Here is a 72,089-nt window from a genome sequence, read left to right on the forward strand (position 1 = left end):
CCCCGCGAGGGGACGCGTATACCTGTGAAGTTATGCGCGTCCGCTCGCCACGCTTCGGGCTCGGTGGCTCGCTGCGCTCGCCACACTTTAGAAAATCAACTCCACACCGACGTGGATAGTGGGGGTATGAAAAGGTTGTGGGATGCGTACCGCCGCCCCTCGCGGACTCGCTGTGCTCGCCACGCTTCGGGTTCACGTTTATAGTGGGGGGTGGCGTGGGGGTGCATTTAACATTGTAAGCACCCATTAGGGTGCATTTAACATTGTAAGCACCCATTAGGGTGCTTATACAATTTTTAATCACATCCCATCGCATTGTATGGCATTGTATGCCATATACAATGTCATACAATTTTAAAATTGTATGACATTGTACAACATCGCGCGATATCGCATCGCATACCATCGTATGCCTTATGGTATGCGATGTGATGGGCGCCGTGATAATACACAAGTACCGAATAATTAATTAATTGTCTTAATTATAGTTGAAAGGCAAGATTTGCAGTGCCATATATGTGAAGGGTATGCCACCGTGCACGGACGTACGCTCACTCTCACGATCGGTGACACACGCTGAGTTTTCCATTGAAAAAAGGCGAGACCCGTCCGTGCACTGTGGCGTACGCTCAGATATACGCAAGATGTCGGTGGGAAAACGGACGAGACCTGTCCGTATACGGTGGCGTACGCTCTGTTGTACGCCAGTTATCGGTGGCTAAGAGGAGAGCCGTCCGTGCACGGTGGCGTACGCTGAAGTGTACGCCACTCCCCATTGTCGGTGTTTGTGACCGTCCGTGTGTGGCTGTTCTGTGGGCGGACTTACGCTCACCGGGAAACGTACGGTGAAATGGACCGTACGTACGTTTCACCGACCTAACCAGAATAAGGCCCTGAATCCTTATGATAGGGTCTCAACATCAAAGGACAAAACTGCGGCATAGCCACTCAACGAGACTGCCACTTTTGGGTACAGAATGACAAAACTCTGATCCTGTGCAGAATCTTGTTGTGGTGCTGGACGGAGGCTTGACACTTAAATTTTAGATATCAGCCACAATCAAATCCTCATTCTTTCATCTGAGGAACATAAACAGAATCAAACACTTAATTCCCTCTGAAGATCTGCCAAAAGTCATACATGCATTTGTATCATCTTCATTAGATTACTGCAATGCCCTCTACCTTAGTTTACCAGCAAAAGAACTGCACCGATTACAGATGGTACAATACAAAGCTGCCAGGCTGTTACCCAACCAGCCCTGTTCTAGCCACATAACTCCATAACGTTTCAAAGCCCTACATGACAAAGGCCCAAGGCACCTGAAGCAGCTTCTGATTCCATACTGTCCCACCCGATTACTGTGATCTGTAGATAAAGGACCTAGAATCTTCTGTAATTCATCTGATGGTCGAGCTTTTAGCCATGAATCTCCGACTCTATGGAACTCACTTCCCTACACAGTTCGAGATGCCCCCACTCTAGAATGCTTCAAACACAGACTCAAGACTTTCCTGTTTACTCAAGCATTTCCATAATTCCTTTAAGTATCGTTTTATAAAAAGCTTTTCTGTACTTCATTGCTCCTGTACTGTATTACATTCATTCTGTCTGTTAAGCGCCTTGAGTCCTATTGGAGAAAGGGTGCTATATAAATAAAATTATTATTATTATTATTATGCACCCTGGGAGCTTTATGAGAGGAGGAGGCCCAAATGCAACCTCCTCCACCTGGGCACTTTCCTCTCTGCATGGAGTAGAATACATGAGTAGGGTACAGATCTCCAATAAAATGGCACGGCGACCATTTTTCCATCAATTTTCGCACAAGCAGCATTGTGAAGTCTGAGTACTAGAGCGCTCAGACTGCACTGCACAGCAGAAATTTTGCCTGCCACTACTGCCACTACTGCGGATGGTAAATAGTAGAAATGACGAGGAAAGTAGCGTGGCAGACATTTTCGCAGAGTTTTGTGCATGTACAGTAGAGAAATCATCAGGAAAATGGCCACTCTTCTATTTTCCCAGAGATCTGAGCAAGGGCGTAACTACCATAGGTGCAAGGGGTGCAGCTGTTATGGGGCCCAGAGCTGAAGGGGGCCCATCTTTGCTGTCTAATATGTTTTACATACATTTATCACCATCAGTGGCTAAATAGGGGGCCCTTACAAACTTTTGCTATGGGGCCTACAAATATCTAGGCACGCCTCTGATCTGAGCATACACTTTAGAGTCTGTGCACTCTGGAGCTCAGACTCCACAGCCCTGTCCACAGAGAGGAGGGGGCACGGATGGCGGAGACTATACAGCACTCAGCTTAAGTATCTGTTTCAATAAACATCAAATTCAATGAAATAAATAGTTAATTAGATGGTGGTTTAAAGTGTATTAAAATACTTTGTTCTGATTGCATCTCTTAATTGTCCTATAAATGCGTTTTGTTATTTTCATTTACATTTTTATTGCAGTCGCTGAGGTTCAGTTGTTTTTATTATACCTTCATCTAATTTCACCAGAACACTGACTGTCTGATTAAATCTTTCTTGCCGGCCAGTCTTGGTCAATAATTTCCTAATTTATAATGCAGAGTAAAAAAATTTAATTATACTTTGAATCTTTTGATATTTAATACATTTCTTTTAAAAAAAATCTTCTTTCTAGATTGTGCGTGTGCTGAGCGGGGGAGAGAAGCTGTGCTGCTGCGGCAGCCTCTGCTCTCTACTTCCACTGCCCGGTCTATGTAGGGGAGGGGGGAGCGGGACCTGGGTAAAAACTACCTCTCCCCTCTTGAAGCCACTGAATACAACACAATAAACAGATTCCCTTAAGTGGACCATTAACCCCTTGACTGGTGGGTTTGTCTGGGGCAGGACAAACCTACCAGGGCAGGGCTGTCCTACCTCAGAAATACTCACCACATAAGGGGCAGCCGCTGCCTTCTGCAGCAGCCCCTGCTCCCCTGAGGCTACTGCTGCTGGCTTTGTCTGTTTGCAGCTGCTTGGAGGAGTTCCAGGCCAGTGGTTCACTATTGGCACCACTGGCGCACCCTAACCTTTACATTGGCATGCCCAGAAATTTCTCTGGAGAGCCCGCTCCTGCAGAGAAGCTCACCCCGAGAAATTTCCGGCCATACCAAGCAAATGGGTTAAAGGCCTATAAGGGTCCATTAAATGAAAAACATTTCCACTTTACAAAACTTTTGAGAATTGCATAAGCATAAACTTTCCCCCACTTCCATGAAAGTCCTGGGGTCTGACCGAGATATGTAACACAGTTCCAAACCTGGCATTGACCGGGATTGACCTTTTCCACAGCGACGAGGTCGCTGTTTATACTGCACACAAGTGCAGCAGCAGCTGTAGTCTCTCAGCAGCAGTGGGAACTCCAGCTCCACCCCAAACATGACTGGCCCCAACACTGCCTGCCAGCATGCTGATTGGTGAATGGCTGGAGCTTCCCACCAATCAGAGTGCTGATATCCATTTACTGTATGGAAGCATGTAGAGTTAATGTGGAGGATCACAGGAGGTTCTTCATATTATAATTTTTTCATTGGTCCCCATGTAAGGGCCCTAGTGAATTTCTTTGTGGGGTCTATAATGTTATTAAGACCCCATGACTGTGACTATTTAATATCTGATTCAAGTATGAAATTAAGTAATAATTTGTGGTTACATGAAAATAACTGAGATACTAATTAAACCACCTGTATTCAAGTATGGCTAACTTTAAAACCTAGAATGTTGGTGTGTGCCTTGAGGTTGGGAACCTCTATACTAGTGGATATAAAAGTTTTGGGCTATAAATAACTAGAGATGAGCGGGTCCAGATCCCCGAGATCCGAAAAATCCGAATATCGGGGATCCGGGTCAGATCCGATTTGGCTCGGGAGTTCCCGCCTGAATTCCGGACCAATAACGAGGCCGAACGTCATCATCGCGCTGTCGGATTCTCGCGGGAGCGGGATCTTATAAAAGATGCACACGCACCCCGCCATCTTTACTCCAATCTTGGAGAGGGAAGAGGGTGGTTGGAAAGCTACGTGTGCCCTGTGCTGTGCTCTGTGCCATGTGCTCCGTGCTGTGCTCCGTGACCTGCCCTGTGCCCTCACTGCCCTGTGCTGTGCTCCGTGCCATGTGCTCCGTGCTGTGCTGTGCTCCGTGACCTGCCCTGTGCCCTCACTGCCCTGTGCTGTGCTCCGTGACCTGCCCTGTGCCCTCACTGCCCTGTGTTGTAGGCTTGTATTGAGAGTCAGTGACTGTTTATAGGCCTGAGCCCTGTAGTGTGATTTAACTAACTAGGTGCTGCAGTGCTCACACGCAGGGGCTGCAGTGTCCACTGTCCAGGGGCTGTCCTGTGGCCCGTGCCCTGTTGTGATTTATTTAGCCCTAAGCCCTGTGTTGTGATTTATTTAGCCCTGAACCCTGTGTTTTTTGTGATTTAACTAACTAACTCAGTGCTGCAGTGCTCACACGCAGGGGCTGCAGTGCTGCTGAGTAGTACACTGTGTACAGGGGCTGCAGTAATACAAGGGGCTGTGTCCAGTGTGACGGCCTATATCTTATCCATTGTCCAGTGTCACGAGTCACTCACGACATATATCCTGTGTCCTGTCCTGTATGACGACATATCCTGTGTCCAGTGTGACGACATCTATCCAGTGTCCAGTGTGACGACAATATATCCTGTGTCCAGTGTCACAAGTCACAACATATATCCTGTGTCCAGTGTGACATGTAATGTGTGCCGGCATATATCCTGTGTCCAGCGTGACATATATCCATTGTCCAGTGTGACGACATATATCCAGTGTCCAGTGTGGCGACATATATCCAGTGTCCAGTGTGAAGACATATATCCAGTGTCCAGTGTGACGACATATATCCAGTGTCCAGTGTGACAACATATATCCAGTGTGACAACATATATCCAGTGTCCAGTGTGACGACATATATCCAGTGTCCAGTGTGACGACATATATCCAGTGTCCAGTGTGACGACATATATCCAGTGTCCAATGTGACGACATATATCCTGTGTCCACTGTGACGACATATATCCAGTGTCCAGTGTGACGACAATATATCCTGTGTCCAGTGTGACGACATATATCCTGTGTCCAGTATGACTACATATATCCTGTGTCCAGTGTGACGACATATATCCTGTGTCCAGTATGACTACATATATCCAGTGGCCAGTGTGACATCTAACCATTGTGTGACGGCATATATCCAGTGTCCAGCGTGACATATATCCATTGTCCAGTGTACAGGAGCGGTGTCCAGAGGCTGTGTCCAGTGTGACGGCTGTGTCCATTGTCCAGGGGCTGTGTCCAGTGTGACGGCTGTGTCCAGTGTACAGGAGCTGTGTCCAGGGGCTGTGTCCAGGGGCAGTGTCCAGTGTCCAAGGGGCTGTGTCCAGTATGACAGGCTGTGTCCAGTGTAAAGTAAGAAAAAGAAATAAAAGTAATAAATAAAATAAAAACACATTTTTGGAGGAGGAAATAGTGGGAGTGCTGAAGCTGCTACCACCAGTCATGACAAGGCCGATACCTCTTTGTATTTTCTGCTCTTTGGAGCATTTCTCTTTTTTTGGGATAGTTTATTAAACTGCCACCCTGTCTGCCCCTGCAGTGCCACTCTGCCAGGTTGGAAGTGTAAGGTCCACATGTATGTGATGCCGACAGCTGTCGCTTAGCTTAGTCATCCAGCTACCTCGGTATACCCTTTTGGCCCAACTACAGTAAATGAAAACAATTTTGTAAGCTGTGAAGTGATCAAAATTGACTAGAAATGAGTGGAAACTAATGTTATTGAGGTTAATAATACTTTAGGGGCAAAAACAGGCCCAAATTCTGTTATTTTAGCCATTTTTAGCATTTTTTCATAAAAATCCAGATCCAAAACCAAAACCCACAAGGGTGGTTTTGCCAAAACCAATCCAGATCCAAAACACGAAGGGAGATCCAGATCCAAAACCAAAACCCGAAAAAGTGGCCGCCGCACATCTCTATAAATAACGTTTCCCTTTGTATCTGGGGAGTCTGGGTGGCAGGATTCCTGTCACATGTTTATTTCCTGTGTTTTTTTAATTTTTATTTCTGTGACAGGAAAACGGGAGAAGCTTCCTACTCAGCATGCACAGGAACCTTACACAATGACATTACACAACTACTACACTTATATCATAGTTACTTTACTTTACAACAGTATATACTGTGTAGGGTATATTTCTATGCCTGTCAGATGTTTTAAAAAAATCTCAGCCTATGGGTGGGATGCACTAAGGTGAAAATGCGGTAAAACCCCTGTTATCTCTCCGCAGCTTCATGGGTTCCTCCCAGCATGCCCTGCGGCCGGCGCCGTCACTCTGCACTATGCCAGAGGGTCTCCAGGATCTTAGACCTGGAAGATCAGGGACTGCGCCGCTTCAGAAAGGACAGCTCTTATCGCAAGAGCTGTCCATTACATTACTAATCGCATATGTTAGTGCATAACTGCATATGAGATTAGTATAAATGTGGAAGCCGGTGTAGTGGTGCAGAGAGGGTCGGTGGATGTTAGACAATCCCACCCTATGGCAGTTATTACATTTTAAACTGTATTATGTTCATAATGGAATGTTAGCTAGGGGATCCGCAGTGTCATTTACAAAATGTGAGGAACGTCTGTATGCAGCACAGGTACCATTTTCCTCCCTCATGACATCACTGGAGCTCACCTAGGCTGCCCAGCCTTTCTGCTGCCTGAGGTGAACTGAAAAGGATGCAGTCATATGGTCGACAGTAAAAAGGTTGACTATTGGTTGATAGGCTAAAGGTCGACACACTCAAAAAGGCCCACGTGCAAACGCTGGGCGTTCCCATGGTAGTCGGCCTGTGAGATGGGTGCCGGGGCGGGCAGCTGACATCAACGGTTGTCAGCTGCCTGCCCAGATCCTGGCGGGTGTGCACGCAAATCTAAGTGACCTGAGAGTCACTTTAGATATGTGTGCACTCACCACATCATTCGATGGTCGGCGACTATTGAATGATGTGGGTATTACCACATAGCCTGTGAATGGATGTTAATGTTAAACATCCATTTGCAGCCCGTGCGTATGAACCCGGCGTGCGAGGAGGGGGCGGGCGTACCGGCATTCGGCGGGCGGCATCTGGGGGCTGAGAATTTGCAGCCTTGCGAGTCAACCAGAATAAGGGCCTTTTCCACACCTTCCTTTTCTAAGCTCAGTAAAATCACTCTCCACTCTGTACTATGACCAGCAAACCTACTGACCATAGAGACTGATGTGGCATCTTTTTACAAAGAATAAATTGAATCACTGGACTCCTCCATGAATCAAAAATAAAGCAGGATTTTGAAACCACCTCGTGGTTCCTACTTCGGAATTTGTCATGATCTCTATGACATCGCAACCATGCCTTATAAAATACAAAGCTACATATGTATTTATAGTGTTGAGCAGAGGATGATTTTTCACAAGGCAACCAAGGACCCTGCCTACGGCCCAGCATGTCACAAAGGGCCCCATAAAGATTTCCTGGCTGTCCAAAATATTCCCAGAGGAGCAATGGATGACTAACGCATGACATGGTGACATCACACGGACCTGTCCAAACTCCCATACAGTCCCTTTGATGTTCTCTGATAGGATGAAACATGTTTGGACACAGGAAATGGTTTCATCCACTGTATGTGGGCAATCAGTTTCCTTTTATTGTGACCCATATTTATCCTACTTCCAAAAGACCTAGAGCCTGATTCAGATTTGTACGCAACGCCGATGGTCAAGCAGCTGAGCATGTATCGGTAGACTGTGCACACGACAAGGTACTTTATCGATGCTGGCTGCACGTTCCATAGGAGTGGCCGCGCTGAGCGCTGGCTCCTAAGGGCGGCCATAATCAAGGTTGGCCCGTCCCTTTATGCATAGTAACAGCTGAGTAAGGCACAAGACTACTATAGCGCCTCACCCAGCTGCCGCCCACTGTAATCGAGACAGCCGCCAGCAGCACACAATTTAAAGGTATGACAGCTGGGCAGAGAGCTGTGCGCTGCCCAGCTGTATATCAGATCAGGACCGTGGCTATTTAGAACTCTTCCACTGGACAACGAGCCAATTGGAGCTCGCAGTCTGGCAGCCAATCAGGAGCGGTGGTGGGGGTTGCGCATAGCTCTCTGCCCGGCTATCACGGCTTTAAATTGTGTGCGGCTGGCAGCTGTCTTTCTTACAGTGAGAGGCAGCATTTCACTCTCCCTTGGCAACGAGCAATTCACTCCCCCTTGGCAATGAGCATTTAACCCCCCTTGACAATGAGCATGTATTCCCACTAGCAATGAGCATGAAACCCATTGGCATCGAGCATGAATCCCCTGGCATTAAGCACATAACCCCTAGAATTGAGCATGTAACCCCTGGCATTGAGAAAAAAAAACCCTAGCAATGAGTCATGTAGGTAAGCAGTACTTATATGGCATAATATGTAATGGGCATCATGGTGTGTGGCATAATATGTCATGGGCATCATAGTGTGTGGCATAATGTGTAATGGGCATCACAGTGTGTGGCATATGTATAATGTACATCACAGTGTGTGGTATATGTGTAATGGACATCACAGTGTGTGGCATATGTATAATGGGCATCACGGTGTGTCGCATATGTATAATGGGCATCATGGTGTGTGGCATATGTGTAATGGGCATCACAGTGTGTTGCAGAATGTATGATGGGTATAACAGTGTGTGGTATAAAGTTTAATGGGCATCACTGTGTGTGGCATAATGTGTAATGGGTATCACGGTGTGGCATATGTATAGGGGGCATCATTTATAATGTGGCAAAGCTGCACCAGACGAAGTTTCAAACTGTGGCAGGTGAAGCAGCACTGGGCAATGGGTGAGTGACACTGCGGCTCCCTGCTGAGGCCAGCGTACACCATTTCTTATGGCCACTATGCTTTATTTTTGTACAATCGACAACTGGTCAATAGACACCTGATATCTGTCCACATACTGTATATCGAAACCCATTGTTCTAATATAGATGAACTGACACCATTTTGCAGTGATCAGCAAGTGGCTACTATATAGATTCATGGAATAATTAAACAATATATCAATTCTTAAAGAAATCATGAACATCGTATCAAAACCCATGAATCTACTTTATTACCATATAATTGGTCTGATTAGTTTAGCACCGATCATTATTTTAAACTACTATTAAATTCATGCATCTCTGTATTTTCTTTTAATGTTGATGTTTGATACATAATTTTGTTTATTAACGTAGGTGGCCGCCTATATTACATTTGTTCTATTTTCAAATAAATTGTTTATAGATTATTCATACCCGTATGTGTAATGTGTATTTGACTCATTGGAGCAGATTAATTGAATTTTGTATATAAAAACTAGCCCAGGAATATAAATATATTAGAATGTGTAACGGGCATCATGGTGTGTGGCATTTATAGAATGGGCATCACAGCGTGGCATATGTATAATGGAGCATAGTCACCGCTTGAAGGTGGGGTGGGAAGCGCTTCAAAAAATCTTGCTCGGGGTGCTAGTAGGCCTTGAGCTGACCCTGGGTGTCCAATTGCCATGTTGCCAGTTCACTGCCAGTGTAAGTATAGCATGGTATCCTATTGGGCAGCCCTCTGATAAGATCAACAATATGAGTGTATACAATGGCACAGTCCTTTCACCGGACAACCTTATATTGTTGTGCATCCATCTTCTCTGCCAGAAAACTGCCATCATCAGTGTTGTGTTAATGGATGATAGAGAATGCCTTGTTGTCTGTGATGTTAATTTCCAAAAACAGTCCCAGATTTGTAATCTCTTTGCCCACATATATATCTTCAGAAATGTTCCTATTGAAGTAATTATCACTGTATTGTTTTACTGACAAGTTGCATGCTGGGAAATCCAGAACTGACTGGCATCCATGTTTTTCCAATCCAGGTCCCCACTGAAGACCTCTCACCAGCATGCCCTGCTGATCTGCCTTATACAAACCCTTTCTAGGAACAGGCAGATGTTCCATGGGGGCTGATGGCACTGACCAGAAGATCAGAATGCTGAACATACAGAACTCAGCTTGGGGAAGCCGTCAGGACTGGTACCAGGATAACTTAGTGACCGGACAGCCCAATCCAGGTATAGTGAACAGTGGTCCTGAAGTGTCAATCTGTATAAGGAAAGGGGATGAGGAGTTATATACAGGTACCGAGGCGATGCTTGGGCCCATTGCTGGCCCTGCATTTTATCTAAAAAATAGTACTTACTTGAACATTATTTAGCGCTTCTCAGTTTATTTATATGTTTATTATTACTAACACAGGGTAAAGTTGTCCAAAGGAGTTTGTATTTTATTTGATATATTTACAGTTTCTTATATAGTGCAGCATATTCCATTGCGCTTTACAAAAGGAGACAGTGATACAACAAACTGGGTATTTACAAACAGTCAAAAGGTAGGAGGGCCATGCTCGCAAGCTTACAACCTATAGTCTCAGGGGGTATTCAATTAGTCCATTTTATTCAGCTAGCCAACAAAAAATAGACTTTCCCTATTCAATTGTGACCGTTTTCGGCTGGTTTTTCCACCAATGCAGTTTTCCACCTGTACGTACACATGTAGATCGGCAAGTCATTCGCCGATCCACGTGTTTCTGACATTTCGATTTTTCCGACAGTCAAAAAATCTGCACTTTAATTGAATAGGTCGAATGTAGATTTTTTGACGGTCGGAAAAATCGATACTAATTGAATACCCCCTAAGTGGTATTTTCTAAGGTGCAGATTTATAGCAATGGAAACGTTGCCCATATCAACCAATCTGGTTCTACTTATTTTTTATCTAGCCATATCTAGAAGATAATAGCTGGAATCTGATCTCCACTTCTATTAATCCGCACCTTAGTAAAACTAAACCTAAGGGGATAATTCAGTATTGAGGGATGCAGACAAAGGGCCTGATTCAGACCAGTTTGCTAGGCTGCATATACGCACAGCCTAGCGAACAGGTCAGTGCCGTCCTCTGCCATAATAAACTCCCGCCCCCCTGCGCCGCCTGCATCCCCTCGCTAGCATGTAAGGGGATGTGTATGAGAACGCATCCCCTCGCATGCGGCTGAAGGGGATAGAAATAATTTGATGGTTGACGACCTCAAATGATTTCCCCCCTTGGGAAACAAAAATCAGCGAAACTGACTTTTATTTCACACGGAGATGGTCGTAAAGGGGGTGGGTACTGATGCCCACCATGAGAAGGCATCGGCCCACCTGCATTCCCTGGGGAACGCCCAGAATTTTCATGGAAATCCATAAAGCGCTGGGCGGTCCCCTGCTCCAGTCTGGTGTCTGTCCCCGCCAGCCCCCCTCTGAAGTGAATGGCCCTCCAGGCTCCTTTCCAGCTTGTTTCCCTAGCACGTGACGTGATGACATCACACGCATAATGCAGAAGCTGAAGCAGGAGAGAGGAAGAGAGACCGGCAGACACTGCTGCTTCCCTTGGCTCCGACGCATCCAAGGCCGTCCTAGCACGCCCATCCGCCCGCCCATCCTGTACACAGTAGCCAATAGTCGGCTCTGTGTACAGTCAATAGAATCAGTGGGGGAATTTGTCATCTCTCCCATGGCCCCACCCGCGCTGCGGCTGACTCACCTCCAGTGCTCAGTCAGTGGGCAGCAGCATGTCAGTGCGTCGAGCAGGTGCTGGCGCTCACACAGACCCTGCTGCTGCTTGCTCCCCCAAGTGGCTGCTGGGGCTGCCTTACAGGAGTTACGCCACTGGTGCATGGGCAATCCCCAGACATCGGGCCCCAGACATCGGGGAAGGGGGCGAATTTGGGTCAGAATTGGTCCCAAAGTGTTGCTGAAGCAGCGTGTGACTGCTCAGTAGGGTAGCACACCTCAGGAATATCATCACTCTCTAATCCTCGCACACCTATTGGGGTGTGCAGTAATAGGATTAATGTTGTACTACCTTAATGATCCGTGCGGTGCAGAAATGATGCATGCAGCATACAGAACCTCCCTGCTGCCCTTAATACAGCGGGACAGCCCCACTAATTGGACACTCCCATGGGCAAGGGGTGCGGTAGGACGACAGCTGGGAGAGCCAGTGATCACCGCTGCATGGCATCTAACAGTGCGAGGAGGGGAGCCTGGCGCTGCCCAGCTGTTTGGTGAGCGCTGGGCATGCCCCCAGAATTAGGAAAATGGTGGTTGCAGCACTAGCCCATGCCCATCCACCAAACACCATGCCCATCCTCACAAGGTCCCGCCCCAGCAGGTCCCGATTCACCAGCAGGAAGAGCTGGAAGGTATGCATGCAGCAAGTGGCGGGATGCGACACATTGACAATGTGCTGCATGATACATTATGCTTTGGGAGGTTATGATCCAATAGCGAAATCTTAGGGGTTATAGTATTGGACTCGCAAACTTGTTTTTCTACAAGATCAAAATATATTTTATATATATATATATATATATATACTAGGTGATTCATCGCGCCCTACGGGCGCTCTTCACACCGTCGTAAGGGGCTGCGCCACCTTAATTTGTGAACGTTTGTATTGTGAGAAATATGGTTAGAATTGTATGAAAGATGCCTGTATTGCAACTTGAGTTATAGGTGAAATGTGTTAAATAGAGAGCATATGATGTGGAAGGGGGTGTGTATTGTTTTGTTTAATTAAAAAGCAGTTACAGAGTAAGATGTACATTGATAGTGTGGATGGTACAGTGACATTTGTGTGTGTGTGTGTGTGTGTGTGTGTGTGTGTGTGTGTGTGCAATAGTATAGTAGGGTGTTTTTGAGTCAGTGGCTCCCCACTGGCGGAGGTCACAACACAGGAAAACAGGAGGCTGGGTAGTGATAGGGGTGTGTGGGCATAAGGGGGACTAAAGAGGAGGGTGGGAGACACAGTGCAGCTTCTGCCAGTGGGTGAGGGTCCAGCATGGCAGTACAGGAGTACAGGAGGTTGGCCCTGAGTCAGTGTCTCCTCCTACTGGGTGGGAGTTAGGGTGCATGAGAGCAGGTGGCTGGGCTATGAGGCATGATAGGGGTATGTGGGCAACACAGCGTCAGCGACTCCCCAGTGGTGGAAGTTATGGTTCAGGAGAGCAGGAAGCTGGGTAGTGATAGGGGTGTGTGGGCATACGGGGGACTAAAGAGGGGAGCAGGGGTGCCGTGAATTGTGGGAGGGGCGCGGGGGGTGCCGTGAATCGAGGGAGGGGGCAGAATTGCGGGCGGGGGGGCGCAGGTGTCAGTGAATCTCGGGAGGGGGCGGGGGTCTGCAAAGCGCAGGAGTGGGGCGTGAATCGCGCAAGGGGGGGGTTGCGAATTGCGGGAGGGGGGGTCGCTGGGGGTGCCGTGAATTGCGGGAGGGGGGGTCGCGGGGGTTGGGTGCCGTGAATTGCGGGAGGGGGGGGCGCGGGGGGTTGCAGCGAATTGCAGGAGGGGGGGTCACGGGGGCAGGGGGGTCCAGGGAGAAGTCCAGAAACAGAGCAATGTGTCCCTCCTGTTATACACACACACACTCACACACTTTGAGTGACAGATGTAGCCAAATATATAAGAGATATATATACACATTATATACATTACTGCCTCACAGCACTGAGGTCACAGAGTTTATTCTCCCTGTGTTTGCGTGGGTTTCCTCCAGGTACTCCGGTTTCCTCCCACAATCCAAAAATATACTGGTAGGCTAATTGGCTCCCAACAAAAATTAACCCTAGATTGTCTGTGTGTGCGTGTACATGTGGTAGGGAATATAGATTGTAAGCTCCACTAGGGAAGGGACTGATGTGAATGTTCAAAATAGTCTCTGTAAAGCGCTGCAGAATATGGGCAGTATTCAATGTGAATACTGGCGACGTGCAGCGAATCCTGTTTAGGATTCGCTGCACATTCGCCACTGCTCGCTGCGTTCCGGAGCCTCGCCGGCTCCAGTATTCAACGAGTCAGGGGCTCGCTGCCCCTGACCGGCGAATTTGAGCTCCGGACGCCGCAGGGAGCCTGAGGACGGCGGCAGGCAGGGAGATGAAAGTCTCCCTGCCTGCCCCAGAACGTTTGTGGGGGGGGTGGGCTCCCCGGGTGCCAGGCAGCACAGGCTGCCCCCCGGGGGTGCCAGCAGGGGACCGGGTATATTCACTACACCCGATCATGCATATGTAATGATCGGGTGAAGTGAATATATGAATATCTAATGAGCGGCTCGGCTCCCGGCCCCCTGCTGGCTGGTCTGTGTAAAAAAAAAATATATATATATATATTTTTTAATTAAATATATATTCATGTGCTTACAGCACATGAATAAAAATAGCATGCCCCTCCTCAGACTTCGCCCTCTGACGTAATCTATACGTCGAAACGCGTCAGGGCGTGGCCTACGACGCTCCTTCTCTCCTCACTACTGACGTCTGGTTCCTGGTTACCCCTGCACGCCTCCCTGCAAGCCAGCATAGCGGTGTCTTTGGTGGATCCTTGTTCCAGCGCTGAAGTGTGAGCAGTTTAGCCTCTGGCTATGTTTTAAATCTTGTGGTACCCAGTCCACAGTGCTTTTACTTATGGTACGAGTCTGTATTTGCCTGTACCTGGATTTTACTACTGTCCATTAAACTTTTTATAAGTGATATTGCACCATGAAGCGCCTTCTCTCTGCCCTTTCCTAGATATATATAACGTGGTCATGCAGAGGTAAGGGAACTCAATTCTGAATGCTACCTAATTAACCCCCCTCCCTCCATTAGGCAGAGGGGCCAGTGGTAGGGTTTTTGGCAACCCCCCCCTGCAAACTAGAATGCTTTTCTGTGAGAATTACTGTTCAGGGCCAATGTGGAGGAACCCCGTTTCCACTCACTTTAACCCCTATATATATATATATATATATATATATATATATAAATATATCGGTACCTGCACTCGCACACACCAGGAGACAAATTGATGGGGTGCCCCAGGGTCACACCGTAGTGTGCCAAATACAATCCAAATTCCCCTTTTGGGGGGAAACAGGAGCACTCGCCAAATGGATAAAGTATTTTCAATTTATTCAAAAACGACAAAAATAGACAAAAATAGCATAAGTCCAAAGTGTTACCTCCTCTGACGTTTCGATCCTGCTTAGGATCTTTTTCAAGGAGAGTATGAAGCAAATCACTGTCATCAAAAAAAGACAAATAAGGGCCACCAGTAGAGAGGTTAATCAGCTGCTGCTGTCAGACACCTACTGACAAGCTGCCCCGTCCCGGGTTTATATACCCATTCTGAGCGCCAAAAGACAAATTGAGGGAGCCTCCCCGTACGCACAGCGGCTTGCAATCACCGCCGCCGCGTGCAACAGACAGGGGCTTCCGGTCCGTGGAACGCAAGCGGCTTGCCGGCTTCCGCCTGGTGAACCGCAAGCTGTTTCCACGGGCACAGATCTTCCTGTCTGTGTTGCGTGCAGCGGTGTAGCCGTCGGCAGCGGGGAATTCGGCTCTTAAAAATCATCTGAAGCCACATACTATACCCTGTATCATGGTGCGAAAATAGCTGTAATTTATACTATGCGTGCCTGCGAAATATACCTATATGACCAGATGTAGAAGATGCACACCTGTACAATCCATATATGTGTTAATGCTGCTACTGTATACACCGTGGAACAGAGCAGAAGATATATGAGTATAGGCAGGCTATAAAAAGGAGAGCTGGGTGAAAGATGGGTATAGGATGGGATATGAGTTCAGAAGGAAAAAATTTATGAAAAATGTGGCGTGGGTAAGACCGGGACTGAGGTGATACACAATCGACCAATGCACTGCTTTATGATCAGATAGAAGGAAAAAGGGGAAAAAAAGGGGGAAAAAAATGAAAAGTACATGGAAGATACTGGTAACAATTTATATTTACATGAGTATATGTATGCAGAAAAAATCACAAAAAGTGTGTGTCCATGTCCAAAAAAGGCGGGTCAGCCCGCAAAGTTGATGAAAAAAATGCTGCTGCAGAGCAAAAAATGAAAAATAAAAATAAATATAAATATAAAAAAAATCAAAGTCCAAAGTCACGAAAAAATGATGAGAAAAAAGTACATGTGTCATCATCCGATCAGAATCGTCCAAGTAATCCAATTGTTATTGTCTGGTTGAAGTCATCTTAGGAAGACAGAGAGTGGATTGTTCTCATTCATCCCTCTGGGGGAGATTGTGTCCAGTGTGTGAATCCATCTGCTCTCACATTTACGTAGTTGTAGTCCCCTGTCACCACCACGTGGGGATGGGGGGATCCAATCTATGAGTCGACATCTCAACGTTGAAGTTTGGTGCCCAGCCTGCAAGAAGTGGCGTGGGACAGGTTGTTCTGCCTTCTTCGTCTCGATGGCCGTCCTGAGGGAGTGGCGATGGTTGGCCATTCTTTCTGTGAATTTCCTCGAAGTCATGCCAACATAAGTGAGGCCACATGGACATTGCAGGGTATAGATGACGTGATCAAGTTTGCAATGTAGTCTGTATTTTATCTTGATGGGTTTTCCTGTATGTGGGTGTGGAAAGGTGGGACCCGTCATCATGCTGTTGCAAGTTGTACAGCCGGCACACTACGGTGTGACCCTGGGGCACCCCATCAATTTGTCTCCTGGTGTGTGCGAGTGCAGGTACCGATATATTTGTAAATTTGGGATTGAAGAACGCAGTTTTTTCACTCCTTTTACCTGACACCCACTTTGTTGATTGGCACAAACTGCTGTTTTGCCCACTCTCTGGCTTAAGCCAACACAATCTTTACGACACACTGCTACCTATGTTATTTACTTGTTTCTTTTTCTCTTGACATGGCCACGAGCAACCTAGGCTTCCTTGATGACAATCTGCTGACTCAGGCAGAGCTTGGCATAGTATCCCTGACGGATGACGACGCCGACAAGGTCTTATTTGACCAAGCAGACTTCGACATTCTCCCTACCGAATCCCCTTTAGACCTGTATCACCGACTGTACAGGTTGCGGAAACGGGAGACTGACCTCACCCTTCACGGTCATTTTCTCTCCGAGTATCACCGTAAGAAACATATCCCTAGGGGTTTTCGCATTCCCAATATACCCACTATAGGACGCTACAACCCGGCTTTTTGCAGTCGTTGGTGTGGCGTCCTCAACAAGTGCTCCTTGGACCTGATGCTATTGGTGGTAGAGGAGGTGGGTACTGAATTATCAAAGGTCAAACAGGAGATTGAGGACTTTGTCCGGGCTCACTTAGCCACGATCAAAACAGACAAGTCCACGAACCTGATCGAACAGCTCCGAACCCAGATTGAGGCATATAAAAGGGAACTGGTGTCCTTCAAACGTAATAAGCTGTTAACCGTGACAAACGACTATCAGAACCATACGGTATACCGTTGGTTACTGGGTGAACCAGGCTCTGGGAGACCCCAGAGGTTCACCAGAAACAGGCGCCAATTCAATAGGCCACCCCGTCCGGGCACAGGTTCCTCCACGTCTGCCTCTGACAACGAGATACCAGACTCCCAATCCAACTCCGAAGATTTTTTAGGGGCTGGTCCCAGACGCACCGCCCGCCAACCAAGAGGAAGGGGCGTAGGCCTCATCCAAGAAAAGGGAGCCACCGGACGCAAGGGGAGGGGCCGGGGGAGAACCTAGTATTTAACCTCTCGGACACCCCATTGGAACCGGCGATGGTTCAACTCCTCTCACGGGGCCTCTCATTCGTCCCTACAATGCACCATGACCCCTTTGATGCTTCTGTAGACCTTTATAAGTTTAGCAGGAAGGTTCGCTTACGCGAGCACTTTGGCAATTCTGAAAACCTTGCCACCACCCCAAATCTTAAGAGACCCTCCACATTTGACCCAGCCTCCTCTAACCCCAGCCTCAGGACCTTCACGCGCCTTGTTGATAAGGACCTACGTGAGGTCGATACCACCAAGAAATTCGATAACCTATCACGAGCCGAAAGGTCTGCCCTGAAAACATTGTCCAAAAACAAAAACGTGGTGATACGGCCGGCTGACAAGGGCGGTGCCGTAGTAGTCCAGAATTGGTCTGACTATCACTCCGAGATCATGAACCAATTAAGTGATACCAACACCTACTCACTTGTCTCCCCCAACCCCATACCCTCGTTCAAAAGGAGGGTTGACTCAGTCTTGACAGGGGCACTGTCTGCGGGGTGGATTGACAAAGACACCTTTGACTTTCTCACTGTTGATCACCCTGTTTGTCCCATCTTGTATACCCTCCCTAAGGTTCACAAGTCCAGCACTCGCCCACCAGGCAGGCCCATTATTTCGGCCCGCAAATCGCTCCTTCAGCCTCTGGCCATATATGTGGATAAATATCTTCAGCCATTGGTAACTGGTGGTGACAGTTATGTGCGGGACACTTCAGATTTCATGAACCATCTTTTGATGATGGATGTCAGAGAAACATCCTTCCTCTTTGCCACAATGGACGTCCACTCCCTGTATACGGTGATTCCTCACAGGGATGGTCTAAGGGTATTGGCTGATGCCCTCGATAAACGATTGACACTATCACCTCCTACCTCTTTCCTCGTTGAACTCGCGGAGCTAGTGCTGACATGTAATCACTTCATGTACCATAACGCGTACTATGTGCAGATAGCCGGTACTGCAATGGGGTCTAACTTGGCCCCATCATATGCTTGCCTCTACATGACAGACTATGAAACAACATACATCTACCCTGCGTATCATCAGCATCTTCGGTTATATAAACGATATATCGATGACGTTTTCGTTCTGTGGAACGGCACCCGGGCCGACTTTGAGTCAATGATAAATCACCTAAACCAAATGGGGCACCCAGTGAGGTTCACACATCAGATTGATGCTCTGTCCATCAACTTTTTGGACATTAATATCACCAATGTCGACGGAAAACTGCATACTTGCCTTTTTAGCAAGGAGACGGATCGCAACACGTTGCTTCTTAACTCCAGTCAACATCCACCCACACTCAAAGAAAACCTCCCGGTCTCCCAGTTTATGAGAGTCATCCGGAACAATACTGACCCTACCAAATTGGAAACGCAGCTCGACGCTATGGCCGATAGATTCCGCCAACGAGGATACGATATCGACACAATCAATCGCTGCCTTCGTAAGGCAAGAACCAACATGAGGAAAAGTAACCAGGGAGACGTCAATCCAAAAGTTCTTGTCAAACCGAAAAAAGACCGATTGATCTTCGTTAACACTTACGATCATACGTCCCACCAGATCCAGAAGAGTATAAGACATCACTGGCCCATCATAGCCTCTGATAGTGCACTCAAGCTACAGCAGCTTGGTCCGCCCATGATGGCATACCGAAGGGGCCCCAATCTGAAGAACATCCTTATGCGACCACTGGCGAACCCCAATGATGACCCGGGGGTAACCTGGCTACATAGCAGGAAACCTGGATGCTATAAGTGTACCGGCTGTACAACTTGCAACAGCATGATGACGGGTCCCACCTTTCCACACCCACATACAGGAAAACCCATCAAGATAAAATACAGACTACATTGCAAACTTGATCACGTCATCTATACCCTGCAATGTCCATGTGGCCTCACTTATGTTGGCATGACTTCGAGGAAATTCACAGAAAGAATGGCCAACCATCGCCACTCCCTCAGGACGGCCATCGAGACGAAGAAGGCAGAACAACCTGTCCCACGCCACTTCTTGCAGGCTGGGCACCAAACTTCAACGTTGAGATGTCGACTCATAGATTGGATCCCCCCATCCCCACGTGGTGGTGACAGGGGACTACAACTACGTAAATGTGAGAGCAGATGGATTCACACACTGGACACAATCTCCCCCAGAGGGATGAATGAGAACAATCCACTCTCTGTCTTCCTAAGATGACTTCAACCAGACAATAACAATTGGATTACTTGGACGATTCTGATCGGATGATGACACATGTACTTTTTTCTCATCATTTTTTCGTGACTTTGGACTTTGATTTTTTTTATATTTATATTTATTTTTATTTTTATTTTTATTTTTCATTTTTTGCTCTGCAGCAGCATTTTTTTCATCAACTTTGCGGGCTGACCCGCCTTTTTTGGACATGGACACACACTTTTTGTGATTTTTTCTGCATACATATACTCATGTAAATATAAATTGTTACCAGTATCTTCCATGTACTTTTCATTTTTTTCCCCCTTTTTTTCCCCTTTTTCCTTCTATCTGATCATAAAGCAATGCATTGGTCGATTGTGTATCACCTCAGTCCCGGTCTTACCCACGCCACATTTTTCATAAATTTTTTCCTTCTGAACTCATATCCCATCCTATACCCATCTTTCACCCAGCTCTCCTTTTTATAGCCTGCCTATACTCATATATCTTCTGCTCTGTTCCACGGTGTATACAGTAGCAGCATTAACACATATATGGATTGTACAGGTGTGCATCTTCTACATCTGGTCATATAGGTATATTTCGCAGGCACGCATAGTATAAATTACAGCTATTTTCGCACCATGATACAGGGTATAGTATGTGGCTTCAGATGATTTTTAAGAGCCGAATTCCCCGCTGCCGACGGCTACACCGCTGCACGCAACACAGACAGGAAGATCTGTGCCCGTGGAAACAGCTTGCGGTTCACCAGGCGGAAGCCGGCAAGCCGCTTGCGTTCCACGGACCGGAAGCCCCTGTCTGTTGCACGCGGCGGCGGTGATTGCAAGCCGCTGTGCGTACGGGGAGGCTCCCTCAATTTGTCTTTTGGCGCTCAGAATGGGTATACAAACCCGGGACGGGGCGGCTTGTCAGTAGGTGTCTGACAGCAGCAGCTGATTAACCTCTCTACTGGTGGCCCTTATTTGTCTTTTTTTGATGACAGTGATTTGCTTCATACTCTCCTTGAAAAAGATCCTAAGCAGGATCGAAACGTCGGAGGAGGTAACACTTTGGACTTATGCTATTTTTGTCTATTTTTGTCGTTTTTGAATAAATTGAAAATACTTTATCCATTTGGCGAGTGCTCCTGTTTCCCCCCAAAAGGGGAATTTGGATTATATATATATATATATATATATATAAAATCTATTTTTGTTTCACCTGTGCTGAGTCAGATATGGGTTTTAAAGGGAGATGTACTAAGCCTTGGAGCAGTGGCGTAACTATACTCCTGCAGCCCCCGCAGTGGCGGGGAGGCACTAAGAAGGAGAGGGCACCGGGGGGTCTGCGGGGCTATAGTTACCTGCTGCTGTCTGCCCGCCGGAACTTTTGGGTGCGGGGAGCCGGTGGCTGGATACTCCTGTGCCAGGTTTTCCGGCTAGCTGTCAGTGTGGTCAGGCCGCTCTCCCTCCCCCTGCTGCTGCTGCCAGCCTCCAGGTGGGTGAGACGCGGCTCCTACTTGTAAACATGCTCCCCACATGCTTAGCCCTCCGTCTGCCATTGGCTGCCCTGCTGCCAGCGGCGCACACCCACCAGTCGCAGATCATACTACAGGATATACGGTACCCGACAGAAGCGCTGGCGGTAGGAGGTACTGGCCGGGGGGGGGGGGGGAGGGTTGTTAACACCACTGAGTACAAGGCTGCAACTGGTGGCTGTATATACAGCTACAGTATACACTGTAGTGTGTGCGCATTTTATACAGTGTACCGTAAATCCTGTAGTACGATCTGCGCGTGCGCGGAGGGGGGGGGGCGCAGCCCAAATTTGCAGCAGGGGTGCAAAAACGTAATAGTTACACCACTGCCTTGGAGAGTGAGAATGTGGAGAGAAACAAAGTTCCAATCTATCAGTTCTTTGATAGATTTTAAACTGTTTAAAAAATGACAGTGATGAGCTGGTACTTTATCTCTCTCCATGGCTTAGTGCATATAGCCCAAGTCAGTGACTAAGCTGTATTATTGATGTGTGTCCCAGTTTAGAATTGCTGTGGTGCTGAGCTGTGGTCGGAGGCAGGAAACAGACCTAGTCATAGCTGTCGGTAGAGCTGCGCACATTTTGCTTTCTGCTCGGAGTCTGAACCCTTTGCCTGTCTAAGAACTTGTTTTATTTTTTTAACACATTAACACTTTATTTTATGGTCAGTTTCATCTCCCCAGAACTAGTGTCAGCTAGGCAAAACCCCTGTGCAAATATTCAGCAAACAACCCGGGCCAGCCAACACTTGTGCTATTAAAAAATTTAGTTCATAAATCCTGAGCACCCATGGATGACCCTGCTACAAGGAGGGTATTTTTGAAAATGTATAGTTTTTTTACACACTTTGGATGCGATGTATCAAATATTGCATTTTGAATGTGGTCATACCTCCCAACTGTCCCGCTTTTGGGACCGTCCCGCAGTGGGAGGGGGGCAGTTGTGAGTCCCCCCTGCCACCCACAGGCAGAGGGGCAGGGGGCTTTTAGGCCGTGCCCCCTTACCAACGGGCCACATCCCTAAATTCTGCGGTGAATTTTAAAGTTGGAAGGAATGATGTGATGCATCCTACTATTTAGCTCATGCATTACGGTGCCGGATGATTGCCCGACAATCCAGATCTGACAGTCAGTATACCAACATCGGAATCAACAGGGAATCCCGACTGACAGGGGCTATTGGGGATTCCGATGTCGGTATACTAACTGTCGGGATCCCGATTATCGTGCAGTCATCACACCTGACAGAACACCAGGTACTATAACCTACAGAGGCTCAGGATCTATGTTTCTTGTTTTTATTACTGTTTTGGGTGACTAAACTTAACTGAAGTTATAGAACTGTGGGGCATATGTATCAAAACTTGAATAAAGATAAAGGGCCTTATTCAGATACAGCGTTTGGGTCTACTGCTCGGCTGGATAAAGAGGAGGGGACCCCAGACGAACACTGTACATACCCCCCTCCTCTCATAATACACCCTTGCTGCATCAGAAAATGACGTCCCTTTCGCAGAATAAGGCGCAGGATATTTTAGGACCTTGGTGTCGGCTTGCTGAGTGGAGTCAAGATCTATAGACAGTACGGATGGTGTAATGGTTAGCATTACGGACTCACAGCACTGAGGTCATGGGTTTGATCCCCACCATGGCTCTAACTGTGTGGAGTTTGTATATTCTCCCCGTACTTGCGTGGGTTTCCTCCGGGTACTCCGGTTTCCTCCCACAGTCCAAAAATATACTGGTAGGCTAATTGGCCTCCAACAAAAATGAACCCTGGAATGTCTCTGTGTGCATGTACATGTGGTAGGGAATATAGATTGTAAGCTCCATGGGGCAGGGACTGATTTGAATGTTCAACTATACTCTGTAAAGCGCTGCGGAATATGAGAAATATATAAGAAACTGCTAATAAATATATGAAATAAATATAGACAGTACATTGCTGACGGCTTGGCTATTCCATCCATGCATGAATAGTTAAATCCCGTCCAGGTCACTAGGGGTTCTGCAGCATTATGTGGTCAGCAGCGGTGACTGTTGATTGACTGGTTTTGACACCAGACATGACTGCAGCTTGTAGCATCTTGTGCTGGCGAGTAACTTGCGCCCACAGTATTTTGTGTCCGACATGACACTAGCGTTGGAGGCACTGAATGCCCCACAGCCCTTGATAACTATAGTAACATGTACTGCATCCAATGGCTACTCAGGCCCGTGGGCTTGTGTTCCCGCATCGTATGTCCGCTCCCAGCATGCTGTTGTCAGGGCTGGCCGCTTGGGGTTACAGCAACCTGTTCCCTTCAAGTACTCCAGCTTGTATTATGCTGCTGGTGTCTCTTGCTGGGCCCAGGGGTCTTAAGTGCTTTAAATCTGACATGAGAGGTGACTTTTACATTCTGTGTAGAAGATGATTACTTATACATTCATAGGGCTTGGTTACATGTATTTATAGTATATGTACTGTACATTAGGCCTTATTCTGGTGCCTTCGGTCTCTGTCGTGTTCGCACCAGGGATCGGTGTATCTGCATATTCTCATATGCGCATGTGCAGGGCTTCTGTGCGGGCGCCTTCTCTGACCTGCACCGTCGGCGTAGCGCATGCCCGGGGGGGGCGGAACAATGGGAACGCCCAGCGTTTTAATGGGCATCCCCATGCAAACGCTGGGTGTTCCAATGCAAATGTGGCCGTGATGCAGTGTGCCGGGGTTGGGTGGCTGACATCACATGGCATCAGCCAATCGCCCTGTCATTGCCACGGAGCCCACAACCAGTCAGTCTCCACTGATTTATATGTGAGAGACCAGGAGAAATCATTCGATGGTCAAATGATGTCTCCTGCTGCGGGCACATGCGAGAGGATGTGTTTACATAACACATCCCCTCGCATGGTTGCAAGGGAATACAACGGCGGTGGAGGGTGACGGGTTTTCGGCAGGGCGGGCACTCTGGGACACGGCAAGCTTACCAAGTCCACCAGAATCAGGCCCATTGTGCAATGTGCAGCACGGATGGTGTAATGGTTAGCATTGCTGCCTCACAGCACTGAGGTCATGGGTTCAATTCCCACCATGGCTCTAACTGTGTGGAGTTTGTATATTCTCCCCGTACTTGCGTGGGTTTCCTCTGGGTACTCCGGTTTCCTCCCCACAATCCAAAAATATACTGGTAGGTGAATTGGCTCCCAACAAAATTAACCCTAGAATGTCTGTGTGCGTGTACATGTGGTAGGGAACATAGATTGTGAGCTCCATGGGGCAGGGACAGATGTGAATGTTCAACTATACTCTGTAAAGCGCTGCGGTATATGTGTGCGCTATATAAGAAGCTGGAAATAATAATATATACAGATGTTTCACAAACAATGTCACTTGTATTGCCTCACCTTGCTGATAATACTCCCAACACTGTCATGCTGTACTCTGTCCAATATGTCCTCGTACATAGGCGTGCCACCTAACCGGTGTATTACCGGTCATAGCAGTATGGTGGCAATTACAATTGTACACAATATAATGTTGTTTTATTCAGAAGTTGGTCAGTGATCTTCTGTAGAAATACTGTCAGGAATAGCAGTAATATTACATATGGAAAGAAATCTTGTTTAGTATAGTGCTAATATTTGTTGGATGTATGCTACTGAATTTAGGGCCCAGTTTGTTCATTCCCCAGCATTCACCACTGTGACAGATGGAATGCTGGCAGTAGCATTCTGACAGTCAGAATCCTGACAGCAAGAACTGGGTTAAGGGCTTGGCACTGGGGGGGTCCCTTTGGGATTGGCTGCAGCAGGTGATGTTGGAGTCTTTCTTCGCGAGAGGTGTGTTAAGGTGCCCTTACATGGTGTGTTGGGAATGGCATGTATGAGTTAGGCTGTGGGAGTGGGATGTTAGGGTTAGGCTGTGGGAGTGGCATGTATGAGTTAGGCTGTGGGAGTGGCATGTTAGAGTTAGGCTGTGGGAGTGGCATGTATGAGTTAGGCTGTGGGAGTGGCATGTTAGGGTTAGGCTGTGGGAGTGGCATGTTAGGGTTAGGCTGTGGGAGTGGCATGTATGAGTTAGGCTCTGGGAGTGGCATGTTAGGGTGAGGGTGCAGGAGGGAATTGTTACCCTTAGGGCTGTTTCACACAGTACGGTTCCTGCCGCACGGTGAAATCCCGTACGGCCAGGGAGCCGCGCCGCACTCAGAATTTTATAATGGCAGGGATGGCCACAGCCCGGCAGCCGTCCCTTCCAGTGGGGGGATCCGGCTGCAGCCGTGCGGCCGGGCCGTGGCCGTCCCGTGTGAATGGACACAATAGTGTCCATTCACAACTGCTGAGTGCGGCACGGCTCCCTGGCCGTACGGGATTTCACCGTGCGGCAGGAACCGTACTGTGTGAAACAGCCCTTAGGCTGCAGGGGGCTGGGTTAGAGTTATGCAGTTGAGGGCCTGGTTAGGGTTAGAGTAAGGGAATACTATAGGGTTTGTGGAAAGGCATACTTGTCGACATTCACAATCTACTCTCTGGTAGAAACCCGGTGAGGAGACACATTTTGCCACCACTGTGTGAGTCTGCACATTACCCCCCCCCCCCCCCCCCATTGCAGCGATGTGTGGGGGTCCATGGGAAAAAAGGGGTCAGGGCTAAATTATGCAATTCCCTGTATGAACTCTAGCTTCATAGATTTGAATATGTCCCAGGCATCGGTTATACTACCATCTGTATATCTATACCTACCAGCATATTGCATAACTTCCTACTAGAATGTTCTGCAGATATCGCTATTGGGTAGAGATCTCCTGTACTCCAGGGAGAACAGGAAATCCTCCCAGAAAAGCTGTTATGTGCCTGCAAGATGGATGGGAGCATGCACGGTTATGGCACAAGTCACATCAGCCTTAATAAGTGATGTATGATGACGCATAATTATGTGATTGCCTTTATAAGTCTGTTACCAGCATGCTATTTCCATCTAAGCTGGGGGATGGAGTTGCAACAATCTGTTCCCTTCTGGTCAGAGGTGGAACTACCATTGGTGCAACAGGTGCATTGCACCGGGGCCTCTGAGGACTAAGGGGCCCATTGCTACCCAGACAAGCAGCTTGTACCCCTGTCACCCACTGGTGTGGGGCCTAAATTATACTTTTACACCTGGGCCCACCACTCACAAGTTCTGCCACTGCTTCTGGTAGTTTGTACTCTATTATCCTGTTGGTGTACCTCGCTGTACCTCGCTGAGACCAGGGCGGCAAGAGTCCTTCTATCAATATAATTAAAAAAACAACCAAACAAAAATGAAGTAGGCCAAGATATTGGGACCAATTCAGCTTGCACGGCTGCGGATTCGCAAAACGGACGATTACCAATGAACTGCATATGGGCCACAATGCGCTGCTCAATGTTGTTCAGCGATGACCCTGCTACTTTTTCTATTCGCAAGCTGTTGGCAATGTGATTGACAGGAAGTAGGTGACTAGGGTAGTAACCAGCAGTTTATTGGAAGTGTTTAGGAAAATGCTAGGCATGACGGATTTCACTATAGTCTACCTGATGTGCGGCCTTGCAATCAGGTCTGAATTACCCCATACTTGACTAATTGATAAAACTAGTTTCAGGGAGATTATAGTTGGTAGCAGTATTTTGCACAGCGCCCCATTGAGGGAACGTGTCATGCTCCATCCAGAGGGCGTGTCTAGTTCCATAGATGGAGAGATTGTGAAAAGAGATTGTGAACGTGGCACCTAGAAGCGTGGGGTGTGGTATAATACTCCGACAGTCGGGATTCCGACAGTCATTAGTCAGATGTCAGAATCCCGACTGCACAGCGTGGGGAGCGCAATGAAGCCCCTTGTGGGCTTGCTGCGCTCGCCACGCTGCGCTCGCCACGCTGCGCTCGCCAAGCTGCGGGCGCGGTGGCGAGCTGCGCTCGCCACCTATTTTATTCTCCCTCTATGGGGGTCGTGGACCCCCACAAGGGAGCAGTCGGGATTCCGACGTCGGAGTACTGACTGTCGGAATCCCGACTGTCGGGGAGCCGTCCGGCACCCGAAGCGTGGGTGTGTACTGCTACATCTGAGGGAAATCTTGTAAAATGACTTATATCCAAATGTAGATGAGCCCCAAAGCAGTTAGTAAGAGATACTATACTTGGTAAAGTGCTGGGAAGTGGTGCAGAGGATTCAATGTAAATGTATCTGTCTCTCCTACCTTTTCCCCAAAAAATGTAACAGTGTAATGTTGGCTAGGTGAAATGAGGGAGATTGCTAGACTAATGAGGGAGAGAGGGAGATTGCTGCTATTTCAGGAAGTCTCCTGCAGAATGCAGGAGGGTAGTCAAATATGAATTACCCACATTGTGCCAACAACACTGAAAAGAGAAGTTTGTGCACATATACCCACCAATGTCAGTGTCACTGTGGTGCAACCAGGTGTTAAGGGGCACAACAGGGTCCAGCAAAACATAATGATATGCAAGATGTTTTACTATAAATAGCTAGTATGCTTTGCTTGCAAAGTGTTGTTTTGTCACACTGTGTAAGTTGTCACCTCAGAGCAAAACTGAGACAAAAAATAAATTACATCTCCCGATGTGGTTCCCCGCAGACCTGCCTCAGCTTGATCATGATCACTGGTCGTTAGTGAAACTCTTCTCTACCATCCCTCAGCAAAATCACTTTTACAGTAGCTCTCTTATTTTGTCCTTTGCTGTTTTATTTGTCTTATGTGCTTTTTTCTTCTTCATCCCCTGCTTACTAATTTATCCATATGCTGCTTACTCCTTCATTATCCTGCTTACTCCTTTATCCTCTTGCTTATTCCTTCACTCCTTGCTTAGTCCTTTCTCCTCCTGCTTACTCTTTCCTCCTCCTGCTTACTCCTTCCACCCCTGCTTACTTCTTCCCCTCCTTACTCTTTCCTCCCCCTGCCTACTCCTTCCTTCCTCTGTTTGCTCCTTCCTCCCCCTGCTTACTCTTTCTTCCCCCTGCTTACTCCTCCCTGCCCCTGCTTACTCCTTCCTCCCTCTGCTTACTGCTTCATTCTTGTGCTTACTCCTTCTTCTCCCTGCTTGCTCCTTCATCCTCCTGTTTACTCCTTCATCCTCCTTCTTTACCCCCCTTACTCCTTCATCTCCCTGCTTACTACTGCATTCCCCTGCTTACTCCTCCATCCTCATTCACCCCTTGCTTACTTCTTCATCCTCATGCTTACTCCATCTCTCTGCTTACCCCTTCAGCCCCATTCTAACTCCTTCCCCCCTGCTTACTCCTTTATCCTGCTTCACCTGTCTAATTACTCCTTCATACCCCTGCTTTCTCCTTCTTCCCTCTGTGTACTCCTTCCTCACCCTGCTTACTCTTTCTTCCCCCTGCTTACTCCTCCCTGCACCTTAGAATTAGGCTGCGGGGGGGGGGGAGGGGGATACATTTAGGCACTAGAGGGATGGTTGGGCGGCAGGAGGTGGGGTGGTTAGGGTTAAGCACTAAAGGGGGTTAGGTTTAGGCTGCGGGGGTTGGAGGGTAAAGTTATGCTGCAGATAGGGACAGTTAATAGGGTAGGAGAGGAGGGTTAGCATACTTATTTAAAAGGTGTAGGGATCCTAAGCACCTGGATGGTGCTGTCGGCCTTCTAACCACCATCATCCCAAGTGCCGGGACCCCGATTCCATCCCTTAGAAAGAATGTACATTTAGTTCCCTTATCGCATTTTCACCAAGAATTCCGACCAAGTCTTTCCCACATTTGGAGTAGATAAGTGAAGGTGTTACCTACAGTATAGCAACCAATCAAATTGTAGATTGTTTCATTTTATTTAAAGTATTATAAATAGTATCTTGAATATGACTGTTTGCTATAGGCACCTTCCCCACTTATCTTCTTTAGTAGATATGATAAATATCATTATCAAGAGCTCCTTCTTTAACGTTTTGTAATCTTTTATTAACCAGCCAGGTATGTAACACTGCCTTTGTCTTCCACAGATAGTTGCCAGCAGTTGGACAGCGGTCTAGACTCAGAACATCAGACCGGAGCAGTTAACGATGACCTGGACGACTCCCAAATCCGACTACAACTGAAGAGGAAACTTCAGCGTAACCGTACATCGTTCACTCAGGAGCAGATTGAGGCGTTAGAGAAAGGTCATTACTGTTAAGTGTTACTTTATCGATGGCCCTAGCCTAGACCAATGTTTTTCAACCACTGTGCCGTGGTATACTAGTGTGCCCCCCAGATCTAGAGATTCCCAAACCAGTTTAACTGTTATTTACTGGTTTCTTCTTTTCTTGTAAAGGGCCAATATATTTTTGTTACCTTTGGGGACCAGTGTGATTGATTTTTTTTTATAGTGTGTGATTGGTTTTTTTATATAGGTTTTTTTTTCCTGTGGGGGCCAATGTGTTTTGCCTTGTGAGGATCACCTGGTGTGCCTTGGCAATTTTAAAATCGGTACTTGTGGAGTATCACGGCTCCCACGACCTTGATCGTATGCTGATCGTATGATAAAAAATCGCATCGCATACGATCAAATCGCTTGCAATGCGATCGCACCCGATTTTGCACTGAAATGCATCAAAATGCATTGAAATGTGTAGTAAACATGTGAAATGCCCCCAAATGCCATTTTTCATAGTGTACCACCCCCACTATCAACGTCAACCCGAAGCGTGGCGAGCGCAGCGAGCCCGCGAGGGGCGGCGGTACGCGTCCTACGACCTTTTCATACCCCCACTATCCACGTTGGCGTGGAGTTGAGAATAGAAAGTGTGGCGAGCGCAGCGAGCCACCGAGCCCGAAGCTATACGCGTCCCCTCGCGGGCTTCACAGGTATCCGCGTCCCCTCGCCACGCTTCGGGCTCGGTGGCTCGCTGCGCTCGCCACACTTTCTATTCTCAACTCCACGCTGACGTGGATAGTGGGGGTATGAAAAGGTCGTAGGACGCGTACCGCCGCCCCTCGCGGGCTCGTTGCGCTCGCCACGCTTCGGGTTGGCGTTGATATTGGGGGTGGTACAAAGTGAAAAATGACAGTTGGGGGCCAATTAACATGTTTCATACTAATTTTAATGCATTTGGATGCATTTAAGATCAAAAACGTATGCCATTGCATCCGTATGGCACCCGATGCGATCGCATACGATTTTTGACCAAAAATGCTCAAAAATCGGTAAAAATCGCATCGCATCATATACCATCGTATGCCACTACATATGGCATACGATGCCATACGATGGGAGCCATGATACTCCACAAGTACCTTAAAATCTTTTTTAGTGTGCCCCAAGGTAAAAAGGTTGAAAATCACTGCACTAGACTATCAGTGGGATTTCTGTAACTTTCTTTAAACTGAAGTCTCAACATTGTTAATTAGAAAGTATTAAAAATGTAAAGAAAAAATAATAAGTTAGGAGTGTGCTTATTGCCCTGGGGGATTTAAACTCAGGGGGTATTCAATCCCGTGTCACGACTGTCGATCCGTCCTGACAGCTGTGACCCTGGCCTGTTTTCATTTTGCTCGACAGGATATCACCAGGCGGGATTCACTGTCCCGCCTGCCGATCGGTGAAAAGGGGGCGTGTCCGCATAAATGGCTGTGGATTGTCGAGATCCAGCGGTGATGGCGACAATTCACTCCTGTTCTTGGCAAAACGGGCGCGACAGCTTTTAAAGTCTGTCCCGTTCTGTTGCTCTGCCTGTTCCATGCTGTCGGGCAAGACAGCATTGAATAGGCGCACGCCGCTATTTCCCCCGTCGGCTCGGGGCCTGATTCAGACCTGTTGGCTAGGCTGCGTACACTTGCAGCCTAGCGTACAGGTCAGTGCCACCTGCCACCCTGCCATACGCCCACCCCTCCCCCGCTGCCCGCATCCCCTCGCTAGCATGCAGGGGGATGTGTTAGAGAACACATCACCTCGCATGTGGACAAAGGGTAGATAAAACATTCGATGGTCTCCAATCATCAAATGATTTTTCTTCCCTTCGCTGACTTTTATTTCTATCGCAGATCGCTGAAAAGGGGGTGGGCGCTGATGTCGTGTGACACCAGGGGTACACCCAGCGTTTTTATGGGGACGCCCTCCGTGCATAGGTCTTTACAGATTTCAGATTAGAGAAGGATAATCTGATATGATGCGGGAAGATATGGCAGAGCCAATGCTCTATCTGTATACATATGACATCACAGGGGAACAGTATTCTGATGTCATGATTGTAAAACAAGTGACTACATAATGATCTGCAGTTCTGCACATATTCCTGTACTATGCCAGTCTCTCAGTAGAACTCTGTAACCAAGTTATGAGATGGTTAGAACCAGCGCAGCAGCTAAGGCAGAGGCTCTATTGCAGAAGTAAATCTAGAAGTATCTGTCTAGTGCACGCTCTGTGCACATGTGCTATTAAAGGAAGGAGTCAGTCAGTAGTGCATGTAGCGGATGTGACCGCAGTGCACCCAAGGGAGGCCAGCCTCAGTGACACCATCCGCTGAGCACCGCAGCTGAGCTCTTACTCAGCACAGCTTATCGCTGCACAGTGACAGCTGCAGACATCTCTATCTGCATCTACCATAACCCCCACTGTAGCCCATCTCCATCAGCCACTAAACCCACTCAAGCATCTCACCCACTACACAATGCAGGGCTCCCGGTTTTCCTATAGAATTGCAGTTGTCTGGGCTACTAAACAATGTTACAAGAAAACCAGCGTATGCGTAAAGGAATATTTAGCCCTGTGTGACATCATACCAGCTGTCACACAGGGCTACCAGGTCACATGAGATATTTACACAATACACAGTGCTCCTAGCACTGATACTAATAGGCACATTTATTACAGGGAAAACATGGAACGGTGATCGTCAGTCATAACACCTCTATTGCCAATAGCAACCCTCTAACAAGTATGTGCCACAGTATGCTCCAAACCATGTAGTCTACCTGTGCTACCTGCATTTCTGGTGCTTCTCCGCATCCAGCTAATCCTGTGCTACCTGCATTTCTGGTGCTTCTCCGCATCCAGCTAATCCTGTGTTACCTGCATTTCTGGTGCTTCTCCGCATCCAGCTAATCCTGTGCTACCGGCATTTCTGGTGCTTCTCCGCATCCAGCTAATCCTGTGCTACCTGCATTTGTGGTGCTTCTCCGCATCCAGCTAATCCTGTGCTACTTGCACTGATGGTGCTGCTCTGCAATCCAGCTAATCCTGTGCTACCTGCACTGCTAGTGCTGCTCCACAGTCCAACTAATCCTGTGCTACCTGCACTGCTAGTGCTGCTCCACAGTCCAACTAATCCTCCTGTGCTACCTGCACTGATGATGCTGCTCCGCAAACCAGCTAATCCTGTGCTACCTGCAGGGCCGGTGCAAGGCACCGGAGCGCCCCAGGCGAGTCGGGGTGGGGGCGCCCCGGTGGCGGGGGGGGGGGGGTGTACCTGTCCTGCGGCTGTGTATATAAAGCTTGCGGCGGCGGCAACGGGGGTCCCTGCAGTCAAGAAATAACGAGCGCTATCCGCCTGGCTACGCGGAAGCGCTTCTGTTGTGAAAACACTGGCCGCACGGCGCACGCTGATTGGCTGAATCTCAGCCAATCAGCGTGCGGCCAGTGTTTCCACAACAGAAGCGCTTCCGCGTAGCCAGGCGGATAGCGCTCTATTTCTTATTGACTGCAGGGACCCCCCGCTGCTGCCGCCGCAAGCTTTATATACACAGCCGCAGGACAGGTACCCCCGCGGCACGGGGGGGGGGGGGGGGGGGTGAAATGCCGCCCTCCAGTGGCCGGCGCCCTAGGCAAATGCCTAGATTTGCCTAGTGGTGGCGCCGGCCCTGGCTACCTGCACTGCTGGTGCTGCTCTGTAATCCAGCTAATCCTGTGCTACCTGCACTGCTAGTGCTGCTCCGCAATCCAGCTAATCCTGTGCTACCTACACTGATGGTGCTGCTCCGCAAACCAGCTAATCCTGTGCTACCAGCTAATCCTGTGCAAGGCACCGGCCCGCCCCAGGCAGGGGGGGTGGGGCGCCCCGGTGCCTGCGGGGGGGGGGGGTATTGGTACCTGCGGCACTGTGTGATCTGGCGGCGGGGTCCCTGCAGTGATGCGCGCTATCCGGCAGCCAGGCGGCGGCGCGGGAAGCGCTGATGGGTTTGAAAACTCGCTGCACGCTGATTGGCTGAATCTCAGCCAATCAGCATGCGGAATGTTTTCAATCCCAGCAGCGCTTCCCGCGCCGCCGCCTGGCTGCCGGATAGCGCGCATCACTGCAGGGACCCCGATGCCAGATCACACAGTGCCGCAGGTACCCAGCACGGACACCCCTGCAGCCTCCATGCGAGAGGCGAAGTGCCGCCCTCCAGTGGCTGGCGCCCTAGGCAAATGCCTAGATTTGGTGCCGGCCCCGCAATCCAGCTAATCCTGTGCTACCTGCACTGCTAGTGCTGCTCCGCAATCCAGCTAATCCTGTGCTACCTACACTGATGGTGCTGCTCCGCAAACCAACTAATGCTGTGCTAACTGCACTGCTGGTGCTGCTCTGTAATCCAGCTAATTCTGTGCTACTTCCACTGCTGATGCTGCTCCGCAATCCAGCTAATCCTTTGCTACTTGCACTGCTGATGCTGGTCTGCAATTGAGCTAATCCTGTGCTGATCCACAATCCAGCTAATTTTGTGCTACCTGTCCTGTTGGTCCTGTTTTGTAATCCAGCTAATCTGTGTTACCTGTGCTGCTGGTCCTGCTCTGCAGTCTAGCAATCTGTGATACTTGTATTGCTGATCCTGCTCTGTAATCCAGCAATCCCTGCCACCCATTTCAAATACTACACAACTCACGACTCTGAGCAACCTGAACTGCGTATTCACCACATCTGTCTATAGAAGGAACTATATTATTAAACCATCCTGTTTTCTACATGTTACCAGGCCATCTCCAATTGGCCCACCAATAGAAATCTCTGCTGCAAGTCAGGACAGTATTACAGCCACACCATTAATGGTGCCATTGCTGAATAATTATCAATGGCATGAAACTATCGACAGAACTATTGATGGTTTGCACCCATCGAAGGCCATCATTGCGTGGGTAGGCACTGTGGGCAACGTGCCACCCCTATGCTATACCTGTTCTATTATCATCTATCGAGGGTGGCAGTACCATCTGGCAATCATTCCAAAAATGATTTTTGTATTGATTCCTTTCACAGAGGTAAAACATGTTTTAATTACCACTTATACTTGCTAAAAAATATCTTTACCCAATCAGGCTTACCTCATTAGCCCGTGGGTGGGAAGCTGATATTATGCCAGGGGAAGCGGTACACTTAGATGGTGTCCATGTCAACTGTGTCGACATTCGGGACAAAAAGAACGTGAAAACCTCATGTCTGCCTTCCCATTGTCGACCTAATGCTTGTGTCGTACTTCCAAGTGGGGGAATAATTTTGATTCTGTGCAGGGTAAATACTGGCTGCTTTATTTGTACACTGCAATTTAAATTTCAGTTTGAACACACCCATACCTCCCAACTGTCCCGATTTCCGCGGGAAAGTCCCGATATTCGGGGACGTTCCCGCGTCCCGCCCGGGGCCGCCATTGTCCCGCGGTGGGGGGGGGGGACAGTTGGGAGCCCCCCAGCCTGCCAAGAATAGACGCTGTGCGCATGCGCACAGCGTCTATTCAGCGCCGACGAGCGGCAAAAATGGGGGAGTGGCCTCGCGGCAGTGCCGCGATTATAGACCACGCCCCCTTCCCGATAGGCCACGCCCCCCGAAAAATCGACGCGCACCTCCGGCGCGCACCCTGTCCCGGCCAGGCACCTCCAAAAGTTGGGAGGTATGCACACCTCACCCAAATCTAACTCTCTCTGCACGTTACATCTATCCCACCTGCAGTGCAGCATTGTTTTGTCCATTAAAGAAGGAGTTTGCTTTTGCGAGTGAACCAGAATCAGGTTAAATCGGGCATTAACTGTATTGCACAGCGGATATGATATGTGTGTGTAAATGCATTCGTTCACAGACATATTGGCGGTACACACCCACTGATGGGCTCACGATATATCGGCCAGTACGTGCCCAGTTTTAGGCCTGGCTTGACCTCTATAACTACAGACTCCATTCTGTGTTACCTTTTTTATACTGCTCATAAGGCACATACACTGAGTTGATTTTGGCCAATTTAGGCTGATTCCGAAGAATCAGAACCTCAAAACTGCCCAACTCAGTCAGTTTGATGTCCCCTCAGGTCCGATGCGCAGTCCCGTGCGCACCGGACTTGATTCGGTGGTCGGATCTTCTGGCCGTCCAACGACCTGACCTGGAACCTCCCTCCTGGTAGTGAGCCGGGCGGAAAGCAGGGACACATGCGATCCATCACAAGAAATTGTCCCAGGCAGCTCGCAGGGTATCGGGACGCTGTACGCTGCTGCGAGACATTGCAGCAGTGTATGGCCATCTTTTTAGATTAGAGCAAGCCATGTAATGAAGATAGGAGTAGGGACTCAGGATTGAAAAATGCTCAATCCCTGGATTCCGGGATTGGCTTCTCTGCATAGTTACATACCTGGGCGGGATCCAGAAGCCAGGTGGTGCGGCAGAGGCGGGCATGCGGTGCACGGGAGCAAGATGGGCTGCGTGGCCATGAGGTGGAGATGCGGCGGTGTGGGCGTCAATCGATGAGTCTGGGAGCGGCGGTGTGGCTTGTGGGCTCCGCAGCGTGACCACTGACATCATGTCACGCTGTGCAGAGCCACACACCGGCAACAGGAGAAGCTGGGCAGCATCTGAGTGGGTGCTCAGACGCTGCCCGGCATTAGACAAAATCCCGGGGATTTTGGGGCCAAATCCCATACTTTTTACACTGGCCCAGGTCTGCTGGTGGCCATGCTCCCTCCATTTCCCCAGGGCCTTGCCGACCATACTTTCATGCATACATACATATACTCACCTATCTTGGTGTAAAAAAAAAAAAGTATGCTCACTCCATGTAGGCAATCCAAGACATTTAAAACCCACCAAAAACCCGTACTCAGAGGTATACATGTATGTATGGTATACGGGACTATTCCCAGTCCTGAGATTCACTCACAGTTCAAAGTCTGATTCCTAAATTGACTACATTAAGGGTAAATTTACTAAAGCTTCTAAAAGTGGGGATGTTACCCATATCAATCAATCAATCAATCAATCAGATTCTGTCTATCATTTTCTGATGCAATAAAGAAATGGTAGACAGAATCTTATTGGTTGCTATGTGCCACATCCACATTGTTCACTTGTAAAAGCTTTAGCAAATTGTTTGTGATCCAGTGGCGGCTCCAGGGGAGGGGCTGCAGGTCAGTTCAAAGTTCAAAAAGGGCAGCCTCACCAACTGCCACCAGTTGTCTTTTCAAACTGACTCAATGGTGGTTGGCGTGGCTCCCCTATTTGAATTTGTAACTGAGCTGCAGCCCCTCCCCAAGAGTTGCCCCAGGTGTGGACATTCTTCTTTATTAAACGGAGGGCATAACACAAGATTAAAACAGGTTGTGTCCCATACAAGATAACTGGCCATGTTGTTGGGTACGTGCTAACCCAAAGCCATTCTTCTATTAGACTATTCTATTGGGTCTTTTGCATTCCACCTGAACATTTACCACTCAGGGGAACTGAGCCCTCACCCTGCATCGGAGGTTCTCTGAGAAAGAGGAAGTGCGATTAGGACACCTGTCACAGGATGTGTCTATCGGCCTCCTCCCTCCCAGTTATTGTGCTGGTTTGTAGCCAGATACTGCTGCAGAAAGCAGATTATATGGAGAAGTAGATAACTTTATTCACTGTTTAATTAGCTCATTTAGAAAGGTAGAACAGGCTGTCTTCACTGCAGTGAGCCCCAAAATACAGCGCTAAGCACAGCAAGACACTTATTATGCATACGGGGTTGGGGGGGTGGTTAAAGTTATTGGGTGGGATGCATCAGGGATTGCTTAGTGGCCTGGAGTGTATTAAATCTGTATGCCTGGAGCTTTAAGCAGAGGACGTTCTCCTGATCCAGAGCTGTCCTCTATGGTGTGAGGAGGTTTGTGACCAGGGAGTCCTTCTGTGTGAGCAGTGGCGGAACTTGTGAGTGGATTCGTCACTGCAGAGACAAACACATAGGCTTCTATTATTCATATGTAGATGGCATTGCCTATCAGGACTAAGGGCCTGATTCACACCTGTTCGCTAGGCAGCGTATATTCACTGTCTGGCAAGCAGGTAAATGCTGCCCCATGGAAAAGAATCCCAGCACTAGGGTGTGAGTGGATGTGTACGGACGATGCATACATCAAATTATATCTCCAGCTTTCGCTCTGACAGTAAGTCTATACTTATTTATCAGATGCCGCTAGCCCCTGAATTGGGGGCGGACGCTGATGTCATGTGATGTCAGCCACCAGCCCCAAGCAGGATCGACACGCCCACAATCGCAGTCATATGCCCAAATTCTCATTACGGGCATATTGGCGAGAGGATGGAGAAATGTCCACATAGAAGTAAAACAGAACAATAACAGATAAGGACTGTAACAGTCTATGGACGGAATGTCCCAACCACTTGAGGTACATCCCTCCATTTACTGCATTGTTACTAATCACATATGTACTAACATCTCCTCCAAATGTTGTCCTTAAAGTTCCCCAGCTGTACTAGAGTACACAGCAGAACAAAGTGACTGCTCACTATTCATAAACAGTGGAGACACTAGGGTGGGGTGGCCGGGTGTCACTCAGTGAAGCTACTTTCCCTCTTACTTGTGCTTCCTACAAGGGGCGTGGTTTCGTGTCTATGAAGCCACGCCTCCTGGTGTATTATGTTTTCTTTGCTGGGAACTTGTGCAGCACTTCGGGAGCAGTCGGGAAGCTGGCAACCTCTCCCCGGCCTCAGTGTTGCCAGTTAGGATGGTGTCGCCCACAAACCCTAGTGACGCCATAAACCATCAGTTAGGAGTATGCATCTCAAAATGTGAACGACAATGCAAATGTTCAGAAATATAAACTGTATTTGTGTGCGTTTTCTTTTTTTTTGCGGAGGTTGAACCCATTTTGCTACTAGCCCCTCACAGTACACATAACCTTAACTCTTTGAGTGCCAACATCTCCGTGAGAGATGCTCAAAATATCAGCTAGAAATACCAGCATCGCTCACATTTGTTATATAAATTCAAATAAAAATGTTGTGTAAAAAAAAGATGATATTTCCTATATAAGGTAACATTACAGGTCATTATGATGAATAACAATGTTTGCTTGGCAATTTTCACACCTCTTTTGACAAACTCAAAGGGTGAAATAAGAGATGTTTCCATAAAAAATAAACTTAAGGGATGTACACACGGAGAGATTGCCTTGATATTCAATCATATTGGGATCAAATCGCATGGCAAGGCAAACCCATTCGATTTGGACTATACAGTACAGCGGTGGTTTACTAACTGTGTGCCAGGGCACCTTGGGGTTGGTGGTCCAGAAACAATTCATATTATTTATGATCAATTAAATAGACAAAGCCAGTGTTTGAGGCTGCCTGCCAATCATAAAATATCATAAAAAGTGTGGACAAATTCTGCCCCTCATCATAGAACTAAACTCAGGGATGACATATAGGCACAAAGACACAATGTACTAGGCTAGGATTACCATAAATAAATATCTGATACACTAGGGTTCCTTTATTCAAAATAGTTTTGGCGCAAGACTGCCATCCGTAGGTTACTGGCGGATGACGATCTAGCGGATGGGGACATGACATGGGTGCGCGAGTGTCTGACATGCTCGTGCGTCCATTACCTAGAATGGGGCGCGCGAGCATCTCGGTGTGCATGCGCCCCATTCTGGTGCAGGGTGGCAGATGGCGGACAAAGCAATGGGAGCGGCTTTGATTGGTAGCGGCTCCATTTGTATATAGTTTTGCCTGCACAGTTATTTTTCTATTTGAGTTCCATGCCGCGGGCTATGCATCAGGATCGAAATCGAATGCATTTGATTTCCGTTCGAGTTTGATTCGATTTTGCTTATATAAGCAAAATCAATAGAAAAATAGACAAAATGGAACCGTGTGTACGGGGCACTAGGAGAACACGAAGTTGGCAGATCTCTACCTCTTGACTGACATTTACGATGCTGAGATGTGGCAGTATTCTCTAAGCGTGTTGTATTTTTTCCTTAGAGTTTGAAAGGACGCACTACCCAGACGTCTTTGCCAGGGAGAGGTTAGCCGCAAAGATTGATTTACCTGAAGCACGAATACAGGTAAGCACAATAGTAATGATTGCTGGTAAAACAATGAGACTTTCCATTACATGGGGGGGTAGTGCTGTGCTCATTCCAGGTGAAACCCCAATCACTGTGTAGTTAATCGTGAAATGACAGAGTCACTTCTGCTGCAGGTCTGGTTCTCTAATCGGCGAGCAAAATGGAGACGGGAAGAGAAGCTTCGGAACCAGAGGCGCCAAGCGGGCAACGCTTCCAGTCACCTTTCAATCAACAGTTCATTCTCCAGCAGTGTCTACCAGTCCATACCGCAGCCCAGCAGCTCAGGTGAGAGTGGAGGAGAAAGGGATCAATATTCAGGTTGTGCCTGAGATAACCAGCCGGTCCAACCTCCGAGCCAGGTCCGGTGCACACGGGACCGTACATCGGACACGATGGGACATCACACACATCCGATTTGGGGCGATTTCTCAGCCTGATCCATCGGGAATGGGTGAAATCAACCCAAATCGCTGTAGTGTATGGGACCTTTACATCTTCTCTCATGGCCATACATGCTGTAATATCCCAGCCCGTACTGAGAACCTGGACGACATCGCGGTGTGGGTGACACTAATAGGACTTTGATGTATGTTGGTATATGATGGTACAACACTGATATTAGCTGAATATTTACTCATCCACACTAAAGATGGTTGACACCTGAAATAGGCGGAAGTGCTTAATGACAACATGGATGGAAGGTCCACACAAGCATTAGGTTGACAGTGTCTAGGTCAACAGTCAAAAGTTCGACTTTTTTTTCCAGCCCACATGTGCCGAAAGGCAGTATTTCAAAACACATAAATCCCCCCCATAGAGGTGAGGAGCAGGCTTAGCCTTTTAATACATAGGATACCACAATCAGCATACAAAAGAAACATAAACACTGTGCTGATGGCCACTATTTTTATATTTAAGACACATCTAAACACAATAAATCAGTGACAGTTGGGGGCTTTGATGTACGGAGCCTGTAAACATTACTGAATGTGACCATTTTTGTTTTAGGGTCAATGCTGAGTCGGAATGAGGCAGCTATAGCCAACGGCTATGGGTCCCTACCTCCTTTGCCGAGCTTCACCATGCCAAATAATCTCCCCATCCAGGTGAGTACAGCCTATCCCGATCCTCATCTTTCCCTAGTCTACGATACCCCTGATACCCCAATAGCGATACTGTATAGTGTTCAGATTAGGATCTACCTTGGAATTAATCAGAGTCTGCTTCCACTGATATCCTGTTATTTATCTCCACAGCCGGTAAGCAGCCAGACCTCTTCCTATTCCTGTATGATCCCAAGTCCCTCAGTCCGCAGTTATGACGCCTACACACCGCCTCAGCTTCAGTCTCATATGAATAACCAAAACCTCGGCTCTGGCGCCAGTGGTTCCACAGGTCAGTCTGGCTTCTGGATCACAAAAGACACCAACGATTGGACCTACTACTCCTACAATCCACATCACTGCACCTGATGGTAGCTGTAGTCAAAAAGTAATTGAGGTGTTAGTAATCCCCCACAACCAGGGTTATGCTGTAGATATAACAATCATCTTCTTTCATAACTTTCCCCCATTGTGAGCGGAAAAAAAAGGTGGGGGTGGGTGTGGTGGTGGTGGTGGTAGTGGGTACTAATTACCCGGGCTTGCTGTTTTAGAGAAATTACTGTGGCACCAGCAATGCACACCGTCCATCTTCTATTTATAAGGTCCATTCATTACATAGAGGAAACTAAAGTAGAACACTGTAGTTAATGTTTCTCCTAAAACATTGGTGTACTTTGCCCTTATCCATTGGATCTCATAGTCTGCGGCAGATTGGTATGTAAATTTTCCATTACTCAGCTCTCCCATACCACTTTCACAATGCCAGGTCGCACTTGGGATTTGGACACATATCCGTCCTAGGAGTGAGTCAGCATTTGCGATGATTAAGGGGAGGAGCTGCAGCTCATTACCATAGGCGGGGAGGAGGCAGTGCTTGGAGCTGCCTCCTCCCTAAAATGTGAACGGGGCCCGGGTCGCTCCACACAGGTTATCCGCGTACACTGCTCAGCTGGTTTTTTTCAAACGCCCTTTTCACACAGCTCAGAGACCGGGGTTGACCCGGCAACAACCCAGGTCAGACCCGGGTTATTTGTGCAATGTGAAAGGGGTACCAGAGAAATGTTAGTGCGATACTTTCCCGCTAATGGCAGCAGTTGAAGTTTACAGTGCCAGGTTCTTCCCCTGCATTTTGTAGTGCATATGTGACCTTACGTCAGGAATGGGAAACCTTTGCCCCCCAGCTATTATTGAAGTACACGTCCCAGCATGCCTTGCAACAGTTTTAGCTTGGCCAAGTAGCAAAACTGTAGCAGGGGCATGCTGGGATGTGTAGTTCAACAACAGCTGGAGGGCTAAAGGTTCCCCATCCCTGCCTTAGGTCATGCATGGTCACCAGTGGAAGCGGGAGGTCTGCGGTGGGTGGGATATTCTAAATAGGAAGAGGGATCTAAATGGATCCTTCTAAACAAAATAGGAGTTATCTCAATAGGAAAGAGCGTGCTAACACCATCTGTAGTTGAAGATAGCTTGGAAACCACATCAGGTTCCGGATTATTTTTGTGCGTTCATTGTTAGGAGTATGTTCTGTACTTTGTTACAATACAACAATTGAATTGAGAAGTGGCACTTGGCCGCCTCCCTCACCTTTGGGTCTGGCAGCTGTCATAACCCCTGTACCAATTACGTCCCTGCATTATTCTGCATGTAAATTACAATTTGGTATATAATAGTTGGGAGTCCCCCCCCCCTGTCATCCGTGAATAGACGCTGAGTGCATGCGCACAGCATCTATTCCTGCAGCCAGAGGGGCTGGGGGCATGGCTAGCAGCTCACACAGTGCCGAAAACAGGGAGTGGCCTCACGGGAGTGTCATGATTATAGGCCATACCCACTTGCTGCTAGGCCACGCCCCAAAAATTTCAGGCAGTGTCCCTCTTTCTACCTCTCTAATGTTGGGAGGTATGCAGATGTAATATTGTGGATTTAGGGCCTGATTCTGGTAAAAACACATTCTCTCTCTAATGAACAAAATCATGTGCAGGGGGGCAGATGTAACGTGCAGTGAGAGTTACATTTGGGTGTTATTTTGTTTCTGTACAGGGTAAATACTGGCCACTTTTACACTGCAATATAGATATCAGTTTAAAATACAAACCCCACCAAAAACTAACTCTCTCTGCACATTTTACATCTGCCCCACCTGCGGTGCACATGGTTTTGTCCATTAGAGAATTTGCTTTTGCGAGTGAACCAGAATCAGACCCTTAGAGTGTGTCACAAACACGTGATCACAAAATGCTTCTACTTTGTGCAGGACTGATCTCTCCGGGCGTTTCCGTTCCTGTCCAAGTCCCAGGAGGAGACCCCGACCTGGCCCAATACTGGCCTAGACTACAGTGAAGAACACAGGACCCAGGTGGATGGGAATGGATTGAGAGGAAAACCACCCTGTGCTGAAAGTATTAGCTCACTGCTATTAACCGATTGGTCTTGGCAGCCAAAACACATCTATCAGATAAGCAAGTTATTAGGCCACAATTCCTAACATCCTTTTCCTGATATAAGGACATCATATAAAGAGAGAATATAAGCATATCAAGAACAGAACCTCTGACCCCATCCGATGAAGAAGAGCATATCTTATTGCAAGACATGCAAAGTTATCTGGAACGCCACAGTTTCTGGGTTTCGAATTCAAAATCTGGGAATATTACTTTAAGTCTGTAGCTATTAACATTCTGTATGCAGATAGGAGGGGGTCATATCACATAACAAGGTTTTTCTAGGTTTCAATTTTAATACCTAAAAAAAAAAGAGGGAATAATATATGTAATGCTTCAGAAACTTCCACAACTAGTCTATTACCACCACTACCCTGCTTAAGACGTAGTTCTTTACCGGCATGTTTGCAGTGTCGAACAGTACATTTGGCTTCCAAGACAATATTTGATCCCTTCATTTTTCTATGACCGAGAACTCCGCATGGCTGTCTGATAATATCCGGCTCTGTACTTGTAGCACCTCCCTCTGAAAACTCTTTGGCAGCCATTGTCCAGACTGGTAATTTAGGAATTAATGGTTAAAATACTTCACTGGAAGATCTGACATCATTAAACCGCAACGGCATCTTCTACTAGTAATTTATTGCATCTGAATTGTCTAAGACGCTGCAATTAGTGTATTATTTTATGTTTCACATCATCATCATCATCATCAACTGTTCTTATCCGGGGTCTTCTTATCCAGTGTAGGTATTTTTTTCAGCTGTGTTCTGAAAAGTTTTATGTTTGATGGAAGTATTTATTTACCATTATTTATATAAGTGCATACAATTTTACAATGCACTGTACACAGACTCATTCAGACATAGTTGCCGGTGTCTGGGGCACAAGATGGATGGTCTACAGGCCCAATGATGTCCTACTGGTTTGGATCCACACTGTTCAGCACGTTTGATTATGTGGTCACCTCCCTTAAATGTTGAAAAATCTGCTCTCGAACTTTAAATTTTAGTTCTTGTATTTGGTAATAAATACTTTTGAAAAAGTAAACAAATGGGTCAACAGTAAAGATTCTGATCAGATTCCAAATATTAGTCATCGGCACTCAACGATCAATGTGCTGTCACCAATTCCGTCACTCAAAGCAGAGTAAAGACAATCCACCTTTGGTCTACTAGGAACTACTGTACTGTAGAACACTGTAAAGTCTACAATCAATGTGCAAACACCTTCAGCCAACTTCTAAGAGAATGAAACAGTTGGAAACATTGTCTAGCAAACTGCAGATACTCTCAAATGATGGATGAACACAAGGATTTTCTAAGGACACTCGCAAGCATCTGCTGCACTTTATAGATATTTGCAGAGTAAAATTATCTCCTGGACCTTCTGTATATCACATACATGTAGATATTTGTATAAACACACACATGCATGCTGTAAAACAGATATTTTTAACGGATCCTGTGTGAAACTATAACTGGGCAAAATTGACCCAGAATTCACTGACAATGAACTGAAAATATTGACCTTATAATACAAGATAATCTCCAGCTTGGTAAAAGATAGTGATGTGGCGGAGGTTTAAATAAGTGGAATGATTATGGAAGTGTATTGCATAGAGGAACTAAAGGGGGTCATTCAGGTTGGCTTGCAAAAGCAAACTTCTTCTTTAATGGGCAAAACCATGTGCACTGCTGGTGGGGCAGATGTAACCTGTTTAAAAGAGAGTCACGTTTGGGTGGGGTGTGTTCAAACTGAAATCTATATTGCAGTGTAAGAATAAAGCAGCCAGTATTTACCCTGCACAGAAACAAAATAATGTAACTCTCTTTGTGCATGTTACATCTGCCCCACCTGCAGTGCATATGGTTTTGTCCACTAAAGAAGGAGTTTGCATTTGCAAACCAACCTGAATCACCCCCAAAACTAGTAACATGACAGTACAAGGATGCGCAGACACAGAATACAAAGTAAAAAATGGTGCGGTTGGGATTTAAAAACTGTAAAGTGTTAAGATTGAGATGTTTAAGTTTATTAAATGATGACCAATCCCAAATGCAAATTATATTACAGATAATTCTACTAATATATTTCACAAGATATATGTTAATGTTACTTGTGTACTTTGTCCCTATGATACAATACTTTGTGCTTGGATCTGTACTCATCATCATCAGACAGACAGACCAATTATCTGACAGTGTAAGCATAGTCTTTTGTCAAGGGGTGTGCAACCAGCTACTTGAACAACATTGTCAACCCTCGGACATGCAGTATGACACCTCCCTTCCTTGCCAGGTAATACATTAACCCTCTCTAGGCATGTACTACACTATCTACCAACATCCCCCAACCCTCAACGTCACCTGGACATACAGTACTGAGCTGGCCGAGGCTATGGTCACTGCCATTGTCAGCTCCAAGAGAAGAGACAGTTATGAACTGGTTTACACTGCTCTTTCAGATACTGCAGTTTCACATCGGCCATCTTGGATTGAAAGAGAGGCTACCTTTTTGTTAACATCCGGTGTGGGGGAGGATTGCTGCTCTTGGTAGGTTTTAAGGTTGCCTAAGATGTGTTTGAGCATACCCCTATGAGTGTATGGCAATTTCAAATAATTGTTCAGTCTGTCTGATGTTGAGATTACAATGGATGAGTCCACTGTGTGCCGTTAACTTGCACACTTTAATTAAGTAAAAAATTGTTACCTATTGAAAAATGCTACTAGCTTAGTAACTTATCCTTATATTATTTGTATTTTACCTTCATCATTATACATTATATTGAAAAATAGTAGATTCGTTAATCAAATATCATTCATTGACAGACAATTACAAGCATTTGAGAAGTGTCCCCGAGCAGTCCTTATCTTGTACGATAATGTTTCAGTCTGTGAGACAGAAACGTCCATGACACTTTTGGGCATGCCCCAATCCAACACACTGCCCAAAACCACACCTCTTTTTGGAAACTGGGATTGTGGCCAGGCTTGATAACAGCATAGAAACCAATTAATGTACAGAAAAAAATATTTATTACAATTAAAAACAAACAAAAAAAAACAATTTATTTTACATAATGAATCCATTTGCATTCACAGATTATTCAGCGCAACATATAGTGAGTGTGTATTACTCATGTTCCACTGGTGTCATGCAATCTGCTGATATGAATGTACATATAGCAGGATTTTATTGTGTCATTAAATATTGTGTTGAGTAAAGTATTTGGGATAGTACTTGGGAAGATTAAACCCTTGTAACAGCTGACTCCTTACTAGAGCTGCTAAAACAGTTTCCCCTTTATACTCTTGCTGCTTTGTTTTGTATTATATGTTTGCCTGCTGCCCCACATGTTCCCTGTGCTGTGTTTCAGTCTGGTTGGCACGTTTCTGCCTTAGTGTATAGCATGACCTGCCCTCTCTGTACTGCGCTGTAATCCTATTAAACACTGCTTCTCTTGATCTATCTTCTGATGTTTATTTCCTGTAGTTTAACCACACATTAAAGGGTGTGTAGCATATATGATCCATTATGCACTCATGAACATAGGCAACAGCAATCAATGGGGTGTGTAGTGTATGATGTCGAGGTGGAATAAACAGGTGTGATATGTGATACCGGCACTTAGGATGCCACCGGTCATAAGACTGACAGCAGCATCCTACTAGTGTTTGTAACCCGACAGCTACAACTACTAACCCTCTCCCGCTACCCACCATATCTCCCTACCTGATGCCTAACCATAACTGCCCCTCTTCAGTGCCTAAATTAACCATGCCCTCCAGAGCCTAAATCTAACACTAACTCCCTCTTTCTAGTGATTATAACGTCCTCCTAGAAAAATAATACTTACCCTCTCCCTCCACCCCACAGTCTAATCCTAAACCCCCCACAAGGTCTAATCCAAACCTGTCCCGTCATACTTATAATCAGGGTGTCAGCAATTAGGATTCCAGCATCGGCATTGAGACCTATGTCAGGATTCTATCGCTTGTCTTCTAACCCGTGTCGGCATTCCAGCACCAGAATTTCAACTGCCGGCATCCTAAGTACCGGGATGCTGACTGGATCCTGGGGCAAACAGATCAGGACATCATAAGTTGGTTCTTTCTTTGGTCTTTCTAACTCCCTCTTTCTAGTGATTATAACGTCCTCCTAGAAAAATAATACTTACCCTCTCCCTCCACCCCACAGTCTAATCCTAAACCCCCCACAAGGTCTAATCCAAACCTGTCCCGTCATACTTATAATCAGGGTGTCAGCAATTAGGATTCCAGCATCGGCATTGAGACCTATGTCAGGATTCTATCGCTTGTCTTCTAACCCGTGTCGGCGTTCCAGCACCAGAATTTCAACTGCCGGCATCCTAAGTACCGGGATGCTGACTGGATCCTGGGGCAAACAGATCAGGACATCATAAGTTGGTTCTTTCTTTGGTCACTATGACTTAAACAGACTGGGAATCTACAGGCTGTTATCCGGCAGCTGATTTGAAGAGGTATCAATCAAGGGGAGAAGTTGCTCACAAATCAGTTTCTAGCCATCATATTCAAATGACCACGTAACTTTGGCTGCATAAATTAATGTACTAACACAATTTTTTTATTATTTTTTTTGTGGCTATTAGTCTCCCCCAAAAAATTTTAATGCCAAACTTCACAGGATTTTTTTTTTTTTTTTTTATAACAGTTTTATAACCCTTACAAATTTTTTTTTTTGGTACTTGTGAGTTATCCGGGCTGCCGATTTTGTCCTTAACTTAAGGACACCCGACCGACGCGATGCCCGCGATTTAGCCGAAATCGGGGGCATCGCGTCGGTCGTGGCCGTTATAAGGAGCCGCGACGCGATGCCCGCGATTTCCCATAGACAGCAATGTTAAAAGACACGATGGACACGATTTCCGACACGATTTCCCATAGACAGTAATGTTAAAAGACGCGATGGACCCGATTTCCCATAGACAACAATGTTAAAATAAAATGACAATGTGAAATTGGCCAATATGGGCATTTCACATTGTATATGTTTTAAAAAAAAATGTTTCATGGCCCCCCACCACCGTTAACGCCACCCCGCTATTGACGCCAACCCGAAGCGTGGCGAGCGCAGCGAGCCCGCGAGGGGCGGCGGTACGCGTCCTCCGACCTTTTCATACCCCTACTATCCACTAGGGCGTGGAGTGAGAATAGAATAGTGTGGCGAGCCCGAAGCGTGGCGAGCGCAGCGAGCCCCGCGAGGGGACGCGGACACCTGTGAAGCCCGCAAGGGCATGCGGATACCTGTGAAGGTATCCGCGTCCCCTCGCGGGGCTCGCTGCGCTCGCCACGCTTCGGGCTCGGTGGCTCGCTGCGCTCGCCCACACTATTCTATTCTCACTCCACGCCCTAGTGGATAGTAGGGGTATTAAAAGGTCGGAGGACGCGTACCGCCGCCCCTCACGGGCTCGCTGCGCTCGCCACGCTTCGGGTTGGCGTCAATAGCGGGGTGGCGTTAACGGTGGTGGGGGGCCATGAAACATTTTTTTTAAAAACATATCCAATGTGAAATGCCCATATTGGCCAATTTTCCATTGTCATTTTATTTTAACATTGTTGTCTATGGGAAATCGGGTCCATCGCGTCTTTTAACATTACTGTCTATGGGAAATCCTGTCGGAAATCGTGTCCATCGTGTCTTTTAACATTACTGTCTATGGGAAATCGCGGGCATCGCGTCTCCTTATAACGGCCACGACCGACGCGATGCCCACGATTTCGGGCGCGATGAAAAAATCGGCAGCCCGGATAACTCACAAGTACCTTTTTTTTTTTTTTACAAATATTGGTTAATAGTTATGATGTTTAATGTTTGTAATTTTGTATTTGTAAAAAAACAAAAAATAAAATAAAAGGGGAATAGAAAAACAAAGTGATTTGGAGGTAACTTGAGGCCACTTTTAATTAAAAAAACAAAACAATTAATTATTTACAAAAAAAAAAAAAAAAACAATTATTTTTGGTTTAAATACTGTAATTACATTTGGGGTGAATAACCTAATTTAAAAAAAAGTTTATTTGGTGTAATATGAGCCCATTTTTTTCCAAGCCAATAACGACATGTAATTATTGGATTAATTAAGCTAATTAAAAACTTCCAATTGAATAATCAGTCACTAGGAAAGGGGTTGGGGTGTCCAATGGATTATGAAGCAAATACTGGCATTTTTACATTAAAACATGTATTTTTTCACAAATTTGCACCTGCTCTAAAGCTGTGAGAAATATGCTGAATTAATATCTACTGAAATTGCTGCAGTTTAATTTTTCTCTGCCTATTGAATGGGAAATCTTTGTAGCTGCGTGGGGAAATATGTGCCGCAGGGGTAAAAAAATTCCCCCGCAATTGAATATGCCCTATGACTTTAATACGCTGTGCCAACTGTTTATTAGAAACAAAAGAAAAACAAAATCTAATTTTCACAAAGGACCATAGCGGAAACTATGGCTGGAGCTGCGAATACCTGCACAGATGCGACTACCAAGCTAATTTATTTCTTAAATCAGAGGTTCCCAAATACGGTCCTCAAGACAATCCAACGGTCCAGGTTTTAAGTACTGTATATCCATGGCTCAACACAAATGATGAAATCAAATTGACTGATGTACGATTAAGTCACCTTTGGCCAAGCATTTATATACTTAAAACATAGACCGTTGGGGTGCATTGAGGACCGCGTTTGGGAACCTCTGTCTTAAATCAATGCTTGGTTAACCCATTAACTACCATTCCGAAGCTGTATATGTTTGTTAGCCTTAAACAAGAATCTAAATGCTATTTTACTACCAAATTAATTGACTTTTGGAAGCTAGCTGGCACGCTCCTGGCAGAAGAAGCTCTGTGTAGTGCCCACCCCCCTTTCAGAATCCTGGGGTAAAGAGCACATACAGTATGTATTTACATTCTTCTCTGCTCTTTCAAGCTCCCGTTTCCTTCCAGGGCCTTGCTCAAAGGTCATGTTCTCTTTATAAAAATAACCTCTCTATTTCTCTCCTTTCCCTTCACCCATCCTGTGCTCTGCCTCTGACACCGTAGCGGAGGGAGCTGGCGCAGCGGAATGGGTGTTAGGCGACAGGAGCAGAATCCTGGCCCTAGGGCGTGCAGTGGGGGGAGGTAGGAGCGAGGCACAGAGAGGAAGGATGTCAGAGACAATAACCATCACCTCGACATCCCAGGCTCACCATCCCAGGCTGCCCTCATGTTGGTTTTAAAGACACAAACTCCAGTGTCCTTGCTGGAGAAATAGGTTTCTTGCTTTATTATGGAGAAAGTGTATCTCTGAAAATATTTTAATACCCCCCCCACACACACACACACACACACCCCTCCTACAATTGTTGGCATTTTTTAATTAAACAAATGAAAAATATTACCCACTACTTAAAGGCCCAATAAAACGAAGGCTTCCGCAATGTACATTCACTTTGAGCTGTGACAGTTGTTACTTTCACTTTGAGCTGTTACAGTTTTTAGCCCAAAATCTCTCCAACCCACCCCCAGTCCCTATCTGCTCTTACCTCCAATCTCTGTCTTCACCGCTACCCTCTCTCCATATCCAGCAAGTTTGAAACTGATCAGTGTCCCTGCAAAAATTGCTTTCACTTTTTTCTGACATCTTTTTGCACACAAAGGAGTACTTTGGTCCATTGAGTGGCCTCTAGTGGTCGCTGGTGGTAGTAGCAGCAGAGAACAAATGAGAACTGTCTGGGACGGGGATGAGGGGACAACAAACCACAATTATCACCACACTTGTAATCTGGGAGATAAATACTGTACATACACACAGTGACAGAAGAAGAGCAGGGACTGGCTTGCTGAAGACTTCAATGTGAATGAGGTGCGGCGTTATGCTGGGTACACACCAGGACGATCCTGCTCGTGAGCGGGTCGTCACAGGAACGTACGACCCGCTCACGAGCTGACGGAGCTGCCGACTCGCCGCCGACCGGCACAGAAAAAGCCCCTGATGTGATTGCGATCCGATTGTGACCCGCACCCACTGCAATGGTCGTTTCTGAGATCCTACCTGCAGCAGGTAGGTTCTCAGAAAAGACCTAACGACCCGCGGGGCCGCACATCGGATCGGGATCGCATCAAAAGGGCAGTGAAATGCAGGTCTGATTTACATACAATTGGTCCAGGTTGTATCTAAATTGGCTCGTTTTGGGCCATATCATCCTGGTGTGTACCCCACAAAAGAAATAAAAGGTGAAAGAGAGTGTTATGTAAAAATGACCAGATGCAGATATTAAGCTTATCAACGGCTCAGTAATCATGTATGTACAGTACATGGATGAGTCTGCAGTATGTGTAACACAAATAAAATGCAATAAGGACTTTGTTCCAAATCTTTCCGTTTTCTGATAAAACACTGCTTGTCTGCAATCAGTGGCGGCTCCTGCTATAGGACTGCAGCCCCTCCAGTTAAAATCAGACTGTGGAAAATAAGCTCCAATGCTTCCTCCCCGCAGAGACACAAACAGCCAGCAATAGAGCTCTGGAGGTAGTGTGAACCCCATGCGATCGTGGGTGGTGCACCCGTTTGTGTGTGTGTGTGGGGGGGGGGGGGGGGGGGGTGGCGCTACCTCCGCAGCTCTGGTGCTTGCTGTCTGTGTCTCTCCTCTCACCAGGCTCCATGTGTCTCGTGTCTCTCTTCTCACCAGGCTCCATGTGTAACCTCTTCTCCTGCGGGGAGGAGTTCAGCATGTAGTAGCTTCCTATTGGAAGCTGCTACTGCTCATCATACACAGGAGTGGAAACCCCTCCCCCTCTTGGGCTGCCAGAACATGATGTAATGACAACAATAGCTTCCATCAGGAAGCCATTCTGTGCAAATCACCAGAGCTAGAGTGCTTCTATGGGCTGCTGCTTGTGCAGCCCAGAAGCAATTCCTCTGCAGTGAGCATGCCCAGACTTCAGTGAGTCACTCATACCGCTTTCAGACCACACTCCGAACACGGCTTATTGCCGTGTTCGCGGGGCCTAAACACGGGTCACGGTGCGGTCTGAAAAGGCCACCACCGGTCGAGCAGCACGGGTGTTCAACCCTGGTAATGACCAGGGTTGAACACGGCTATGACCCGTGTCAAGTGCAGTGTGAACGGGTGCCTGGGTCGAGCGACCCGTGTCCCGTTCACAGTATGGAGGAGGCAGCACTGTCAGCTTCAAGTACTGCCTCCTCCCGAGCCCCCGATGACGCGCCGCCGCCCAGCACCGCCCCATGTGACGTCACCGACTCGGCAATATGCCGTGTCGGTGTCAGAACTTTCAGACCGCATTGCCGTGTTGCTCTGGGGATGGGACCCGTGTCCTAATCCCGTGTGCGACACGGCATTTGCGGTCTGAAAGTAGTATCAGAGTGATGCAGCTAAAGGAAAGAATGCATTGCACAAGAGAGGTGGAAGTTTTTTTAATTATAATAATTGAGCCACTGTAAATTATATTTTTTTAAACTGTTATTTGTGTGTAGATCTTTATTAACAGTATAATGTACTTTAGTTAATATTAAAGTTATTAAAAGTGTGTATTTTGCTCTGTACCTGTGTTTGTGTGCATATGAGTATATCATGTATTTATAGTAAATGCACACAAACACTGGTACAGAGCAAATCAAACTAATAACCTGCAAATATATAATGTCCGTTTGCAACGAGCAGCACCCAGAAAATTGCAGCCCCCCTTAAGTCTAAAGGCAGGAGCCTCCACTGCCTGCAATTAATTGATTTATTAAGGAAACAATGAAACTATGGGAAGTATTCAATTAATGACTAACTACCGATCTGGGGATATTCAATTAGTGGGAATTGGACTGATCCTCACAGACAAAGACTGCAGGAAAAACCACAAAAAATGCTGAATGCTGAATAAGCAGCGAGGAGGCATAAACCATGGTTCTGGCATGCTGACACTTTAGCTAGTAGATCAGGTGGTATGTAAATGAGATAGGGGTTGAGCCAATCAGGATGTTTAGGGAGGAGTAGGCAGGATAGAAGTAATCATGTGCTAGGGTGATCTTCCTCGGTACTTGTGGAGTATCACGGCTCCCATCGTATGGCATCGTATGCCATATGTAGTGGCATACGATGGCATACGATGCGATGTTTTACCGATTTTTGAGCATTTTTGCGCAAAAATCGTATGCCATCGCATGGCATCGTATGCCATATGTAGTGGCATACGATGTCATACGATGCGATACGATGTTTTACCGATTTTTGAGCATTTTTGCTCAAAAATCGTATGCCATCGCATGGCATCGTATGCCATATGTAGTGGCATACGATTTCATACGATGCGATACGATGTTTTACCGATTTTTGAGCAAAAATGGTCAAAAATCGGTAAACATCGGATAACATCGTATGCCATATGTAGTGGCATACGATGTCATACGATGCGATACGATGTTTTACCGATTTTTGCGCTAAAATGGTGAAAAATCGGTAAAACATCGCATGGCATTGTATGCCATCGATGCGATACGATGTTTTACCGATTTTTGCGCAAAAATGGTGAAAAATCGGTAAAACATCGCATGGCATTGTATGCCATCGATGCGATACGATGTTTTACCGATTTTTGAGCCATATTAGCTCAAAAATCATATGCGATCGCATCGGATGCCATACGATGGCATCCGATGCGATGCGATGGCACCCGATTTTGCACTGAAATGCATCAGAATGCATTGAAATGTGTATTAAAGTAGTGAAATGCCCCCAAATGCCATTTTTCATAGTGCACCACCCCCACTATCAACGTCAACCCGAAGCGTGGCGAGCGCAGCGAGCCCGCGAGGGGCGGCGGTACGCGTCCTACGACCTTTTCATACCCCCACTATCCACGTCGGCGTGGAGTTGAGAATAGAATAGTGTGGCGAGCGCAGCGAGCCACCGAGCCCGAAGCGTGGCGAGCGCAGCGAGCCCCGCGAGGGGACGCGGATACCTGTAAAGCCCGCGAGGAGACGCGTATAGCTGTGAAGGTATCCGCGTCCCCTCGCGGGGCTCGCTGCGCTCGCCACACTATTCTATTCTCAACTCCACGCCGACGTGGATAGTTGGGGCATGAAAAGGTCGTAGGACGCGTACCGCCGCCCCTCGCGGGCTCGCTGCGCTCGCCACGCTTCGGGTTGACGTTGATAGTGGGGGTGGTGCACTATGAAAAATGGCATTTGGGGGCATTTCACTACTTTAATACACATTTCAATGCATTCTGATGCATTTCAGTGCAAAATCGGGTGCCATCGCATCGCATCGGATGCCATCGTATACGATTTTTGAGCTAAAATGGCTCAAAAATCAGTAAAACATCGTATCGCATCGATGGCATACGATGCCATGCGATGTTTTACCGATTTTTCACCATTTTTGCTCAAAAATCGGTAAAACATCGTATCGCATCATATGACATCGTATGCCACTACATATGGCATACGATGTTATCCGATGTTTTACCGATTTTTCACCATTTTGCTAAAAAATCGGTAAAACATCGTATCGCATCGTATGACATCGTATGCCACTACATATGGCATACGATGTTATGCGATGGCATACGATTTTTGAGCTAAAATAGTCAAAAATCGGTAAAACATCGCATCGCATCGCATGCCATCGTATGCCACATGCGATGCGATGCGGTTTTTAGCATACGATCTGCATACGATGCAGGTCGTGGGAGCCGTGATACTCCACAAGTACCTCTTCCTCTTTTCATGTGAATTCCCACCCTCCCATCCCTATTTATTTTCCTTGGCGGCGGTAAAGAACGGTCATCTTGAGTAGTTGTGTGAGTATGTAGATAGTGGGTGCGCTCTCCCCAACATCGATTGTCATGGGCCATGCTTCTGCATGGAGGATGGCCACACCATCTTCAAGGGTGGTTGTGCAGGCAGAGTGATCACCAGCGGTGTATGGATGGTATGGTGATGTTTACCGCCAGTTTTCCTTTCTTGACCGTTCTTTGGTGCCACCACCATTTTGATAGTCTATGATAAGTTGTCAAAATAAATTTGACATTCAAATTTTGAAACGCCAGCACTTGTGTCTGTGTCTTTATTTGTAGTGTTAAGTTATGGCTAAGTTATGGTTTAAGTTTATAAAGTGTTGGGCGTGAAGATACCCGATGGTGAGTTTATAAGGAATCAGTGGGTTTTAACACTTGAATCTTTTTTTTTTTTTTATCCAGGAAAATGCTATTTCATTGAATATTCTTTCCCTGCAAAATAAATTCCGTGGCTAATTTTTAATACCAACCCTTATATCTTTCATTACATTGGTAGATAAGCATTTAGGGACTTATTTATCAATTATTATTGTGGGATATACCCTGAAATTTTTTTTTTTAGGAGAACCTACAAATAATAAGTATCCCCTGCTGCAACCCCCTGCTTTGTTTGCAAAAGCAGCCCAATAGAAACCTATGGGAGTTGCTTTCCTGACAAACATACCAAGCTTGGTTCCGGTTACAGATGCGCGCACACCGACGTGTTTTTTTTTTATTTATTTTATTCAGAACTTCCCTCAAGTGTTTTGGTTCAGATTCAGTTTTTGATTTAGTTAAAAATGTATTTTAAAAAATCGATCAAAAAAAGAAAAAATTGTACTTTTTCCAATCCAAAACCTGAAATTTGGCTTTTAATTCTAAACTCCAGACCACGTGACAAACCGGAACTCGATTGATATTGGATCTCCTTGGGCGATCCAGACTCGGTTTTGGTTCAGATTCCCAAAATTTGGGTGGATATAGATCTATAGTTCCTGTATCTGATGATGGAGTTAACCATTGTAGCCTGTAGGTTACATATCACAAAATATACCAGGAGAGGGATCCTTATGATCCTTCCCCAGCACTCACCACTCACATTTGCACAGTCAGCAGATGTATAAGTGCAGTAGTGCGGTGGCTCCAGGGAAGCTGAAGTAAAGTGATCTCATTGGCCAGGGACAAGCCCCTGTATATGTACAATTGTGGTATTGTGTCCAAAATGTAGTCTCTTTCCTGTTTTCTGACAACCATCAGTCAACCTTTAGATTTTTTTTTGCATGTACCGATTGTTGACATGTCAACATTATGGATGTAGACAGTTTGCATGTCGACAATGCAATTTACATGTATTGTGAGCCTAACCTTAACCACAGCCTAACCCTAATCTAACCATACTCCTAACCAGGGTCAGACTGACTAATAGGGATATAGGGGAAATCCCCACTGGGTCCCACTGCCTGAGTGCCCACTCCTTCCCCCAGTGATCAGGTTCCAGACTGTGTACCTGTATTATATGTTGTCACTCTAATAGAGAGCTACCTAGCAGAACAGGGCTACATAGTTGCCTACTCTCCTGTAAGTGGTGGAAGACTTCCAATTTACACCAACAAAAGAGTGGCCAAATCTACCACATCTCGCCCCCACTTTCTAGTGAAGTAGATGAAATGATGAGATTAAACCTGGGATTCCGAGTCCATATAGAGGCGATTGTGCTAAATGATGAATAATTGAACAATTTAGCCCGAGCCCTTCAAGCGGACACACGATTTACAACATTTTGCCATGATGGAGCTTAGCAAAAAGAAAACCCAGCAGTTTAGACACTGGCAGGTCGGTACATAGAGCCATATCCCATTTACAGTACATTCATGTGTTACATATAGACAGGATCACCTTCATGTGCTTAGTTATTACATTATATTGCATTCCCAGGGCTATGGTGTACTCTCTACATTGCTGTTACCAGTCTGGTACATTATTATGTACACATCAACATTTTGGCATCCCCTCAGGACGGTAATTAGGTGTGTGCCAGTTGTGTCTTGCCCGGAGTGCACTTGCAAACATGCAAGCTCCAACTGACTCATAATCCGGCACCATATTTGAAATAATTAACTTGGTACCTCTGCAGGTTCCACTCTCCTCCCATCTTCAGCAGAAGAGGTGGCGGTAGAATGCCAGATGCAGGGCTCAGGGCTGGACTGGACTTGATTACAGGGTGCACAATTGTGGGGACATACAGCAATGGGCACTTCTCTGGGCATTGTGTAAGGGGCATTACTGGTGGCATTATGTGTAATAGGCACTACTGGGAACATTGTTTACGGGGGAATTACTGGTGGCATTATGTGTAATAGGTACTACTGGGGGCTTGGTGTAAGGGACACTACTGGTGGCATTATGTGTATAAGCAGGAGTACTGGGGGCATTATGTGTAGCATAATGTGCAAAGGGGTACATTGTGTGCAACATATTGTGTAGTGGGCATTAGGTTGTGTGGCATAATGTGTAAGAGGCATTACGGTGCGAGGCATATTGTGTGATGGGCACTATGGTGTGTGGCATAATGTGTAATGGGCAATATGCTGTGTGGCATAATGTGCAATGGACAGTACGGAGTTATTGGCACTGTTATGTGGCCACGTCCCCTCCGCAAGAAAATACTCCCCTAAACTTTGACCCGCATCTACGGCAAACACACTGACCTGTTTTGACTATAGTGGGGCACCAATTCCCTTTCTGGCACGGGGCACCAGAATATCTAGTTACGGCACTGCATACCCAGCATTGACACATATCTCACACCCTACATAGATTGCAGCCATACCTGGGAAACCTTCTACGTAAAGCCATACAGAGTGTGCATTTCATAGGTGTCTGGATATATAGAGTTCCTCTTTTAACATAAGACAAGGGTCATAATGCTATTAATGGCCTTACTCAGGGGAATTAGGCATATCGAGCTGATGTACCAGAGTGATCTGACAAGCGCTCACACAAAATCCTGAGCACAGGTTGTGAAATGTAATGAAATGGCTCTCTCAGAGCGCATGTACATGTACTAATATATACACAGTATAGGAACTCTGCTAAACTCAGGGAAAGAACAGGGAAACGTGTTCACACAGATTCTATTTGATTAAATTAGGTGTAAAATGGAAAAGTACAATCCCTCTTAGTAATAAAAGGAAGTGTGCAATATTACACAGCACCTTGCACCCAGTAAAACATTTCCCTGAGTCCATCCCTCCTTCTAAAAATGCCCCCTATCCCTTTCTCTCTCTCTTGCCTTCCTTTGCCTCTGTACACAGTTGTGCCCCTGAGCGCCAGGAAGCTGTCAATGTGAACTGTAGTGCGGTCACCTCGAATCAGGGCGCTGGAGCGAACAGGAGGAGCACTAATTGCCAGCGCTGTGGGGAGGGTTCAAGGAGAGGGGAGGGGGCGATGGCAGGGGGTAGATAAGAGTGTAGCCTCAGGATAGAAGTTTCAGACATTAATGCAGTCGTATAATGCCATCCCACACACACTGCCCTGCTTACAGCTCTGTGATTCATGCAGCCTAAAACTGACAGTGGGGAGCAGTGATAGAGGTAGCGCGCCTGTCCGCACACAGCATGAAATAAAAGCCAACATAGATTGCAAGCTCTGCATTACAAATAATGGGCCCGATTCTAGTTAGCTTGGTAAGCTGCGAGGATCGCAGGTTATCAAGCTTCGGTGATGCCGCCACGCCAAATACCTGCCCCCTAGGGTGTCTCTTATTTGGGGTACATTTTTTAATTTAAATGTAGGACGTGAGACACCCTCTACTTTTTTCCTTTTGCTATTTCGAGAGCCTATGCAAAATTTGAAGTTAATCGGACAATTCTAACCCGTGCTCCAAGAGGCTTAAAAAAAACAAGAAAATTGCCTTAATTCTTAGTTTTATTACTTTTGAAAAATACAAATCGTCTGATGTTTGACACATTTGGGGTATGTATCTTATAACATAAAGGCAGGGCCGGCGCCACCACTAGGCAGCTCTAGGCATTTGCCTAGGGCGCCGGCACCTGGAGGGCGGCAGTTCGCCCTCACCCCCAGCATTTAGCGAACGGTACCTGTGAAAAAACGTGCGTCCCCGGCGTCCCTGCTGAGCGCTGGTGCGTGCAGGGCTGTCCGTGCCGCCGAAAGGGAAGCGCTAGTTATTTTCTATTCACTGTAGGGACCCCGCCGGCCGCGGCCAGCTTACACACAATAACAGCGCCGCAGGTTCCCCCGGCGGCACGGACAGCCCTGCACGCACCAGCGCTCAGCAGGGACGCCGGGGACGCATGTTTTTTCACAGGTACCACCCCCGCCCGGCACCGGGGCGCCCCCACCCCGACTCGCCTGGGGCGCTCCGGTGCCTTGCACCGGCCCTGCATAAAGGACAAAGGTTGAAATACATAGACTAGAACAGTGATGTTGAACTACACATCCCAGTATGGCCTGCATCAGTTTTATTATTTGGTCATGCTGAAACTGTAGCAGGGCATGCTGGGATGTGTAGTTCAACAACAGCTGGAGTGTCAAGGTTAGCCATCACTGGACTAGAACAATAAAATATTACAATTGGAAGCTAATATGTGTTGAGGCTGATATATATAAAAAGTGTTAAAATCACTTAACCAAGTCTACCGATACCGCTTCTTTGGTATTGGTTTTTGGTGCTTGTTGCGTGTATTAGGCAACCAAAAGAAGGTCTTCAAAGTCTATTTCCTTGTTTACCTGACCGAGGTACTCCTGAGTCAAGGCAACACCTTGCTCTGCCACGTCCTTCACAACCAAGAAGTCTTGGAAAAAGGCTTGAGCTTGTTTGAAGGCCGCAGCCACACAGCAAATGCCACAGACACATGGAGCTCAGGAGGATTCAGTGGAGGAGACCGAGTGACGTCACTGAACTTTATACCAGATCAGGCAGGCATTAATAATAACATTACCAAGTACACAATACAACATACAGTACTTGCCTACTTTTAATTTCACCTCTCTGGGAGAAGCCCGGAGAGGCAACACGTCAGGGGGGCGGGAGCAAGTCTGACATCACTTGGCCCCCCCTTGCCGGAAAATTCTGTGATTCGCGGGCTGCAGAGTGGGGGCGGGGCTTAAATTATGCAAAATGCTGCGATCGCGTCATTTTAGCCCCGCCCCCTCTCTGCGGGGATTCAGTATGAAATCCCGACGGTCAAAATCCCGACAGGGTCAAAATCCCGAATGGGTCAAAATACCGACAAGGACAAAATCCCAACATTTAAAATCCGACAGGGTCAAAATCCCAACATTTAAAATCCCGACAGGGTCAAAATCCCGACATATAGAATGTACAAGTGAAACAGTCTACATGCCTTTCGGTCGACAGGTGCGAGGTCGACATGGGTTTTTTCAGTGAAAAAACCCATGTCGACCTCGCACCTTTCGACCGAAAGGCATGTAGACTGTTTCACTTGTACATTCTATATATCGGGATTTTGACCCTGTCGGGATTTTAAATGTCGGGATTTTGACCCTGCCGGGATTTTAAATGTCGGGATTTTGTCCATGTCGAGATTTTGTCCTTGTCGGTATTTTGACCCTGTCGGGATTTTGACCGTCGGGATTTTGACTGCATCCCCTCTGCGGACCCGCGATTTCAGGTAATTACACCAGCGGGCAAGGGGGGATCAGGGGCAATTAGCAGAATGCGGGAGACTTGTCCACCTTCCCGGGGGGCTAGGAGAATGACCCGATTTCCAGGAGGCTCCCGGCCATTCCGGGAGGGTAGGCAAGCCTGCAATACAACTACCAACAACACTCATTAATAAACTGCACTAGTATTACCACCTTACCCAGTCCTTGCTTGAGTATATTGAGTAATATATAGTAAATATATTGAATATATTTTGAGTATATATGAGACTGTGGGAAGGACCATGACAAAACACAAAAACATGGAAAGAACGTACAAACTCCACACCACAAAACAGAATTGGTCCCATGTGAGAGATCACAGCAAACCGTGCACTGAGCCAGTTGCTGTCCACATTATTGTGAATGGGTACTGAGTCTGAACCTTATGTACCATGCTCCAAAAAAGGAAGCTGTGCAGTGTCCAAATAAAACTGTCTGCAAATGTTACATCTGCCCCACCTGCAGTGCACATGGTTTTGTCCATTTGAGAAGATATTTGCATTTGCATGTGAACCAGAATAAGGGCCAATGTCCAGTGATAAAGTAGCATGTTGCGCAGAGGCCCTGCCACCCATCCCAATTCCCACCTTTGCAACAAAAAAAATATGCACTTACTTAAAAAGCATTTGAAGCAATTGTAAGTAAAGTCACCTAAAACTTTGTGCCTCCCGGGGCACGGGTTACAGTTGTCCGATTAAATTCATATTTTGGATGAGCTCTCGGTAAAAAAAAAAAAAGGAAAAAAATAGAGGGTGCCCCATCGATTATTGAGACCTTCGATTTTAAGACACCCTACTGTCCCCCACGCTGCCGGTTCCCCTCGTTAACATGCAAGGGGATGTGTAATGAAAGCACAACACCCCCCCCCCCCGCATGCCTCCGCTGCACGAGAGATCATGCCATGATCGCTGACCATTGTATGATTTCTCCTGGCTTTGCGAGCGGCAGGACGAAGACGACGCCCCCCCCCCCAACACACCGTACCTGATCGCAAATAGACCATGTGCATGCCAAATTTCGATCAGATCACAATGAGCGCCAATGTACATTAGTTCTATTTGTTGGAGCAGAAAATTCACCAAATATTTTATATAATAGCTTAAACTTTCTGTTTTCAGATATATGGTGAGATTTATAAAAACTTGCAGAGAGATAAAGTAGAGAGAGATAAAGTACCAACCAATCAGCTTCTGTTTTTGTCACATTATCCAAAAGTGCCAGGAGAACTGGTGTCTTAGGACATCGCATGTGTGTGACATCTGATCTGATTCGATGTGTGGTCCCGTGCGCATCGGACCGGATCAGGATGTCGGACGTTCAGCACATAAGATTATGTCCGACCTCCCTGTTTGCTCATGCCTGACTGGGGAGCAGTGGGGCGGGCAGCGGGTGCTGAGCGCTGCACTAGCGTGCTGTGAGGAGCAGTGGAGCGGGTGGCAATTGCGGAGCGCTGCGGTGGGTATTAGAATTTTCAAATAACCTGTCAAATGACTGGCCGTTCTATGATTGGCTGCCCGGAAGGGAGGCTCTCTCTCAGCCAATCAGAGAACGGCCAGTCATTTAACAGATTATTTATAAAATCTAATACTTGCTGCTGCCCGTCCCTGTGTCCCGCTGATGATATAATTACCACCCATCCCGCTATCGCAGCGCCCAGCACCTGCCGCAGGCCCCCACTGCTCCTCACCGCCCGCTAGTGCAGTGCCCAGCACTCGCCTCACTGCTCCTCACTGCCCACTGCAGCTCCCCACATTTACATGTGATAAATCGCAAAGGATTTATCACATGTAAAACATGGCACATCAAGTGCCAAATCGTATGTGAGCCTCCAGGAGAGCTGCTGGGCCTTAAGTCTATTTTTTCTTCTTTTCAATGGTGGAGTGGGTACCGCATGCTGGGAGGCACTGCAGACTTTACTATGCATTTATCATATTATAGTGTATTATTGTTGTAATTAATAAAAAATTTTTTTTTTTTTTATTTACAATATTTTTATTCTTCAATTTAGTTGTGTCCTCCTTTTCATTGTAAAAAAGTTGATTGCCTTATATGTATGAATCTGTATCAGTCACTTATAATCATTTACGAAGAAAAAGATGGCTACTCCACACTGCAAAGGCAACTCTGAACTCGCCAGACCCCATGACTTACATTTTTCAATGTGGCTGTGTTTAGAGAAGCAGCAGCTTGTACAAGCCACCCAGGCAGGATGTGGGTGGAGTTAAGATGTTCCTACCTATACACCTTGTTTCCCAGAGCCCTGCAAAAGCAGAAGTACATACAGTGGGAGCAGGGCCAAATCTTGCGGCCCTGTACAATTATATTTCTGGGGCCCCCACCTAATCCCAAATCCACACAACCCTCTTCTGTACGAGCCTCATTTAACCTTTCGCTGCTCCAGATCCTGCTTTCAGGTGCGGACTTCTCTCGTTCTACGTTCGAGCAGGCACAGAACAGACGACCCGCGCATGTGCTATAAAGAACAGGAGCCAGAGAATGAGGCTACAGTGCCAGCGGCGGGTATGGCTGTGCGCCTGCGGCCACAGGCCATGTGCACACAGAGTAGATGGCTCTGAGCACCGAACGGCAGGGCACACACACAGTGGACAGCAGTGGCACACAGTAAGTCAGTCAGACTCAGCCACACACAGATGGTGCACAGTAGACGGCCTGGCCGCGAGGGTCCCTGACAGGCCAATGGCTGTGATGGGGCATGGAAGCTCTGGGGCCCTTGAGATTGCTGGGGCCCGTCACACTTGTCCCACTTGACCCCCCCACCTGTTGCCTGCCCTGAGTGGGAGGTTATTCTGGTTGATTCGCAAGGTTGCGAATTCGCAGTCTTGCTAGTCCACCATACCCCGCCTTGCGAATGGTTGGCTGCGAATGGATGTTTTACATAAAAATCCATTCACAGCCTGGTAACACCCAAAACATTCAATGGTTGCCGATTGGGTGATGTCAGCTGCCCGCTCCCCCGCACCCGCGTCATCGGCCCATTAGCATGAGAAGCCCAGCATTCTCACGGGAATGCCCATGATACACTGGGCATTCCCATATGCCAATGCCCCCCTCCCCACCCCACCTGCCCTACGCGTGCAAGGATGGGTGCGTGCACCCAGCGAACAGTTTTTTTGCTGTTGGCACACCCACCCTGTGTCTGCACATGCGCAGAAATCGGTACTCTTTACCTAGCACGGCGCCCACGATTTTGATCGTGGGCATCGCAGGTAAAAAAATCGCGGGCATCGCGGGCATTGAATGCACTAAAAATGGCCCACAGAGTCCAAATAGCCACCCTGAAGTGTGAAATGGCCCCCACAATTGTTAACGCCACCCCACGATCAACGTCAACCCGAAGCGTGGCGAGCGCAGCGAGCCCGCGAGGGGCGGCGGTACGCGTCCTACGACCTTTTCATACCCACACTATCCACGTCGGCGTGGAGTTGAGAATAGAATAGTGTGGCGAGCGCAGCGAGCCACCGAGCCGAAGCGTGGCAAGCGCAGCGAGCCCCGCGAGGGGACGCGGATACCTTCACAGGTAAACGCGTCCCTTCGTGTTCTTCACAGGTATCCGCGTGCGCTCGCCACGCTTCGGGCTCGGTGGCTCGCTGCGCTCGCCACACTATTCTATTCTCAACTCCATGCCGACGTGGATAGTGGGGGTATGAAAAGGTCGTAGGACGCGTACCGCCGCCCCTCGCGGGCTCGCTGCGCTCGCCACGCTTCGGGTTCACGTTGATCGTGGGGTGTCGTTAACAATTGTGGGGGCCATTTCACACTTCAGGATGCCTATTTGGCCTCTGTGGGCCATTTAACATTGTTTCCTATGGAAAAATCGGGTCAATTGAGGCATTGAACAGGAAAATCGGGTCAATTGAGACATTTAACATTGTTCCCTATGGGAAATCGCGGGCATCGCGTCGCACCCGATTTTTTAGTGCATTCAATGCCCGCGATGGGCGCCGAGCTAAGTAAAGAGTACCCAGAAATCACCCTGCACATGTGCAGACACAAAACATTGGACCCCTTGCAAATGAAGGGGTCCATATGAACGGACCTGAATAAGGTCCATACTGTAATGAGATATAATGGGTGAAGTCAGCACATTTTTAAATAAATAAATTAATTGAGGATTGTCCTTGGTGAACAATACAAAGGTTTTATTTATGAAAGGTGAGATAGTAACGTGAGGTTTGACTGTGACATCTCTCCAGCACTTCCCACCGCTGCAGATATCTGTGGATAGTTTGCATGTACCTTGACAAGCTGTGGATTGACCATCTAGATGCCCCAATGGAACACCAAGGCCGTTTATTGTGCTCATCAACTGGGCATCATAAATAATCTTGTTAATTTGCTCGTCCACTTAGAGAAGCTCCTCTTCCTAATGGGTGTGAATCATAAGGTTCACAGTAACAAGTTCGAAAGTCAATAGGTCAACCTTGTTACTCTCGTTGTCAACATGGACACTGTATAAATGTACCAGTACACTTTTATAATCTAACTCTATGTCCACTTGGATGGTAAAGTATGAAAAAACACCTTTTTGGGGGGAAAAAAACACCTTTATGGGGGGGAAAAAGTGAAAAACGCACGTCAACCTTTTTCATGGTGACATTTTTTCACGTCGCCCTTTTGTGTGTCGACCATTTTCCTGTGTCGACCTATAGCCTTATTACTGTCGACCTGGGGACCGCATCCCTTCCCAGCAGGGATGCTTTTCTTTGGAGTGAAGGAGCATGGGTAACATATTTAGCTTAAAGCACGGATGTACATCAAATTTGCTTTCACTCTGTATACCCCAGCCCCATATGAATGAGGAGGAATTGCAGGGGCCAGCTCAGAGGATAGAATGGTGGCCCCTTCATGCTCGGAACAGGAGTAAAGGCAATGTTGGGGTCAGAGCCCAACAAGCATGAATTTATGTCAGAAATAATTCTGCAGTATCTTTTTGCCTATGATCTGTGATCATTTAATAAAACTAAAAAGACAAGAAAACAGTCAATGACACAAGAAGAACCACAGTCAATGACACAAGAAGAACCACAGTCAATGACACAAGAAGAACCACAGTCAATGGCACAAGAAGAACCACAGTCAGTGGCACAAGAAAAACCACAGTCAGTGGCCATAGGCGAATCTAGAATTATGGTAATGGGTGGTCCCAGAACTAGACATAACAGCAGGGGGATCTTTGCGCGGTGTAGCTGCGTGGCAAAAAGGGGGTGTGGCCTCATGGGAAGGAGGCGTGGCATCACAAAAAGGGGTGTGGTATTACACTTTAGCAAACTCCGTAATACCCATTACACATAAAGCCATACACCGTAATGCCAATTACACTTTAGGCCACACACCATAATGCCCATTACACATTGTGCCACACATCATGATGCCCATTACATACTCTATAACCAACCGTAATGCCCATTACATATTTGCCACATAAGTGTTGCTTACCTACATGCTCATTGCTAGGGGGTTCTTGCTTGTTGGCACCATAGTACCCATTACACATGATGCCGCACACCATAGTACCCATTACACATGATGCCGCACACCATAGTACCCATTACACATGATGCCGCACACCATAGTATCCATTACACATGATGCTGCACACATAATATCCCTTACACATGATGCTGCACACATAATGCCGCTTACACATGATGCTGCACACCGTAATGCCCCTTACACATTAAGCGACACATTATGCGTAATGCCCCCACATACCACCACTTGTAGCGTCCCTTAAGCAATTTCCCCCCAAAAGTGCCACTTACTGTAAATCTTTATATGAGCCTTCGCTGCTGCTGCAGGGAGAGATGGAGAGCGGTGCAGCTGCTTCTATGGGGAGAGGAGCAGAGTGCAGCGCAGAGCACGCTCCCACTCCCACTCCCCTCCTGGTGTCCCCTCTAGCCGAGTGGACATTTTAAATATTGTGCGCGCTGTTGTTGTGCGTGAGGTCGGGGGAGCAAGCCGGGCGCCGGCATCACATGATTATAGGGGGGGGCGGGCTGAGGTGAAAGCGGGGGGAGAAGAATTGGAGCGGAAGCTGCAGGGGTGACAGTCATTGACAGCTGGGCAGAGAGCAGGGGGCTGCCCGGCTGTATTCAGAGCACTGCAGGTCACGGCTGTTTGAAATAATACCCCTATCACAACAGAAAATGCAGGGATTTACCCGGGAATATGGTCCCAGGATCATGCAGGGACATTCCCAGGCTGACCCCTTATACACCAGCCTTTTCTGGTGGGAGGGGGAGAGACAACCACTCCCCTCTCCCTACCCCCCTTTAACCAACCAGCTATATCTTCGGAACCAACTGACCCATTTACATGAGTAATATCATATTGAAGAACTTTTGAGTTGGCTTAGAATGATTTTGGTCCTGTGAAACTGGGCTGTTTGGTTCCAGAGAAATCTGCCCTCAAAGAACATAAACAGTCATGGAGAAATGAAAAAAAACAAAAAACGGTTTAACCTCAATATCCCTGGAACCAATTAACCCATATGGATCCAGCCTGGTATCAGATTGAAGGCCCAGCGATTTGAGTTCGACTAAGATCAACCTTGAGTTTCAGTGATGCCGAAGGGGGAACTGGCAGCCATTGAACTGGGTGGGGGTCGGAATTAGCGGGTCCCATGTTATCCTATAGGGAAAATGTTCCAGCTTTGCCTGGCCGTATATCTCCGGTTCCCAGGGGGCTAGAGACACTGGGCTGGGCTTGTTGGAAAGCCACATCCCTCAGCTACAAAATGTGCCAACCCCTAGATTCGCCTATGTCAGTGGCACAAGAAGAACCACAGTCAGTGGCACAAGAAGAACCACAGTCAATGGCACAAGAAGAACCACAGTCAATGGCACAAGAAGAACCACAGTCAATGGCACAAGAAGAACCACAGTCAATGGCACAAGAAGAACCACAGTCAGTGGCACAAGAAGAACCACAGTCAGTGGCACAAGAAGAACCACAGTCAGTGGCACAAGAAGAACCACAGTCAATGACACAAGAAGAACCAGTCAGTGGTACAAGAAGAACCACAGTCAGTGGTACAAGAAGAACCACAGTCAGTGGCACAAGAAGAACCACAGTCAATGACACAAGAAGAACCACGGTCAGTGGAACAAGAAGAACCACAGTGAATGGTACAAGAAGAACCACAGTCATTGGCACAAGAAGAACCACAGTCATTGGCACAAGAAGAACCACAGTTATTGGCACAAGAAGAACCACAGTCAATGGCACAAGAAGAACCACAGTCAATGGCACAAGAACAACCACAGTCAATGGCACAAGAAGAACCACAGTCAGTGGCACAAGAAGAACCACAGTCAATGGCACAAGAAGAACCACAGTCAATGGCACAAGAAGAACCACAGTCAATGACACAAGAAGAACCAGTCAGTGGCACAAGAAGAACCACAGTCAGTGGCACAAGAAGAACCACAGTCAGTGGCTCAAGAAGAACCACAGTCAATGACACAAGAAGAACCACAGTCAGTGGCACAAGAAGAACCACAGTCAATGACACAAGAAGAACCACAGTCAGTGGCACTAGAAGAACCACAGTCAATGGCACAAGAAGAACCACAGTCAGTGGCACAAGAAGAACGACAGTGAATGTTACAAGAAGAACCACAGTCATTGGCACAAGAAGAACCACAGTCAGTGGCACAAGAAGAACCACAGTCAATGGCAAACTATTGAAGAGATAGTAACAAAGGACATTCATGCCAAATGGTGCAATACAGACAGGCATGTAGGATGTTGTAACTAGCTAGAACAACATGTTATGGGGAAGTTGCAGATGCAGGCACGATGAGGAAATACAGATATATGAATTAAAAGGAAATAAGGGATTGTGCACATCATACCGCAAACCCAAATGTAAAAAAAACTGTGGTGGCATGGCGTCATCTCCAAGCTGGGTAAACCGACTTGCCATACAGTGTGAACCAGACTTGGGTCAGAAAACACAGCTTACCTGTCCACACTGCCCCATAAACCGGGTCATCCGGTGCCCATCCCAGGTCGCTACCCGAGTTGACATCTTGGGTCACTCGACCTTGATTTACTAGCCTGGTCCCGGCTGGTCCTGGCTGCGGCCTCCTCTAGCATCCTTAAAAACGTCTGCTGTTAGGGGGCGGCCATTTTGTGAGGGACATTTTTCATAGGGAGGCTGAACCAGGAGCAGTGTTGCAAGTAAGGGGGTACGGCGTGGTACGGAGTACCTGTAAGAAATATGTTGCAGGTACGCAGTACCACTTACCCCTGATCCACTGTCATTTCTATTTTCATTTTAAGTCTAAATATAATGCATCCCCAGCCCGCCCACCCAGCGTTATGATTGGTGCTGTATGCAGCTACCGGCTACTGCTGATTTAGCCTGTCACACTGACAGGCATCAGCAGCGCCGACAACATGAAGAGCAGGCTCCACTATTGTAAGCACAAGCTGCCCGGCTCTACCCCAAGCAAGAGCCAACCCACCCCCAGTCATTCCCTGTTTCTCATTCCCTGTCTCCTGTGTCCATGCCTCTATTGTCATTTAGTCACTCCTCTAGCTTTGCGTGACCACGCCCCCTGATGACACATGACCATGCCCATTTTTGGTGGAGGCTATCAGTACCACCAAGAAAAAAATTCTACTTGCACCACTGACCAGGAGGAGCGTCGGAACGCAGGCTAGTGAATCTGTGGGTCCCGACTCCCAGCCACAGCAGATGCTGGGGGGTAGTGCTTACACTACATATATTTGTCTGCTATGCAAAGATCGCATTGAGTTTTAGAATATTTAAAAACAGACCCTTCATTCATTTCATATTAGATTAGGGCATTGGGGCATCTCCCGGCAAGGGCCCTGACTCGAATACAGAACATTCTGAGGAACATCTTATTGGTGTGCAAGCACTTGGCAAAGATTAATTTAAACCATATTCATTCACTTTGGAAAACCTACACCGATCCTGTTATACACCAGGGGATATAGAATGTAATTCACATATAAAAGCAACAAATACAATAGGTTGGCGAATGAGAACCACTCGTAGGGATTTGCTTTTGCATCTGCTGCAGCCTTACACCCAACTTCCAAACACCGGTAAACAATCTGCTCGCCCAGGAGCCACATTCAAATGTTTGTTTGTTCTAGCCTATAATACTAATTACTTTACATTATAACGATTGCTGATCTATCATTACAGAATGGTGTCTTTTTTATTACATGGATTGTTTTCCTTACTTACCTAAAGCCCCATACACACTAGGTGATCCTGGCAATGACCGATATAGTTAACGATACGGGTGACAGAAGTATGCATCTTTAACGATATTGAGTGTACATATTACAGGATGTTTTAAGATAGGCCCTTTCTGAGCGATATATTTAACAATATCCTCTAGTATGTATGGGGCTTAGGATTGATGGTAACATCCATCACTTTTAAAGGTTATGTAGCCCTTGGAGCATAACCCATCTCTGTATTTGTGTTCAACTTGTCTTTAAGAATATTCCTGTCCTGTAAGTTTTTTAAAACCTTTTTGTATAACATGTTATTACACCTTCCCGCCTTGCTGAGCTCAAAAAGGGGGACCACACCCTGAAACCCACAAGTCTCATCTTAACTGTCCCGGAAAGGTGCTGCTCAGCAGAGAAATTACTGTTGTTTGTTCCCAAGGTTATATCCCCACAACCTCATCTGTGATTAACAGTAGTTTCGCAAATCAGGTTCACAGGTGCCACTTATACTCTTAAACTATATATGCAGTATGTAGATTTCTTTTTGCGCTTAAGGGGCCTACATACGTGCCATTATTCTGATTGCTTCGCTTGGACCCGAATTCAGGCAGTTTACCGATGTTGTGCGTATATGCATGCGCAGAACCATTTCTGCATGTCTGTAGGCAGGGAGCAACCGAACTCGGACAGAATTCCGGTCGCCGAATGCTCGCTTCTGGCCTTCCGAGCAGGGGGTGGAGAATGGCGTTGCGGCCAGATCAGGGTCATTACCATATGCGCATGCCCTGCATTTCAAGGGCGTTCCCATGAAAGTGCAGGGCGTGCGTATGGAAATGCCGTCGTGATGTGCGTGCGGGGGGTGGACAGCTGACATAACCGGATGTTCAGCCGCCCGCCCATATCCCTGCTTTTCTTCACTCATATGTACGAGTGGTCTAGACGACTTGTGCATGAATGAGCACTTTCCACATCATTTGATGCTCGCTGACCATCGAATGATGGGGGAGGTTCCCACAGGGATTCGAATAGATGTTCACATAAAATATCCATTTGCATGCCGACTGGCCGATTTCGGCATGCGAATGGGCGGCGCCGACGAGCTTTGGTACATTGGCTTCAGCCCGTGCATCGGTCCAAGCAAAGCGCTCAGAATAAGGGCCACGGGGTGATTTCAGGGCATTTTCTAAGCAATCTCACTAGATCGCTTTGAAAATGCCGCAACATTGCTCTGTGTGTAGGGGCCATAGCAATAGCCATGCCCGGTTATGCACGGTGATCAATATCCAGCATGCTGAATAAATCTAGTAATATCGCCGGGAAGGCCAGTGTTCTCACCGAAGTATCTAATCCCGGGATTTCGGGATTAGACTGCATGTGCACAGTTTACTGCTGGGCAGGGTCTGAGCACCCGCTCAGATGCTGCCCGGCTGTTCCTGACCCCGGTGTGGATCTGCGTAGCATGACAGTCAGAGGTCATACGTGCTGGCTGCACCGTTGCATCCCCACTCTCGATCGCACCTTCCACCTCATGCTTTGCTGTTGCTGCCTCATGGCCAGAAGCACCAGGCATCCCTGCACTGCTGCTTTCTGCCCAGCACCAGGCCACTTGCCCACATACGTAAATGTGCGAGGCGACCGGTGTGGGGGACTGGTGTGTTTGTTTTATTAGAGATGCTGATCCAAGGATTGAGCATTTTTCAATCCCGGACCCCAGGATTAAAAAAAATGCCCTGGGAATGGCATCCCTAATTATAAGGGTACACCACTCAATTTTTTTTCTGATACTTATCCCCAATTGATAAGAAGATTTGCAGATTGCTGGTATGAATTTTTCGGGTTGCAGTGATATCCTGGTGCACAGATTCCCAACAGATTTAGGTAAGTATTTTATCCCTAAGCATAACCCACCCCTCCGACAGCCTAACCCACCGATCCTGCAACCTAGGCCTACCCACCCCCTCCCACAGCATAAACCACCGATCCTGCAGCCTAGGCCTACCCACCCCCTCCCTCAGCATAAACCACCGATCCTGCAGCCTAGGCCTACCCACCCCCTCCCACAGCATAAACCACCGATCCTGCAGCCTAGGCCTACCCACCCCCTCCCTCAGCATAAACCACCGATCCTGCAGCCTAGGCCTACC

At 47.1% G+C, this 72,089-nt stretch overlaps 1 protein-coding gene across 1 annotated transcript; it reads left to right on the plus strand.

Moving 5' to 3' along the window:
- Positions 1–9,710: 9,710 nt before the first annotated feature.
- Positions 9,711–46,670, plus strand: LOC146042436 (paired box protein Pax-6-like). Its single transcript, XM_083162426.1, has 7 exons — positions 9,711–10,170; positions 29,392–29,550; positions 39,580–39,662; positions 39,800–39,950; positions 40,674–40,771; positions 40,922–41,060; positions 43,023–46,670. The coding sequence occupies exons 1-7, from the start codon at positions 10,056–10,058 to the stop codon at positions 43,106–43,108; spliced, it is 831 nt and encodes a 276-aa protein (XP_083018552.1). The 5' UTR covers positions 9,711–10,055; the 3' UTR covers positions 43,109–46,670.
- Positions 46,671–72,089: the final 25,419 nt, after the last annotated feature.

This window comes from Crinia signifera, chromosome 19 (genome assembly GCF_055691185.1).
Source record: "Crinia signifera chromosome 19, ASM5569118v1, whole genome shotgun sequence".
Taxonomy (NCBI): domain Eukaryota; kingdom Metazoa; phylum Chordata; class Amphibia; order Anura; family Myobatrachidae; genus Crinia; species Crinia signifera.

What these genes read in the sequence shown, in the direction of transcription:
- LOC146042436 (XM_083162426.1), top strand. Translation starts at nt 10,056, where the DNA reads ATGGGGGCTGATGGCACTGACCAGAAGATCAGAATGCTGAACATACAG. An exon ending in GATTGAGGCGTTAGAGAAAG is followed by an intron (nt 29,551 to 39,579) that starts GTCATTACTGTT and finishes TTTTTTCCTTAG; the next exon opens with AGTTTGAAAGGACGCACTAC. An exon ending in CAAATAATCTCCCCATCCAG is followed by an intron (nt 40,772 to 40,921) that starts GTGAGTACAGCC and finishes TTATCTCCACAG; the next exon opens with CCGGTAAGCAGCCAGACCTC.